General features: G+C 51.5%; 2 protein-coding genes, 1 long non-coding RNA gene and 1 pseudogene across 7 annotated transcripts; 2 read left to right on the top strand and 2 right to left on the bottom strand.

The window, feature by feature from the left end:
* Window positions 1–228: 228 nt before the first annotated feature.
* LOC128099547 (glycerol-3-phosphate dehydrogenase 1-like protein) lies at window positions 229–3,229 on the bottom strand (annotated as a pseudogene).
* A 20,814-nt stretch (window positions 3,230–24,043) lies between these two features.
* Window positions 24,044–56,754, top strand: Smarcd3 (SWI/SNF related, matrix associated, actin dependent regulator of chromatin, subfamily d, member 3). 5 transcript variants are annotated; one of them, XM_052719375.1, is made up of 14 exons: window positions 24,044–24,171; window positions 25,879–26,019; window positions 50,529–50,740; window positions 52,563–52,605; window positions 53,251–53,373; window positions 53,490–53,648; window positions 53,851–53,946; window positions 54,087–54,188; window positions 54,312–54,473; window positions 55,348–55,445; window positions 55,584–55,719; window positions 55,989–56,111; window positions 56,233–56,334; window positions 56,559–56,754. In XM_052719375.1, the coding sequence occupies exons 2-14, from the start codon at window positions 25,981–25,983 to the stop codon at window positions 56,610–56,612; spliced, it is 1,449 nt and encodes a 482-aa protein (XP_052575335.1). In that variant the 5' UTR covers window positions 24,044–24,171; window positions 25,879–25,980; the 3' UTR covers window positions 56,613–56,754. The 5 variants fall into 5 exon arrangements, with proteins under 5 accessions (XP_052575335.1, XP_052575336.1, XP_052575333.1 ...); XM_052719376.1 differs by lacking the exons at window positions 24,044–24,171; window positions 25,879–26,019 and adding an exon at window positions 42,947–43,000; XM_052719373.1 differs by lacking the exons at window positions 24,044–24,171; window positions 25,879–26,019 and adding an exon at window positions 47,512–47,668 and having other exon boundaries at window positions 53,490–53,628; window positions 53,831–53,946.
* A 128-nt stretch (window positions 56,755–56,882) lies between these two features.
* Window positions 56,883–62,281, bottom strand: Chpf2 (chondroitin polymerizing factor 2). Its single transcript, XM_052719371.1, has 4 exons — window positions 60,735–62,281; window positions 59,706–60,270; window positions 58,905–59,087; window positions 56,883–58,306 (listed from the first exon to the last, which is right to left on the bottom strand). Exons 1-4 carry the CDS (start codon window positions 60,995–60,997, stop codon window positions 57,005–57,007), a joined length of 2,313 nt encoding a protein of 770 aa, XP_052575331.1. The 5' UTR covers window positions 60,998–62,281; the 3' UTR covers window positions 56,883–57,004.
* A 165-nt stretch (window positions 62,282–62,446) lies between these two features.
* On the top strand, window positions 62,447–66,832 carry LOC128098364 (uncharacterized). Its single transcript, XR_008214221.1, has 2 exons — window positions 62,447–62,582; window positions 66,419–66,832. It is a non-coding gene; the product is annotated as an uncharacterized LOC128098364 (long non-coding RNA).
* Window positions 66,833–67,767: the final 935 nt, after the last annotated feature.

Here is a 67,767-nt window from a genome sequence, read left to right as displayed (position 1 = left end):
CCACAAAGAGACACAAGGTAAACAGCTCTGAACCGTATTGGAATCCTGATTCAATCTACCAAGCTGTATTTTTTTTTTTTGCTTTGTTTTTTTTTTTCCACATTCATCATGTATGTGTAGTTGTTACCCAGTATATCAGCTGACGAGCTGTCTCTCAGGACCCAGAAATGAAGCCATAATAATTCATATGTGTCCAAGATGGGAGAAAGCCAGGCAAACATCTCACTGTTACTTCCTGGTTTCCACGTGATCCTGAGACGGCCAAGGCAGAGCCGTGCCAGTGCCCCGGTCTCTTCGGTCTCTTCGCTTGTACTCTGGGTGGTTCTGCAATCATGGAATCATCTCTGCAACTGGTCTGCCCTCAAAGCAGATCTGACACACGACTGTGAAGAGTGGAAAGCTGCCCAGCAGCCCCTTGTGCTTGAGGATGCGCTACACCTGGGCAGAGGTATGGGGCCCCTGTGGCTTTTGTCCGCCCAGCATCTCCTTCTCCAATTCCTCAGTCGTCTTTCCGGTCCTGACAAAGGCTTCAGCTACCTTGCGGTTCCGTCCCCCATAACAGGTACTGACAAGATCAGCCACCCCACAGCTCTCCAGAAAAGTGGCTGTAGACACCTGGCCCTTGCCAAACGTCCTGGCAAACTCGATCATTTCCATGAGGCCCAGGCGGATGACAGCGGCCTTGGTGCTGTTTCCAGAACTGTCGCAGAAGCCGACCCCCAGGGCGACAATGTTCTTCAGAGCCCCACACAGCTCCACTGTGTCTGCATCTTCCACCACAGTGACTTGGAATTTGGGGGTCTGCAGCAGCTCTTTGAAGAGAAGGCCATTCTTCAGCACCTTGCTGCCAATGGTGGTCTCACAGAACTGCTCTTCGGCCACCTCTCTGGCTATGTTGGCCCCCATCAGCACGCTGACATCTATGCCCACCTTCTCTCGGATGATGTCAGAGGCAAGCTTCAGGCCCTCGGGGCCCTGGTCTATGCCCTTGATCAAACTGAGGCCCAGGGCCTTCTTGGGGACTAAGTCGGCAATCTCATCACAGATGGTTCGAATGAACTGGTGTGGGGAAGCAAATACCAGCAGGTCTGCATCCTGCACAGCCTGGCCAAGACTCGAGGTGGCCACTACATTCTCTGGTAGCCTGTGTCCAGGCAGGTACTTTACGTTTTCGTGGTCACTATTAATGATGTCTGTCAGCTTCCTCCCATTGACCATTTCTTCGAATACCCACATCATGACCGTGGATGCGAACTTCTTCATGTTCTTCACATTGCTCCCGATGACTTTTGAAACAACTGATTCCCCAGTTCCCTGAGCCCACGATGCACACTTTCAAGGGCTTTGCCCCTCCTTCCAGGCTGGTATCCTCCTGTGGGGACTGTGCCTTCCCAGGGGGCTGCTGGCCTCCATCTGCTTGGTCTAGCCTGCCGGTGCCCTGCCCTGTCTGCAGCCCCCCTGCCTGCCTGTCAAAGACCTGAGTGAGTGCTCATGCCTGTAATTCCAGCACATGGAGGCTCAGGTGGAGAACTGACTCAAGTTCAAGGACAGGTTGAGCTACAGAGTGAGACTCCCTGGAAACAAACAGGATAAAAAGCATTTTAAGAAGGCGGCCGCAGCTCAGAGGGCAGAGCGCTTTGGTAGTGTGCGTGTGCCTGAGGCCCTGGGTTCCAGCGCTAGCACCGCCTCAGCCACATGTGCCAGCAAATGCCTGAGATCCCGGCACTAGGGTAGTAGAGACTGGAGGATCAGAAGTTCAAGGTCAGCCTCAGCTCCAAATAGAGTTAGAAGCCAACCAGGGACGATATGTGTCTCAAAACAAATGAATAACAAATAAAACAGATCAAAAGACATTTATAAGGCCACTTGCTGTTTAAACATTGCATGCTTGATGAAATTAAGAAAATGGCATGGGGGCTGGAGAGATGGCTCAGTGGTTAAGAACACTGACTGCTCTTCCAGAGGACCCAGGTTCAATGTCCAGCGCCCACATGGCAGCTCACGGCTGTCTGTAATTCCAGTTCCGGGGGACCTGACACCCATGGCAGAACACCAGTGCACATAAAAATAATAAAAATATTTAAAAAAAGAAAATGGCATGGTATTTAAAAAGCCAGATTATGATGGCAACGTAGATACATTTGTTTTGAGGCAGGGTCTCCTGTTTCCAGGCTGGCCTTAAACTCACCTGAATTTATAAAGTGGAGGATGACCTTGAACTTCTGGTGGTCCCACTTTCCCCTTTGGAGTGCTATATTTGTAAGCATACACCACCATGCCTGGTTTATGTGGTGCTGGGGGATCAAACCCAGAGCTTTGTGCATGCTGGGAAAACACTCTATCAACTGAGCCACATCCCCAGCCCTGACTATACATATATTATAAGAAGAAGGGCTAGGTGTGGTGATGCAATTCTTTAATCCCAGCTCCCAGGAGGTAGAGGCAGGCGGATCTCTGAGAGTTTGGGGCCAGCCTGATCTACATAGCAAGTTCTAGGCCAACCAGAACTATAGAGAGAGATCCTTGCCTCAAAAATATATATATAAGGGCTGGAGAGATGGCTCAGTGGTTAAGAGCACCGACTACTCTTCTAGAGGTCCTGAGTTCAATTCCCAGCAACCACATGGTGGCTCACAACCACTTGTAATGAGATCTGGTGTCCTCTTGTGGCCTGCAGGAACACATGCAGGCAGAATACGGTATACGGAATAAATAAATAAATCTTTTAATATATATATAGATAGATAGATAATAAGGATTTTTTAAACTTTATTTTATGTGCATTGGTGTGAAGGTGTCAGATTCCCAGGAACTGGAATTACAGGCAGCTGTGAGCTGCCATGTAGGCACTGGGAATTGAGCCCAGGTCCTCTGGAAGAACAGTCAGTGCTCTAAACCACTGAGCCATCTCCCCAGCCCCTAGGATTCTTTATCTTCTGGAGAAAAGTGTGGGCATGTGCATGGAGGCCAGAGTCTGACATTAGGTTTCTTCCTCAATTGATTTCTATCTTATTTTATAAGACAACATCTGCCATTAAATTTGGAGCTGAGGCTGACCTTGAACTTCTGGTCACTATTAATGATGTCTGTCAGCTTCCTCCCATTGACCATTTCTTCGAATACCCACATCATGACCGTGGATGCGAACTTCTTCATGTTCTTCACATTGCTCCCGATGACTTTTGAAACAACTGATTCCCCAGTTCCCTGAGCCCACGATGCACACTTTCAAGGGCTTTGCCCCTCCTTCCAGGCTGGTATCCTCCTGTGGGGACTGTGCACATAAAAATAATAAAAATATTTAAAAAAAGAAAATGGCATGGTATTTAAAAAGCCAGATTATGATGGCAACGTAGATAGATTAGGCTAGACCAACTGACCAGCAAGCCCCAGGGGCCTTTTGTCTCTGCCTCCCTGGTGCTGGGATTACAAGGGGCTTTTGATGTGGGATGCGAACTCAGGTCCTCATGCTTATCTGTAAAGCACTTTCCCAACTGACTCATCTCTTCATCCATAATCAATAATTTTTTGAGGGCTAAAAGTATTAGTTGGGCAATAGGCCACTTACTTAGCATGTGTGAGGCCCTAGGTTCTATCCCTAGCCCTGGAAAAAGAAGTTAAAATAAAAATAAAAATAATAATAATAATAATAATGACGACACAGGGCCCATCCCAGGGTAACTAATCACTCCCAAGAGATGTCTCCCGAGTGCTGGGATTAAAGGCCTGTCCCACCACTGCTCATCTCAACAGTCTTCAGCTGTGAGAGAGCTGGGCCAAGGTGATGTCTTTTCTCAAGACAACACCAGGGGAGCATGGTTACTTTCTCCCAGAGGGGTCACTAGGGGGCGCACGAGTCCGAGCAAGGCATTCTGAGAAGCGATGCAAGCGGGTCCAGAATCAGAAGCTCCCATGAGGGTCCTAGCTGTGGAAGGATCGCTCTAGGCTGCTCTAGGGAGTGGGGGCTTAGGGTGGGGGGTGGCTAAGTCCCTCAGTCTCCATTCTTCCAGCATCGTACCTGTCCCTGCCTCCCTTCGGTCACCTTTCTGATTGAAGAGGAAGGCTACCCCCAGGTAAGAGCAGGACTCTCCTCAGCGCATGCTCCCTATCTGCCGGAGCCAGAGATGCTCTGGTGGGACGAGGTCTCTGGAGTTTAGAGACCGGAGACTCCACAGCTTTCCAGGAGCCACGTAGAGTTTCATGAGAGTGATATCCTTGGGATTCTGGGGCTGGGGGAAGGTTCCAGCTTGTCCCCCACCCAAGATGGTACTCCCTGGCCTCAGTTTCCCTGGCCTCTTGGGAAAAGGAAAAAGAAACCAAATGTGACGAATTACCTGCCATGAAGAACTTAAAAGAGAAAAAGAGTCATTTGACTCAGAGAGCTGCGTTTAGTGGCTTGAAGGCGCCATTTCAGTATTGTTTTGTTTTGAGACAGGGATTCTCTGTGTAGACCAGGCTGTCCTGGAACTCAGAGATCCGCCTGCCTCTGCCTCCAGAGTACTGGGATTAGAGGTGTGTGCCACCACCGCCCGGCTCATTTCAGCAGTCTTAAGGTGTGAGAGATCAGGGCCAGGAGGATGTGAACCCCCCTCGGCTTTGTGGTGGTTGGTTTTGCCCTTCGACCTGACTGGAAAGAGAATCACCCAGGAGATTAGTGAGACAGTCAGTCTTCGGGTCGGGGCGTTTCCAGGGAGGATTCGCCGAGGGAGAACCCCTGCCGCGAATGCAGGTGTCACTTATGTCATCCCATAAGTTGGGGACATAAGTGGAGTGAAGTGGGAGGGAGGAGAACGGAGGCGGGTCTTCCGTCTTTCCTCTTCCTGTGCAACCTTCACGCGAGCTGCTTTGCCCACCACATTCCCACCCTGCGGTGATCTGCCTCCCATTAAGCCCAAAGTGAAGAGACTAAGGGACCACGGAGGACACCTGAATCCACGAGCCGAATTAACCCACTGTTTTCTCAGGTATACTGTCACAGTGACAACACAGACCGCTCCGCTGGGGACAGTGTGGCAGGGCACTTGCCGTCATGCCCAGGAACCTGAATCTCACAAGTTGTCCTCCACGAAGGCATTTGGCTGTGCAAGCAAGCACACACACACACACACACACACACACACACATACACACAACACAACACACACAACACACACACACACCCCACACACACCACATCACACACACACACACCACACACACACACACCACACACACACACACACCACACACACCACACACACACACACCACACACACACCACACCACACACACACACACCACAACATAACACACACACACCACAACATAACACACACACACCACAACACACACACACACCACAACACACACACACACACCACAACACACACACACACCACACCACACACACACACCACACCACACACACACACCACACACACACACACACACACCACACACACACCACACACACACCACACACACACACACACCACACACACACCACACACACACACACCACACCACACACACACACCACAACATAACACACACACACACACCACACCACACACACACACCACAACATAACACACACACACCACACCACACACACACACCACAACATAACACACACACACCACAACACACACACCACAACACACACCACACCACACACACACACACCACAACACACACACACACACACACACACACACACACACACACACACACACACACTGATTTTTTAGAAAGAAAAAGAAAATTTAACTAGCACTGGCTTCCACTAAGGATGCCGAGAGGCTGTGATGCAGGGGTAGGTACATACCGGAAAGCAGGCAGCCTGCCCAAAGCCTGAAGCCCACCCTTAACACCACCAGGATAGCCTGGTCACATTCCATCTGTCTGCCACTGTAGTACTAGGACATAGCATCACCCACAGCCTCTTTTTCAAACACAGTGCCTAGAAGCCACCAGACACATTCTAAAAGGCAGAGGGAGAGAAGAAAATATCCGAATAAACACCTGTCCAGATAACTACAAAAGGACGCTCAGTGTTTCCAGTCACTAAAAAAAAATGAAAATGAAATTCAAGCACGTTGTCACTGCGCATTTGGAGAAAGAGCTAAGATAAGGTTGATTACAAGTGTTGGCAGAGATGCAGTGTGAAGGGGACCCTCCCACGTGGCCAGTAAAAGGATGACATGGGACAGCAGCTTGGTCGTTTATGAGGAGAGGAAAGTACTCGTTAAGCCATGGGCACCACCTTGACAGAACATCTGTCCTGAATGACTTAAAGGAGGAGAAGGGCCTTTTGGTCACAGTTTCAGAGACTTAGTCATGGTCAGAGGCTCTGTTGTCCTCACTCCTGCAGTGAGGTGAGGCATCACGGGGAGGGGCGTGGTGGAGGAAAACTGCTCACCTCATGACAGCCAGGAAACAGAGATGGAGAGGAAGGGACCAGGGACAAGGTACACCCTTCCAAGTCATATTCCCCAGTGGCCTACTTCCTCCAACTCTGCCCTATCTTCCAACAGCCCCCTTCACTCTGAAGTCATAAATGGCTTACCCTCCCATGATGAGGCCAGAGTCCTTACGATCCAGTCACATCCCCAAAGCCCATCACCTGGCCATGGAGCCTTTACCATATGAGACTTCTGAGAACATTTTGGGCTCAAACAATCGCGGGTACCCACGATGTGACCCACCCATTTCTCATCTAAGCATTGGTATAAGAGACATGAAGATATAGCCCTACAAAGAGACTTGTATGAGGGTACCACAGCGACTCTTTTAAAATAGTTCTAAACTGCAAGTAACTCTAATTTCCATCAAAAGGCAAATACACGACGCTGATCAGCAAGAAGAAGAAGCTGTTGACACATACAGCTACACGCTAACTTCCCAAACAGTGTCGGCAGAGAGAAGCAAGATGAAAAGTGGTACTAGGGGATTTGACTTCTAGAAAATTCAGAGTGCTGTAATGATAATCCAGTGGTTGCCTGGAAATAGATGGATCACCAAAAGATACAAGGAGGCTTCTGAGGGTGATGGAGACATCTACTCTCTTGATTATGATGATGGTAAAAGTCATCAAAGTACATATAAGTATTTGCAGTTTGGTGTATGTCAATTATCTCTCAATAAAGCTGTTAGGAAAAAAATACTAGACATACCAAAAAGTGAATTAAATCAATTAATAAACTGAAAAATATAATAACTGAAATTGACTCTAGAAAGAGAGATGCATAGTGGACTAGAGGCGCAAATAAGAGACTTTGTTCATCAACGGTAGGTCAGTATGAAACTCATAGTCACTCCAAAGATGCAGAGAAGATGGGTGTTGAAGTCGGGTGGTGGTGGCGCACGCCTTTATTCCCAGCACTCAGGAAGCAGAGCCAGGTGGATCTCTGTGAGTTCAAGGCCAGCCTGGGCTACATAGTGAGATCCAGGACAGGTACCAAAGCTACACAGAGAAACCCTGTTTCGAAAAACCAAAACAAAAAAAAAAAAAAGAAAGAAAGAAAGAAAGAAAGAAAGAAAGAAAGAAAGAAAGAAAGAAAGAAAGAAAGAGAAAGAAAGAAAGAGAAAAAGATGGGTGTTGAGATGGCTGAGCAGGTGGAAAGCCCCGCCCCCAATGCAAGGCTGATGTCCTGAGCTCCATCCCTAGCATCACATGGCAGAGGATCAGCTCCTGAAAGCTGTCACCTGACCTCCACATGACTGTGTAAGCACATGCATGTATTCACACATATGCAATAAATAAATAAATAATACGCAGAAAAGGGCTGGAGAGATGGATGGAGCCCGAGGAAGTCTGGTCTCATGGCATTGGTGTCCCTGACAGAGCAGAAGGACGATGAAGGGGTGATACATGAAGAGAGAGTGGCCAAGGATCTTCAAAACATGGAGCTGGGAAGCTCAGCTGCCTAAGGGCCTGCCATGCAAGCGTGAGGACCTGAGGGTGGATTGCCAGTGCCCACATAAAAGCCGGCTAGAGAGGCATGCAGCGGGACCCCCCCCGTAAGTGCCTGGGAACAGACACGGAGGTCCCTGGAGCCCAGTGGCCAGCAAGTCTATCCAGTCACTGAGCCTGAGCAAGAGACTCTGTTTTCAAAAACCAAGGTAGTGATGACTGAGAAAGATAGCCAAAGTTGATCTGTAACATCTACACACATGCACCTGAGTGTGCACACACACACACCTTTACACACTCACAGAAAGAGAGGGAGAGAACTTTTTTTTTTTTTTTTTTTGAGACAGCGTTTCTCCGTGTAGTTTTGGAGCCTGTCCTGGATCTCGCTCTGTAGACCAGGCTAGTCTCGAACTCACACAGATCCGCCTGCCTCTGCCTCCCAGGTGCTGGGATTAAAGGCGTGCGCCACAGCCGCCCACCTTGGGAGAGAACTTTTAAATCAAAGAAAGATACGAAACCACAGAGAGATACAAGTCCTACATGACCTCTAAGTAGAATAAATACAGTGGAAGCCACACCCTGTTGCTCTGTAGCATACAGCCAAGAGGCAAAGTCAAAGAGATCTTAACAGCACCCCGAGGAGAGGAAACTCGGGCATGCAAAAATAAAAGGCAAGTCAAAAATGAAAATACATAAATAAAAAAGACCAGATATGGTGGCATATACCCCTAATTCCAGCACACTCTGATCTCTGTGAGTTCAAGGCCAGTCTGGCCTACATAGCAAGCTCTCGGTCAACCAGGGATACATGGTGAGACCCTGTAGCAATAATTAAATTAACTAATTTAAAAAAATTTTAAGAGAAAATCTCATTATATTGTTCCCAATGGCCTCAGACTCTTGGGCTCAGACAATCCTCCTGCCTCAGCCTCCAGAGTTACTAAGACTATAGACTGGTGCCACCATACCCATGAAGATTTTAAATAAAAAGCGAACAGGCCGGGAGGTGGTAGTACACGCCTTTAATCCCAGCATTCAGGAGGCAGAGGCAAGAGGATCTCTGTGAGTTTGAGGCCAGCCTGGTCTACAGAATGAGTTTCAGGAAAGGCTCCAAAGCTATACAGAGAAACCTCCTGGGACAGCGGTCCCGACTCTGACGATGCCTGCCTCTTCCTCCACTCACAGCCAGGCCTCTTGGGGAGTTCCCACTCAGCGGAGGAGGAAACCCAACAGTTTCACAGCGGACAGTCACTGGATGGAGCTGCATGCCCACAGGGAAGGGCTCCCCGGAAACTGCCGTGACGAATCTGCCACAACTGTGATAGCTTGCCTTAGAGACAAGAGGGCTTGCGGTGTGGCTCCACGCTGATGAGTAGTGAGTGGGCAGCAGTTTGCCTTGACGGTCAGGAACTTTGAGGCCAGGTGGCTGCAGACAGCAAGGGGTGGGGATGGCATGTGAACAGAGATGTCCTATGGAAGCACCTGGATGCTATGCCAGTTTCCGTGGGGGCACCCATTGCAGGAAAGATCTCTGAAGCCGGTAGTCAGTTCAGGCTCATGAGAACACAGTTTTGTCCTGTGGCTGTTCTCTGTCACCGGGAGCTTTCCAGGTGTGACCCTTTCACTAAGGTTTATGGAGGCATCACTGTTAAGTTCTCAGATTGCTACAGGTGAGCAGAGGTCAGCATTGAGCCCTGATGTTGCATCTTCTACATGGGGAGAGGCTAGATCGCCACCCAGGACAGGCTGATTGCGACGGCATCGTTCCCTCATGAAGGCAGCTGGCATCCTCACTCTCCCTACTTATACAGCTTCTGCCAACACCACCATCTGAAGATTTTCAGATGCCCTATATGTTGTCATGGTAACCCACACATCGTTTCCAACTCATGATGGGAAAACGCATGTGGCAATGAGACCCATGGAATCCACTGGTCTTACACTGCCCATCTACGAGGAGATGAATAGAAACCTTAGGGCAATGGTCAAGGAGCTTGGCTGCTTCTCCCACAGCAGAGCTCCCAGTCTGTTCATGGACAGGGTATCCCAGGAGACATTCACTCCATTGCTCTGAGATTAAGCCCGGGTAGAGATGTTAGTGATTGGAAGAGGGGAGGCCGGAAGCATCCAGAGGGAGCCAAGGGTTGAGGCTGGATGTAGCATTTCTACATTATAACCGTTTTGCGAATGCTTGCCCCCTCCCCAGAACTAGGGCTCTGCTTCTTGGACGAGAGGGGCACTTTCCCGAAAATACAGCCTCTTGCATCAGTGCGCATGCCTGCGGTCTGTCCTATTGTGCTGTAGAATGGTCTCCACGGCACAGCAGGCCAGTGTTATCCTCTCTCCTGTCCAGGGATGTCCAGGCTTCCTACCTCGCTGGCTGACACAGCTTCTGTGTCCAACTGGGCAGTTCTGTGTCAACTTCTGTGTCAACTGGGCAGATCTCCACTTCTGAACAGATTCAAGGATCCCCCAACTAAACTCACTTGACACTGTGTCCTGGTTAGATTTTTGTCAACTTGACTCAAGCTGAGTCATCTGAGAAACGGGAACTTCAATTATGTGGGCCTTTAAACAAGCCTCTGGGGCATTTTCTTGATAGATGATTGATGTGGCAGGGCCCAGCCCACAGTGGGCAGTGCCAGCCCCAGTCAGGGATCCTGGGCGGCAAACTGAGCAAGACCGGAGGAGCAGGCCAGCGGGCAGCACCCTTCCATGGCCTCAGCATCAGATCTTGCCCCCAGGTTCCTGCCTGAAGTTCCTGCCCTGATTTCTTCCCATGATGGACTGTAAACTGTAAATTGAAATAAACTCTTTCCTCCTCCAGGTTGCTTTCTGTTTTTATCATAGCAACAGGAAGCAGATACACACTCTCTGCCAGGATACAGTGTCAGAGGTTACAGCTGGAGGGGTCAGTCCCACGAGACTGTCCTACTTTGGCTGCTAACCGGAAGTTCCAGGCCGTCACTTTCTTCTGAGTCCTAACTGACCAGCTACAAGTCATCCTTCCTCTGCCCTGCCCCATTGGCTAATTTGCTAGGACAGCTTACAGAACTCGGGGGAAATTCTCTGCTTACACCTGCCTATTTGTACAAGAGACCTGGCTGAAACTGGCATCCTAGTACTTGGCAGTAAGGTGATGAGTTCAAGGCTAACCTGAACTATTTGGCAAGACCCTGACTCGAATCAACAAACAAACAAAGATGGATGTGAATGGATAGCCAGGAAAAGAGCTGATCACTACAAGGGCTGGGAGAGGTCTGGAGGGGCTTGCACACTCCTGTGCATGCCACACCTCCAACACCTAGACGCTTCAGGATCTCTGAGTTCCAGAGTTTGGCCTCCAGTCCCCTGCCTCTTGAAGGCAGGAGCATCAGGTAGGCAGGCTGGAAGCTCTGACCTTGGACTCCTCCAGTTCTTTGGGCTTTCTGGCGAGTGGCCTATGCTGAGGTGTCTTAGTCATCTCCGTGAAAATGCAGGCGCTGTGGAAGAGGCCCATAGGAATGACTGAAGACACGGTTCCCACTCAGGAACTCAGGACAGCGCTCCAGTGTATTTCTCGGGGTATAGAGCTCTTCCCAGGCTGTGTTTCTATAGAGTTTTGTAGGCACATTCCCTGAGGGGTTTTGGTAAATACCTAGGGGTAGGAGTGCCTAGGTCACGAGTGAGAGGCAGGTGCCTGCTCTGAGGTTGCCTGACTATTTTCTAAAGATGCTGATTGGTTCTGCTTCCCATCAGCCATGTGCAGGGCTGTACTAGCTCATCCTCCATTGGCACTCCTGTTCTGACTTTCTGATGTTAGTCCATATAAGAGGTACAGCTGTGGTGTTTTTCCAGATTTCATTTTGTGATGGTGCAGGTAAAATACATTCATTTACTATCTCTCTCTCTCTCTCTCTCTCTCTCTCTCTCTCTCTCTCTCTCTCTCTCTCTCTCTCTCTGTCTCCCTCTCTCTCTGTCTCTCTGTCTCTCTCTCTGTCTCTCTGTGTCTCTTTCTCTCTCTCTGTCTCTCTCTCTGTCTCTCTTCTTTCTTTTCTCTGACAGAATTTCATGTAGCCCAGGCTGGTCTAGGACTCCCTAAAGCAGTCAAGGATGGCCTTGACCTTCTGACTCTTCTGCCTCTTCGGTGGTGTGATTATGAGTGTACACTCCCATGCCTGGTTTATTCGATGCTTGGAGCCAAACCCAAATACACGTGTTAAGCATTTTAACGATTCTCTAGAGTGAACACACTCTTGGCCTCATCTGATTGGCAGGTCGTCTACTGGCCAGTTCAGGCTTTTCCTGCAGCCAGAACAGTCACAGCCTAGACATTCCTTGGACTGGCAGGTTGATGGGTCCCAATTTCATTTTTTGTTGTTGTTTTTTTGTTTGTTTTTTGTTTTTCAAGACAGGGTCTCTCTGTGTAGCTTTGCACCTTCCCTGGAACTCACTTGGTAGCCCAGGCTGGCCTCGAACTCACAGAGATCTGCCTGGCTCTGCCTCCCGAGTGCTGGGATTAAAGGCGTGCGCCACCACCGCCCGGCTTCTCTTTTTTCTTTTCTTTCTTTTTTTTGGGGGGGAGGGTCCCAATTTCAGAGGAATGGCTTCTGAAGCTGAATAGGGGTTGGAAGACTCATGTTCTCCTTTTCCAATAACAGTGGCCAGGGAGAAAATGTGGTAGATCCTAAAAGGATAAGACGGTCAACAGCTTGTGAACATGAAGACCTGGGCTGCCATGGAGGTACAGGCAAACTGTGGACACTGACGCAAGAGTGGAGAAGCCAGCTAGGTGGCCAGCAGCACTAACTTTTCCTAATAAATTCTCCACAGTGACATTGCTCACTAATGTCAATCCTCACAGAAGGAAGGGCTGGGGAAATGATTCACAGTGATCCAAAGGCTGAGGGGACATGGTGTTTGTTCCTCTAAGCAAGGGCCACTCTCACATTATTGTCGTCTCCCTTCCCCCTCCTCCTCCCCTGCCTGCTGCCTCCCCATGGTCCACACCCACACCTCAGCCTTCTCTTGCTGTGTGCTGCCGGAAGTAGACCTCCGCAGGTCCCACCTTGCCTTGCTTGGCCACTCCTGTTTTCTGGCTTCTAGTTGGATTTGGCCAATGACAGCATCATCAGGAGACAGGAGATTGGGAAGAAAGGTGTATCTGGGGACATATGGTGACTTTGGCTGTGACCACATGTCCTGTGGTCCCTGCTGGGTATATCTTACCCCAGGTCCTGACCCTAATTTGGCCAGCCAAAGTTACATGATGAGACCCTGTCTAAAAAGGAGGAGAAAAATCCTCCTCTCCCTTCCTCACTTTATAATTTATTTACCTCTTCTTACCTTTTAAATGGACTGATTGATATGGATGTGCATGTGGGTACAGGTATGGGGGCAGAGATGGTGTCAGGTTCCTCCTCTGCCACTTCCCACCTATATTCCTTTGAGGCAAGGTCTCTCCCTAAACCTGAGGCTCCTCCCATTTCTCCTCTAGACAGGAAGCCCGTCTATCCTGTCTACTCAGCTATCCTGTCTCTGTCACTGTGGAGCTGAGGTTACAGGCATATATGGGATGCCCAATTTGCTACATTCGTGTTGGGTTCTGGACTCTAGTACTTAGGATTGTACAGAAAGTGCTCTTAACTGTTGAGCCAGCTTCCAACTCTTGGTAAATTTATTTTTGATACAGAGTTTCAGATAGTTTAGGGTGGCCTTGACTTTGAATTCACAGTAGTCCAGGATAACCTTGAACTTCTGATTCTCCTGTCCTTATCTCCCGAGTGCTGGGATTGCAGGTGTGTAAGATCATGCTGATTTATACAGTGCTGGGGATACAAGGCTTCATGTATATAGGCATGCACTCTCCCAACTAAGCTACACCCCCAAGTCCCCTGGCTCATTTTCTATTGGATCCTGTGTGTCTTTACTCATTGCCCCCCAATGGTAACACCTTGCAAACCTACTGTAGCACATTTCAGCCAGGATGCTGACAATATTCTCCAGTTAGTTCCCTGTGGCTGCTGTAACGGCCATGAACTAGGGAGCTGGAGGCCAGAGTCCTAAGTTGAAGTATAGACGAAGCTGTGCCCCCTGCAGAGGCTCACGGCAGGACCTGTCTGTCCCCTGCCTCTTTCACCTTCAGGCCTGATCCATCTCTGTGCTCTGCTTTCGCTCTCTCTCTCGCTCTCTCTCTCTCTCTCTCTCTCTCTCTCTCTCTCTCTCTCTCTCTCTCTCTCTGTATGAGAGAGAGAGAGACAGAGAGACAGAGACAGAGAGAGACAGATACCTCCCTGTGCCTCACTCTCTGTGTGTGCATGCATGCACATGCACGTTCATGTTGGTGTGCATGTGAGTACCTGTGTGTGGAAGCTGTTGGGTCCATTTCTCAGGCACCCTCCACCCATTGTTTGAAACAAGGTCTAGGCTCACTGGCCAGCAAGCCTCCAGGGATCCCCTTCTCTTTGCCTTCCATCTTGCCATGACTGGGATCATGGGTGTGTGCCATACATTTGATCTTTTATGTGGATTCTGGGGGTCCGACTCAGGTCCCCATACTTGTGAGGCAAGCACTTTACCAAACCTGAGTCAGCTCCCCAGCCCTCTGCTCACTCCATAATGACACATGGTGGCATTTAGGGCTCACCCAGGTCAGCCAGGATCCTCTTTTCTCCAGAGTTTAGCATAGTAACAAGTCAGAGACCTTTCTAGAATAGATGACACAGGTTCTGGGCATTGGGATGTGGGCAAGGCTTCAGGGGCCATCGTTGGCCTAGCTCAACAGTGCAGAGGACAGGCATTTCTCCCCAGTATTCCTCCTGCCTTTCTTCCACCCATCCCCCTCCTAACTCCTGGCAGCCACTAACCTGCTTTCCATCTCTATAATTTTACCATCTCAAGAATGCTATATAAACGGAATCATGCAGTGTGTAACTTTTTTTTACTCACTTGGGTTTTTTTTTTTTTTTTTTCACTTTCCAATAACTCAAAAGATCGAAACAAACTTAGTTATCCTGAAATTCCCCTGTGGAGCTATGTGTATCAATAGAATGTCCCTTTTTATTGCTGAGTAATGTTCCCCAGTCTGGAAGTCCAACCATTTAGCTATTCTTCCGCTGAAGGGCGCTTGGCTCCTTACCAGTTTGGAGCTATCCTGGAGAAAGCTGCTGGGAACATGTTCATCGGCATGTTTTGGGGTGAACGTGAGATTTCATTTCTCTGTGGGGAATGCCCAGGATTGCACTCACTGGGTTAACAAACATTTAGTCATGAGAAACAGCCAAACTCTTTCCTGAAGTGCTCTGCCCGTTTGCACGCCCGCCTGGAGGGCTTGGTGGCGTGGCTTTTCCACAGCCAACCAGCACCAGGTGGTGTCTAGGTGCGAGTCTGGCTGCTCTGCCGGGTGTGAAAGGCTGTGGTCACCATTTGTCCATGCTGGGAAGGGACTTTGTCTCTCTTGCTCGTTTTCTAAGTTGGACTATTTGTGTGTTTTCCCCCCTCTGGATTCCGAGCTCAGAGCTCTTCATGCATCCTAAATACAACCTCCTGCCTGATACACAACCTCTATTTTTCCTCCTATTTGGTAGCGAACTTTCTGTTTGAATGAAAATCAATCTGCGACGCAAGGAGTCGAGTCCGGGAATTCTTCCCTGAGCCCTGATCTCAAAGGTGCTGTTGATAGAATGAATGTGTCTGAGACTCTTATGCTTTTCTCTTTTGCACTAGCTTGTGACCTGCCGAGCTCGGGGTTTGCAGAGGCTTTGGGTGCCTGCTCATCCGTCTCCCCACCGATCACTTTTGGACCCTTGTTAAGCTCAGGTGGGCATAGTCGCTGGTCAGTCTCTGGGCTCTCTGCTCTGTTCCAGCCATCTGTGTCCACCGCCCTGCCCATCACCCAGGGTTCTGACGATGCTTGAGCAATAAGCATTAGCATGGGGTAGCATGAGCCCTCCAACTTTATTCTTTTAGATTTTTATTTAGTGTGTGTATGTGTGTGTATACATGATACATGCATGTGGACATGCCAGGTGCACATGTGGAGGTCAGAGGCCAACTTTATGGAGTTGGTTCTCTCCTTCCACCTTGACCTAGATCATGGGAACAAATTCAGGTCACCAAACTTGCAGGGTGAGCGCCTTTACCCAATGAGCCCTCTCACTGGTTACTCCTTTATCCTTTTATCTCAGAAACATACCCGATGTGATAGTCCCCTTGCCTTTCTTGTTTTTTCTTAAGATTTACTATTTTTGGCCGGGCGGTGGTGGCGCACGCCTTTAATCCCAGCACTCGGGAGGCAGAGCCAGGCGGATCTCTGTGAGTTCGAGGCCAGCCTGGGCTACCAAGTGAGTCCCAGGAAAGGCGCAAAGCTACACAGAGAAACCCTGTCTCGAAAAACCAAAAAAAAAAAAAAAAAAAAAAAAAAAAAAAAAAAAAAAAAAAAGATTTACTATTTTTATTTTATGTACATGGGTGTTTTGCCTACATGTATGTCTGTCCACCATGCGTGTTCCTGGTGCCCACGGAAGCCAGAAGAGAACATCAGATACCCTGGAACTAGAGTTATAGATGGTTATGAGCCACTATGTAGGGCTGGGAATTGAACCTGGATCCCCTGGAGGAGCAACCAGTGCTCTTAACTGTGGAGCCATGTTCCCCTTCGTTGTCTTTCCATGTACATTTGAGAGTAATTTTCTCTGCCTCTACGAAAGTACTCACTGCGATTTTGACAGGAGTTGAGTTAAGCTAGGTGTGCTGGTACATGCCTGTTGTCCCAGGACCTGGGAGGTAGAAGAACCAAGGAGTTCAAAATTATCCTTTGCTACATAGTGAGCTGGGAGCTAGCCTGGGTTACACGAGACTCAGTCTCATCAGTATCATCAGATTCAAAAGTTAATATTTTCCCTATACTAAGTCTCCCAAACCAACTTGCTCCACCACTCCACAGAGGTTTTCTTTGCTTCCTTTCAACCCTGCTGCAGACAAGGGACAAGCCCTGTGTGCGTTCTGTCAGACTTGCCTCAAACTTGCACCTGAGCAATTAGAGGTGGAACTACCATTTCAATTCCAGGACCCACTCGGTCCTTCTGGGGTGCAGAACTGCAAGTGGGTTTCGCCTGCTTTTTTGTCCGGGCCTTACTGAGTTTCTGATTGGGCCTTCTGTAGAGCTGCTGGGCTGCCCTCGGTGCTCCTGTCATCTGCAGACAGGGACATTCTGTTTCTTCTTCCTGGTCCCGTCTTTCTCTCCTTTCCCATCTTGTATTGTGCTCACTGGCAATGGTAGAGGTAATGAAACACTCATCCATGCTCCCCCAGTTTGGGGGGAAAGCACTCAGTGTGGTGTCAGCTCCTGGGGCTTGTAGATGCCCTTCATCAAGTTGATGAAGTTGTCGTCTTGCATTTTTCTGAGCGTTCTTGCTGAAAATGTGTTGACTCTGTCTCCTGCATTGGTTGATGTAATCTCACCTTTTTCTTCTTTAGCTCATTAATGTGATAGATCAAACTGACTGAGTTCTTAGGATATCTTTTATTTATTCTTTGACAATTTCATACATGTATGCAATGCACCAGTCTATCTCCAGCACCCCCTTCCACGCCACTGGCACTTCCCAACATGTCCTCACATCCTCTTCTCGCTCTCTCTCAGTTCAGCTAGTGCTGCCTGCTGGAATATTGACTGATCTCCTGGCTTGTGTGGGCAACAACAGCTTCAGCGAGTTCATGATGCAGTGGCATGGCATGTCCAGAAGACAGAACTTCACAGCTCTCCTCCTCCTCCTCCTCCTCTGGCTTCTGCATTCTTTCCACACCCTCTTCTGTAAGGTCACATGAGCCAGGGGTAGTGGTGGTCCACACCTCAAACTTACCGCTGAGTCCTCCACAGCCATTGTCAGCTCTTTGACCAGTTATTACACAGATTTGCTGCCCATTGCAGAGAGAAGCTTCTCTGACTGAGATTGAGGGCAGCATTAATACAGGGGTATAAACATAAATACTGATACGGTAGCTTGATTCTGTGTGAAAGGTTTACAACACGCCCCCACGGTCGGGCGTGTTCGCATATGCCCAACAGACACTTCCACCTAGCCAGTTCCAGGTCAGGATAGCCATTTCCGGGTCAGGGCATCTTGCGTGACCAAGATCCGTGACGTTCCATTGGCTACGTAGGCGCGCAATGTGGCCATGTGATCTACGCGCTTGCGTGTAGTAGTGACGCTGATCTGTCCACGCCCAGCCTTTAAAATCCGGCGCCATGTTCCCGGTTCCTTCTTCTTCTTCCTCCTTCTTCTCCACACACGTGCTTCCCGCAGGCCTGTTCACTCTCTGTCCCTTTACCTTTAATAAAACTCTTGTTAGCGGATTCTGTCGTGTTTCGTGGCATTTCCTTGCAGGGTAAGAACACAACGCAGCCGAAAAACTAACACTGTGTCCATTTAACAGAACAACGGTAGGTTCTCCTCTTAGGACCCATGAGCTCTCTAGCCATGAGCTTTTTAAAAAATAATAATTTTTTCTTATTCTTATCTTATATTGGTATTTTGCCTGCATGTGCGTCTGTGTGAGGGTGTCAGATCTTGGAGTTACAGACAGTTGTTAGCTGCCACATGGGTGCTGGGAATTGAACCTAGGTCATCTGGAAGAGCAGTCAGTGCTCTTAATCACTGAGCCATCTCTCCAGCCCCTAGCCATGAGCTTTTGACCAGGTTTACTGTACCAGGTGTGAATTCTCTCCTGCGTAGCAAGCTGCACCTCCAATTAGGAAGTCACTGGTTGCCTCCATGTTCTTTATGCCTCTCCTGGATTTGCATCTTGCCTGGCAGTCAGTGTTGGAGCATTCAGGAATCCTGGCTATGTAAGACTAGATGACTTTTCTCCCCCAGTGGCTTACATATCACCTCCCAGCAATAGGAAAGCCAGCTAGCAGGCAAGATTTTCAGGTCAGATCTAGTTTGATTTCTCTATGTCCTTCATTTAAATGTGTAGTATCCTCAGAAACAGGGTCTTCCCATCTCTTTCTAGTGAGCAACCAAGAGTAACAGCAATAGCTTGTTATGGGGAACGGTGCTCTGGGACCTCTCTGACCAGTAACTCATTGGGAGGTGTCCCATGCCTGACACTGACATTTTCATTTAATAACCTATGTCTTTGGGGGGAAGCATTGTCCATCCATGCAGGGTACATGTGTTCAAGCCACTTTTCATTTTATATATGTATATTTTTTCCTTTGTTTGTTTGTTTTTTGAGTAGTCCTGGCCATCCTGGAACTCGCTCTGCAGATCAGGTTCACCTTGAACTCAGAGATCTGCCAGTCTCTGCCTCCCGAGCGCTGGGATTAAAGGCGTGTGCCACCACACCCGACTTTTTAATTACATTTTTTTTTTTTTTTTGGTTTTTCGAGACAGGGTTTCTCTGTGTAGCTTTGCGCCTTTCCTGGATCTCACTCTGTAGATCAGGCTGGCCTTGAACTCACAAAAATCCACCTGCCTCTGCCTCCCGAGTGCTGGGATTAAAGGCGTGTACCACCACCGCCCGGCTTTTTAATTACATTTTTAAATTAGCTTACAAAGTAGTGGCTTTCCCAAAGGGCCTCACTACACCTGTAGCTTTGGTTAACTTATCCCCTGGACTGAGCTTTGAATGCTGAACCAATCTTGCATGGCCACGGTGGGCAAGTCACGTGTGTTTCTTGCCTCTTATCCCTCTCTCATCTGCTAAATTCCAAGTGGGAGGAAACGCTTCGGTCCGTTTTGTTTATGGTGTACCTCAGTGCCTGACTCTAAAGCAATACCTGATGCTTGATAAGAACACCACGCTCCTTTATTGAATGGACAGAAGAGAGGTAGAGGCACTTCCCAAGACGGTGGCGAAGAGTCATTCTGACGAGAACAGGTTAGAAGGCCACAGGAGAGCCTGGTGAGCCTGAATGCCTTCAGAGGGGATCCTGATAGTCAGCCAGGACTTTGGAACTGACTTGATGGGAATTACACAGAAAACTAAGTAAACAAACTTTTTTTCCTTGTTGTTCTTTTTTATTTTATTTTTCTATTATCAACTTGATGCAGTACAAATTCTTATCCTAATAGTGAAATGTTTCACTGAAGCTTGCCCAGTGATTGGGTAAAACCAAAATTTATTATTAGCCACAGTCATCCTAGGATCCTCTCTGCTAGGTAGCCTCCCTGGATCTGTGGGTTGTAGTCTGATTGTCCTTTGCTTTACATCTAGTATCCACTTATGAGTGAGTACATACCATGTTTGTCCTTCTGAGTCTGGGTTACCTCACTCAGGATGATATTTTCTAGTTCCGTCCATTTGCCTGCAAATTTCATACTGTCATTGTTTTTCTCTGCTGAGTAGTACTCCATTGTGTATATGTACCACATTTTCTTAATCCATTCTTCAGTTGACGGGCATCTAGGTTGTTTCCAGGTTCTGGCTATTACAAATAATGTTGCTATGAACATAGTTGAGCATGTATCTTTGTGGTATGATTGAGCATTCCTTGGGTATATGCCAAAGAGTGGTATAGCTGGGTCTTGAGGTAGATCGATTCCCAATTTTCTGATTTCCACAGTGGTTGTACAAGTTTGCACTCCCACCAACAGTGGAGGAGTGTTCCCTTTGCTCTGCATCCTCTCCAACATAGACTGTCATTAGTGTTTTTGATCATAGCCATTCTGACAGGTGTAAGGTGGTATCTCAGAGTCGGTAAACAAACTTTTTAGAATTAATGATTTCAGAGGTAGGTGAGATGGAATCTTGGAATCGTATTCCAATTGAAAATAAATAAACAGCCGGGCAGTGATGGTGCACACCTTTAATCCCAGCACTCGGGAGGCAGAGGCAGGGAGATCTCTGTGAGTTTGAGGCCAGCCTGGGCTACAGAGCGAGATCCAGGACAGGCTCCAAAGCTACACAGAGAAACCCTGTTTTGAAAAACAAAATAAATAAATAAATAAATAAATAAATAAATAAATAAATAAATAAATAAATAAAACAAATACACAGTTGAAACTTACATTATGCTGTGAAAGAGCCCAGGAATGCACTGTGCTATAAAATTCCAACCAGGGGCTTCTGGGAAAGTAAAGGATCAGCAGTTGCCAGGGACTTGGGGTGGGAGAGAGGGATGAATATATGGAATGGGGAGCGGGCTTTGAGCCAATGAAGCCACTCTATCGGACACCACAGTGGTGAGTGCATATCATTGCACAGTACAACACTGAGGGTGAGACCTTGAGATGGGGGTGTGGCTCAGCCGGGAGAGTGCTCACCACGTGAGACCCTGGGTTTGATCCTTAGCGCTACATAAACCAGTTTTGGTGACCTATGCCACGATCACTCGGGAGATGGAGGCAGAGGATTGGGAGTTCAAGGTTATCTTCTTTTACATAGCAAGTCTGAGTACAGCCTGGGCTACATAGGGCCCTGTTTCAGAAAGAAAGAAAGAAAGAAAGAAAGAAAGAAAGAAAGAAAGAAAGAAAGAAAGAAAGAAAGAAAGAAAGAAAGAAAGAAAGAAAGAAAGAAAGAAAAGAGAGAGAGAAAGAAAGAAAGGAAGGAAGAAGGAAAGAAAGAGAGAGAGAGAGAAAGGAAGGAAGGAAGGAAGGAAGGAAGGAAGGAAGGAAGGAAGGAAGGAAGGAAGAAAGAAAGAGGGGCAAGATGGCCCAGAGGGTAAAGACCCTGCTGCCCAGCCTAATGACCTGAGTTTGAGCCCTGTGACTGACACTATAGGAGAGCAGTTGATTCACGAAAGTTGTTACCTGACCTCTACAGCTCCACACCTCCACACCTCTACACCCCTACACCTCTCCACCTCTCCACCTCACCTCTCCACCTCTCCACCTCTCCACCTCTACACCATGGCATGGCGTAAATAAATAAATAACATATAATTAAAAGGTTATTTAAAAAAGAAAAAAGGAAGTGAGAAACTCATCTTTCTGGAACAGTGCTTTAGATACAGACAGCCTGTATGTGATACACACACACACACATTTACATAGCACACAAGTCACATGCTTGCACACACAACACATGCTTGCTCATGTTCACACTCACAGATGCTGGTATTCTTTACACACTTACCTGTATGCGTTGCTTTTTTCCCCTTGACTTGTAGTTGAGATCCTTCTAGATCAATATGTATCTTTTAATCTAAATGTCATTAGAGACTACTAAGTAATTTATCTTCTAGGCGCCTGCTAATGCCTGCCGCTCAGTTGACCTCATCTATTATGTGTTGACAAAATTCAGATTGTTTCCAAATTCTGACTATAAAAGTAGTGTTTCAGGGTACAATTACACCCCAACTGTAGCCTAGTCCAACACTGGCCTGGCCCTGCTTAGGTGCCTCAACCCAGCACAGGCATCTCAGGGCCCTGTCTCCCCGAATCTTCCTCTTGGTGTCAGGTGTTAAGTGTGGCCAAGAAGCCCAGACTGATGTGCCTCCCTGGTCCCATCACAGAGTCTCTATCCAGAGTGGCAGAGACTCAGGAAGAGTCATTTTCAGTCAAGGTTTTGAGCACTGTGGTAATCTCACTGACTTCTCCAACATTGTTCTCTGCTGACTCACTCAGAAATGTCATTGTCCATCATCTTATGCTCCATCTTGGGTGGCTTCCCTACCAGCTCTGAGTAGGGGGACAGAAGAGGGGTGCCACAGACTATAGTCAATGTCAGAGGGATAGGGTGCCTGTACTGTGACCTCAGGCAAAGGCAGGAGGAACAGGAGTTCGAGAGCACCCTCTGCTACGTAGCAAGTAAGAGGCCAGTCTGGGATAGATGCCATCTTGTCTAGCTCAGCAGGTAAGTTATGTACTGCTCTTGCAGAAGACCAGAGTGATGTTCCCAGGACTCTTGCTAGGCAGCTCAGAAGTGCATGGAATTCCAGCTCCAGGGGGTCCAACACTGTCTGCAGGCACCTTCACACATCTGCACATACCCACACACATACACATAATTTCAAATAAAGGTAAATCTTTTAAAAAGATGTTGTATTTTTGATTATGTCTATTTTTTTTTTTGTTTTGTTTTGTTTTTCGAGACAGGGTTTCTCTGTGTAGCTTTGCGCCTGTCCTGGAACTCACTTGGTAGCCCAGGCTGGCCTCGAACTCACAGAGATCCGCCTGACTCTGCCTCCCGAGTGCTGGGATTAAAGGCGTGTGCCACCACCGCCCGGCCGATTATGTCTATTTTTTATGATTAAAGTTTTAAGACAAAAAAGAGAAAGAAAGAAAGGAAGGAAGGAAGGAAGGAAGGAAGAAAGAAAGAAAGAAAGAAAGAAAGAAAGAAAGAAAGAAAAGTAAGATATGACAGCTCTGCTCATGCCTGTGAGATCCGTGGACTCCGGGGACAGCACAGCCAGGCAGGGATCAGGGCTTGGATTCTGAACTGTCCATCACGTGAGTGGAGTGGCCAGGTCTCTAGGGCAGAAGGAAAAGTAAGGCAGCAGGGCACGGCCTTGACCTCAGCCTCTTCCACAGCTCCCTACTGTCTGCCATGTCCTTGGGGGAGGGGGGAACTGTCCTCCGGTCCTGGCCACCTAGCAGGCTTACTCTCCCTGTCTGTGTCCTCTTCACCGGCTTCTTCCCACACACGCTGGCCCTTGCCCAGCTCTTTGAACCCATTTGCTCTGCAGGTCAGAGTGAAGCCCTGCAGTGTCGGATACTCTACTGGTTGGGGTCTGGTGACTGGAAGTGGGACTCTGGGAAGACCTCACAGGTGACCAGAACCAGGCTTGGCTGGCCCTGTGCTCTGAGTGGCCTTCTTGAGGTCTGTGTCAACTAGCCACGCTACACGAGAGCTCTCAATTGGATCTCAAATGCTGCAAGTGTATACCAAAGCCTTCCTCCCATAGCATGCAGGGGAACACTGCGTTAACATCTGCAGCACTTATGATGCTCCCACTGTATGTGAGCACACAGCTGTGTGTATATATGCCCATAGGGTGGACTGTTAGTGTGGAGCTGTGAGAAGCCACGCAGTGTTTTGAGCGTATTGTGAAAGCTGGGTGCACAGGTGCATTTACAAGATATCTGTGCACAGGCTTGAAGTTCACCACGGGTGGGTCTAGGTCTGGCAAGGGCTCAGTCGCTGGGCTCAGAGCTGAAGATCACACACACGGTTGGATGGGGCAAAGCTTCTTACTCCGATCCCTAACTCATTATTAAGTGCCTAGCTCTTTGCAGACGCTCCCTGCGCCTCCCCCGCTCCAGGCTGCAGCAGCGCAGGCGCCAAGTCGAGCAGGAGCTCGGAGCCGAGGGCGGGCAGCCGCGCTCCCGGCCGGGGTCCCGAGGGAGCAGGTGAGCGACCCGCACCGCGCGGCCCCCACGGCCCTAGGCAAACACGCCGCCCAGCCGCGCTGCGCCAGCGCCCCCGCCTTCCCTGCTGGCAGGACTGCCTCGCCTCTGCTGGCATCCCCCTCCTCCCTCTGCCTGGCATCCCTTCTCTTCCCTGCCTGGCATCCCTCCTTCTGCTCCCTGGCATCCCTCCTCCCCTTGCCTGGCATCCCTCTTCCTCCTGCCTGGCATTCCTTTTCCTCTCTCTGCCTGGCATTCCTCTTCCCGCTGCCTGGCATCCTTCCTCCCTCTACCTGGCATCCCTCCTCCCTCTACCTGGCATCCCTGATCCTCTCTCTGCCTGGCATCCTTCTCTTCGCCTGGCATCCTTCTTCCCCTTAACTGGCATCCCTTTCCTCTACCCACCTGGCATTTCCCTGCTTTCTCTTGCTTGGCGTCTTCCCTTTACCTGGCCAGTGCCCTCCTTCCTATCTGGCACCCTCCTTCTTCCTTGCTGTCCTCTTCCCTCTTTCCTGGTGTTGCCCACCACCCTGACTCCCTTCATTCCCCCTGCCTGGCACGCTCCCTGACCGCGAACCTCTTTCTCCTACCTCTTCTAGCCAACTCCCATCCTGCCCCTTCTCTGACACCTCATCCCTACCTGGTACCCTCTCTTCCCACCCCTACTTGGTACCTTCCTACCCTCCTTCCACCTGCATCCCCTCCCCCTGCCCTTGTCTGGCACCCTGCTGCCTGGCACCTTCCCTTCCCTGTCTGGCACCACCCTCCTCCCCACTGCCTGGCACCTCCCTCTTGCCTAGCACTTTTCCCCACCTGCTCCTCCTGGCATCCTCTCCCTCCCTCCCTCCCTGGAACCTTCCTTCCTGCCCACTACCTGGCACCTTCCCAGACTCCACTTGCTACTCTCCTTGCTGGACAGGCCTCTCCCATTCAAGTTATTTCTCTGTCCTCACCTGCCTGTGGACTCCCGCCCCTCAGCTTCAGACTGTAGCCTTTTTCCTCCTCACACATGTCTACCTCAGACCCTCTTGGCCCTCCTACCACATGCCCCACATCCCACCTCAGCATCCTCAGCTGGGTCCCGCTCCATCTTCCACCTTGGCCAACATATCTCCTCCCGTATGCTCTGCGTGTTCCTGGATCACTCTCAAACCTGCCCCCTCCCCCTCCACCCCTCACCCCTGCCATGGCACTGTACTCTCTTGCCCCACACCTGAGGCCTTTCTGCTCTTCCCAGGAGGGAAAGGCCACCTGACGGGGTGAACCCAGAAGGCAGTGCACACAGGAGAGCCTGGAACAAGCTGTTGATTGAGTGCAGGGGACCACCTATCTGCCCACCCTGGTGCTAAGTGTAATCCTGGCCAGAAGGTCTCTTCTAGCTTCAAAGCTCCCTTCACACCCCTAAGACCTGCCTTCCCTTGTTGGGGACAGGTCTCTGTCTGGGGTCTCAGCTCCTGGCTGAAATTCTCTGTCCTGGGCCCACATCCATGTGCATTAGGCACACACTGTTCCCACTTTTGCTCTTCCTTGAATTTCCCTGGCCTCAGGTTGGCTTGGGCTGGCCCCAGGGCCTGGCCCCTTCTACACAATTTCCCATATTCTTCCTCAGACCTTTGAAAGGAGGCCTGGAACTTAGCCTTCCAGGCCCTTCAGAGCCCGCCCTAGGGGATCAGGGCCCAGGCCACGCCTCCCACAGCCCTCTCCTTTCAGATCCTCCTCAGCATGGCCCCTGGTGCTACAGGCGTGGCAGGCTCTGGGCCGGGGCACCAAGGGGGCACTGGATGACTTCTCAATTGCAGGACCCTGCCATCTATGACTCCAGGTCTTCAGCACCTACCCACCGTGGTACAGGTAGGTGCTTCCTTCTCTGGCAGCCTAGGAGCAGGAGCTTTGGCCAAAGTCTGCCAGCTCTAGGCTCTGGCCATGCCTTGCTCCCCACCCCCAACTGTCTGCCCACCTCCCCACTGGTCCCAAGTGTCCACACAGTGCCTCTATGTATCCCTCCCAGCATGGAGTGTTCTTCTGAACCTGATGACATCTGTCATTTAGTACCTTCCGCCACATCTGTGTTACCTCTTGTAAGTGTCCCTTCATCTCCCGAGGAGTCCCTAGGCCCTGCCTCTCAAAGCCACTCTGATCCAGGAACAAGTTAATCTGAAACCAAGTTCATATGAAAAGGGTCTATGGATCTGGTTTCTTCTGAATCCTCACTATCTACAGCCCCTTGGATGCATATAACATCTCTCCATTCACACAAATGCCTCCCAATGATCCCACAAATGCCTCCCAATGATCCCAGTGCCTCCCTCTCACCCAATGATCCCTATTATCTGGAAGGAATCTGCAGGTCCTTGACACATCTTTGGGTCAGCAACCTACAGACAGGCTGAGCAGACTTCTCAAAGCCCCACAGAGGCCCCAGATGGGGTTGTTCACGATGGAACATGGTGGTAGTGGCTCTTCTTTGCCACCACGTAGGCTTCAAGCTTGGATAGACTGTCATGCTGGTACACAGGAGCTGGACCCTCCTCTTCCAGTGGAGAGGAGGGTGGCTGTGGGCAGTCTCACACCTATCCCGGCTTGTCTAGAGGGGCATACTGGGGTGTCGGAAAGAAAGGCCACTTTTCAAGAACCTTGCTGGATATGGGAAGGGGCTAAAAGAAGTGCCACAGGTAGTGTGGACCTCTGAGGAGGGGGACATCAGGAGAGCCCTGGATGGATGCAGCTTGAAAGGGTTCTTGGAAGACAGGGCTTCGGAAGGCCTGGTGCCGTGGAGCATGTGTAGGCAGTGAGGCCTCTCTCAGCCTCTACTTCCTCAGAGTGGATCAAGAAGAAGAAGCCCAAGGCCAGCTGCTGTACCTAACACTCTTCCCCCACCTCCAACACACACACACACACACACACACACACACACACACACACACACACACACACACAACACTGGGCCCAGCTCAGGGAAAAATGGTCTAGGGCTTTGCCTGCTGGTAAGTCCAGCCTAGCTCAGAGTGGTAGAGCCACACGGTGACTGTGTGCAAGTCACCTGGTATCCATAGCCCCGAGACAAGCATGGGATGGGCATGCCCATTCCCACCCTGGGAGCCTCAGACTTTTGTTGCCCACAGAAATGTCAGGACTCCCACCTCTATCCTCTCAACCTCATCAGCACCTCAGGCGACAGGGGGACCTCCTCCTAAGTCTGTGGGGTCCGATGCAGTGAAGATTCCCAAAGCAAATGGTGTGCAGGTGGATCCAGCTGGCTTGTCCTGGAGCAAACTCAGGCTCCACATCAGAAAGTTCTAGTTAGTCATAGGAGACTGCACTGAGTAGGGGGTGGTGAGGAGACTGCTGAGGTCTTTAGCAGGTGCACAGAAGCTGTCCATCCTGTGATAAGCTTCATTAAGCACAGCTCATTTGGGGTTCCAGGGGCTCTCAGCAGCCACAGGTGGCTGCTACCTGAAGGACAACATGATCTCACTCACTGTAGGGCTGGGCCGTGGGGGGAAGAAAGGAAGCCTGAGAAGACTGGGGTTTGGGGCAGTGATAACTGGTCCTAGCATGGCCCTTGGTCACTAGGTGATTCCTGGGGAGCCAGAAGCCCCAGCACACTCATGCCCTACCCCCATCTGCCAGAGATGAGTTAGCAAAGCATGGGGCTTGTTTGATATTTGGTTTGAGAGTCACATAAACATGAAATCAACCCTCACATGTCTTGGTGGCAGGTAGCTTTTGCTGGCCAGGGCACATGTACAAGCATTTGGATGCTCACAAGCCCCCCTGTGTCTCGATGGTGGGCTGTACAGTGGCTGGGTCTGCAGCTGCTGCAGGCCGCTGACCCCCAAGGACTCGCTGTGCCATTGCAGGTGTTAGTGAGAATTAAGTGGCACAGGTAATAAGTTGAAGGTGTCACTGGGAGGTGGATGAGTAAAGGGCTCTGGGCGTTGGATTCTGAAGCCTCAGGAATAAACATTGGCCAGTCTGGGGCTCCTGTTTGCCTGCTGCTGGTGGATGCTAACCCTAGGGACATCTAGGGACTGCGGCTCTTGTTCCCAGTATCCTTTGACAGTGAGGGATGTGAGAAACCTGGGGAACTCACAAGGAACCCTTTGGGAGAGCAACTGCTCACTTGAGCTGTGCTGCCATTTGGGATAATACACTCTCTGTTCCCTTCTTTCCCAGCTGTGAAACCAGTTTCCTTGTGACCTAAACTTACTTCTAGGGAATTTGAGAATGTGCCTCCCAAGCATGGTTCCGCACATGCCTTTACTGGAATTTACAAACTTGGATTGACTCCCATTTGAACCATTTCTCCAGACTAAAGAACATTCTGGGGCCCAGAGGGAGGAACAGCGTGCTCCCAGGGAGGGTAGAGAAGCAGAGAGAAGGTGCCACAGGCAGATGTCCTTCCAGTCTACTGTGTTCCAGAGAGGCCTTGGGGCCCTTGCAAAATCAGTGATGCAGGGAAAATTGGGACGGAGGGTAGATGGGAAGAGAAATGCGCTGTGGCCTGGGGTGAGGCTAGTGTAAGCATAACCCCCCGTGGTTCTGTGAACCTGCTCACCCTTCCTTAAGCTAAAACCCAACTACTTGATCAAATTGCTGTTATTCTGGCCTGTCCCTTGTTGGGTTATATAAAGAACATAGTGTGAAGAGCTGAGCAAGGTCTCCAACAGTGTCCTAGCAGTTTTCCGGGGCTGGCGTACGGACTGAGTGTCATGCTGTCTGGCCATATAGATCAGAGTGCCTAACCTGAAGATAAAATGTAGAGTGACTAAGGGCTGGCGAGATGGCTCAGAGGGGAAGAGCACTTGTTGCTTTCTCAGAGGACCCAGGCTCGGTTCTAGGACTCCAGTTCCAGGAGACCCCCTGCCTTCTTCCGACCTCCACCTGCACCAGGCATACATGTGGTGCACGCGTACACATGCATGCAGGCAAAAAACGTGTACACATTAGAATCAAATCTATTTTTTTTAAATTTAGAGCAACTAGCAGAAGGGATTGCTACTTTCAAGAAATAATTGTTATGTTAGTATTTGTGACTATTTGTTAATATTATGACACAATGTATCTGATACACATGGTGCAGAGGAAGGTTAGTCTAAAGCTGAGGGTAAGTCCAGAGACAGTCTCCTGATTAGGGTGAGACAGCCTCCTAGAAAATAAAGAATATCACATGTCTAGCAGGTAAGTTGAGGCACAAGGAGGACCAGGCAGCCACACTCCTCTACAGAAGACCCTCTAAGACCCAGAGTCCAGGGACTCATTAACTGAGAGAAACTAGACCAATGGAGGAGGTTAGACCATTAGGCCACCCCTCCCTGACTGAGGCTCAGGTACCTGGAGCACGGGAACAGGAGCAAATGGACCATCCCATATGGGTTCCCCAAAAGAGCAGGGCTGGCCATGGGGAAAGCCGTCCTAACCCCCCGTGACGGCCTTGCCATTGAGCCTTATGCCCTCCCCTCCTTCTCTATCTGAGAAAGAGGGGTACAGAGAAGGGCGGAAGGGCTAACCCAGACTCATCGCCTGAGGGACAGAACGGAAATGCCCTTGTGAGATATGAAGAGGGGAGGGTCCTCTTGGCCGTGGTCGTGGGGCCAGCCACACTGCTGGACATGGGAATGACCTTTGTCATACCATCCCCTTCCTTATCTGTCCTTTAGGACAGTCACCATGCTCTTTTATTGGCTTTAAAAAATCTTTTTAGATGTATTTATTTTTATGTGTATGAGAGTTTTGCTTGCATGTATGTGGGTATGTATGTGTATATGTATGTAAGTATAAGCACTCTGTGCATGCCTGGGACACACAGAGGCCAGAAGAGTATGTTGGAGCCCCTGGAACTGGAGTTATAGTGAACCACCAGGTGGACACTGGAGACTGAACCCGGGTCCTCTGCAAGAGCAACAGTGATAACTGCTGAGCCGTCTCTCTAGCCACCCCCACTTTTTGTTTTTGTTTTTCGAGACAGGGTTTCTCTGTAGTTTGGATGCCTGTCCTGGATCTCGCTCTGTAGACCAGGTTGGCCTCGAACTCACAGAGATCCGCCCGGCTCTGCCTGTCGAGTGCTGGGATCAAAGGCGTGCACCAACGCTGCCCAGCCTCTCTAGCCCTTTTTATTGACTTTTGTTTTCCACGTATATCCCCATTTCATCTGCTTCTTTTTGCCCCTTGAGACAGGGTCCACACAGCCCAGGATGACCTCAGATTTGCCATTCCTTGCTACCCCTTCCGCCTCCATGGCCGTCCTTGATCTCTTGCCCTGGTCAATTGCATTCGGTTGCATATCACTCTGAGAGACTTAGAAGGGAAGTCCTACTCAAGTCTCATAGCACCTGCTAAAACGTCAATATTTAGCTGTAGAGTTCCTAAGAGATGTGCTCTACGGTGCATATTTGCGGGTTTTTGTTTGTGTGTGTGTGTGTTGTTGCTTCAGTTCTCCCTGTAACCCCTACTTGACCACCACCCTTGTCTCACTCAGACTCTGCTGAAGAAAGCGCAGAGCTCCACTTAGCATGGTGCTCTTCTGCAGAGTAGGAAAAGCATTCCTGGAATGAGGAGCAGATGAACGAGACAGTGGGGGGTGAGGCGGAGGAGGCCTTGACTCAGAGCAGCCCAGGTCCCTCTGGGTACAGGTGGCCTCATAGTGGCCCTGCCTTGCCTGGTGACCCCCCACTGCCCATTCATGTGCTCTTGGCTCTAAGAACCGGTCTGCCTCCTGCAGCTCCCACCATCAGATGGCTCTCCACAGTCAGACTCATGTTCAAGTGTTACTATGAGAGTGGAGGGTTTCCTTCCCTCTGACTTTGGACTGGACCTCCGGGATTGCAGAGTAGACCTTTTCTGCTCCCAGCCCCTGAGCACAGCTCTCCTACACACCCTGTCTCCTCTGAGGAACAATTGGTTCTGCCCTTCTGGAGAGGCCCCTGAAGGCTGGACAGACTTGTGGCAGAAGATGATTATCGCCTCCTGAGCTGGGCATGGTGATGCATACCTTCAGCCCATACATGGGGAGCTGAGGCAGGAGGATTGTCTTGAGTGCAAGGCTAGCATATACTATATAGTAAGTTAAACACACACACACACACACACACACAAGGGGTGGGGTGGGGGGGGCATTAGTTCTCCAAATGCAAGTGTCTGCAAAATTGATCACAAAGCCTTTCTTTCTGTAAGGACTCAATGCATGAGTGCAGAACACTCTGCATGAAATAGAGCTGGGAGCACCCCGATAAACACGTGGGTTAGAATAAATATTCAGCCATGCTTTCTGAAGTATCATCTGTAAGCCCTGGAGCACCAGCTCCCTTGGTTCCAGGTGCCAACATCTGTTCATGGTATCTTCATTGCACCACTGGTCAGCTTGGCGTCTCCCCTGTCCTATACCTGAGCACTCATAGGGTTTGATCTTAGTTTAGTCTATCTCCATAGCCAACACTTCCCAGTCTATTCGCTCTGCACATTGGAGAGGACTCCTTTCTTGCCTTTCACAGAGGTTTCCTTTGTCCTGTTTATGGTCCTAGGAATTGGAGCTGGGGTCTTGAACATACTCCAGACAAGCACTCCACCACTGAGTCACATCGCTAGTCCCCAAATAGTTTTTCTTTTAACTTACCCCAGTCTTTCAGGGAACATCACTGTGATTTTTGGTCCTCTCTTGACTCAGTTTCCCATCTTTACCACTGTCCTATTAGGACTCTCAATTCAGAAGAAAATGCTGAGATATCATTTTTGAACCAGGGTTTCCTGTAGCCCAATTGGTCTCAGCTTGATGTGTAGCTGAGAATGGCATTGAACTTCTGATCTGCTGGCCTCTACCTCCCGACTGCTGGCATTACCGTCACGCTTTACGCAGCTCGGGTTTGAACCCAGAGCCTTGTGCATATTGTGCACTCTACCAACTAAGTTACGGCCCCAGGCACCTGAGACACTTGAAAGTGACCCCTCCAGGGGCCAGGAGCCCAGCTTTGGAGATGCCCCAGCACCTGCCTGTTTCCTTGGCAGCACACAGACCCTGGGAGCCGGGCACTAGGCACATGCAGGAAGTAGAGCCCAGCGGGTGGGTGGGCAATGGCAGCCACTGTTGCTTGACTTCCTTGGTGGTTTTAAAAATGTGTCCTGGTTTAATTGAGCCTCAAAACACTATGGTGTGAATGTGGTTAGAATGGCCATCACGTTTAAGACAATTACACCGAGGCTCAGAAATCTAAATCATTTTTCCCAGTGGGCAGGGCAAGAGTCCCAGCTATGGTGTCTCCACCACATCCGGCCCTCAGAGCCATGCTATGCCCAAACGCTGCTGGTCCTCAAAAGGGCAAACAGTCACCCTTTGTACAGTCCCTCTCCACCCCGGCCCTTCCTCTTTTATGGCATTGAGGCTCAAGGCCAAAAGTTATTATCATTTCACTTTACAAAGCCCATGCCACTCTCTTATAATCATAGCTGGGCTCCTAGGGGCATTTGGGTTGCAACCCCCTAAAATAAGGAATGGGGAGGCAATACGGAAAATTGAGAATGTGTCCCTTGAGAAGGACCAGCCCCTCTGAAAGGGACAGCTCTTGCTCGGCTCCCTCTGGTTGCTTCCCTGTGGACTGGTTGACTTCAGGAACCAAGTCACTAAATTTGTAAGAGACTCTAGAGACCTAACTTTTCCCATGAACTCTCCCAGACTTTGAGGGTGGCACCAAATAGAAGTATAGGACATAGTGTGAGATCTGGAGACATGGCTCAGCAGTTGAGAGTTTTTGCTGCTCGGTCTTGAGGACCCGACTCAGATCCCAGTACTCACATAAACCCATGACTGCCTGTAATCCCAGCTCTGAGAGAGGGAGACAAGGGGATCACTGGAGCTGACTAGCTTCCAGCCTAGCCAAGAAAAATCAAGTCCCAGGTTCAGGGAGAGATCCTGCCTCAAAGGAATAGATGGAGAGTAATGGAGGACACCTGATGCCCCCTTCTGATCTCTGTGTACACACCTGCACAATATGCCCATGCATTCACACAGACACACACAGATGCACATGCATGCATGCATGCATGCATATATACAAAAATAATTTTTTTGAAAGACGTTGTGTGGCCAGAGCAACACTCACCCCCTCGCCCTGCCACCTGCCTTCTTTTCTCTCCCTCAGCCCAGAACCCAAAGCAGCTGTCTCAGAGGCTACCCTCCACCCAGAAGTGCATGTCCATTTGGAGGTGGTTGATGAAGCATCTCTCAGTTAGTTAGGGTATGATACATAAGGAGGGCTGGGTGGATGCAGTGGTGGACTGGAGACTATGTAACCATTGGCCCTAAGCAGAGAAGGGGGGTCATTGAGCCTGCTCTGTGTCCTGTGCTGGTTACAGTGGCACAAATAGTCCCACCAGAGCTGAGACAGGACTCAAGCATGACACTGGCTGGATGTTACTATTATCAATATGTTTGCTAAGAATTAAGATGATCTGGCCATGGTGGCACACACCTGTAATTCTATTTGGGGAGGCTAAGGCAGGAAGATCAAGAGTTCAAGGCTAACTCCCAGAACTAAGGAGGCGCAGGCATGCAGATCTCTGTTAGTTCCGGGTCAACCTGGTATACATAGTGAGTCCCAGGCTAGGACTACACAGGGAGACCCTGTCTAAAAAAAACAAAACAAAAAGAAAAAGAGTTCAAGGTTAGCCTGGACTACAAAATAAGACCCTGTTTAAATCACATGTTTATATTTAAAAAAATAATTGAAAACGAAGCCCAGTAGGCATAGAGAAGTCTGCAAAGTGGCTTTCTCCAACTTCTGTCCCTTTTCAATACTAAGTGTAAAGATTTAGATGAGCAAAGATTTAGATGAAGACAATGGCCACATTCCCCAGACTTCTGAACGCCACACAGCTGGAGATGGTGACTGTTAGTTATCAATCCTGGAACCCAGAGGCTCCCAGCCAGTCGAGAAATGAGCTGATTCTCCCAAGATACATATTGGCAGAAATAACCAAAAGTTTCTATCTCTTAGTGCGAGGGACTGCATCACAAGCAGGGAGTGGGCGTGTGTTTAGGCACAGTGGAAGGAGAAGGGGTGTGAGGTGTCAAGGCATGTGGGGTTATGGGATTCGTGAGTACCAAGCATGAAAAGCTGCCATGGTGATATCCCTGTGACCTGCAGACAATGTCCTCATGCCATCTCAGGCTCTTGTGCTGTTCACACTGACCCAGGCAAGGTGGTGGTGTACCCATTCCCAAGCTGAAGAAATCAAAGCTTAGAGTCCTGTGATTCCACACTTCTGTGGAATACTCAGATTCAGTGTGTATGTTGAAGTGCTGCCACAGGATGCACTTTTGGAAGGCACATGTCTAAGGTGTCACTTTCAATGCCTTCCAGAGAATAGACACCATGCTCAGGTCCAGGTCAGGGTCACAAATGGACTGGCAGTGTGTCTCAGGAGCCAGCCACAGAAGTGCCAAAGGACAGTATGAGTGAACTGGTGTGCCACAGCTGCTGGCCCTGCACCAGACTGCCAGCTTGAGCAGCAGATGAGGCTCCAGGCCGCTTCCCCCTGTGTCTCTTCACCCCGCTCTGTGCACATTGCCCTGAGCCTGTTTCCCTTTCCTAGAGCACACTGGTCATGGTGGATCAGGGCCTCACCTGTGACCCGTGGTTACTCCATAGAGTCTCTTTCTTTCTTCCTTTCTTCCTTCCTTTCTTTCTTTTTTTTTTTTTACAAAACTATATATATATATATATATATATATATATATATGTTTTGTATATATATGGTATTAGTTGATTTTATTTCTTTTTCAATAACTTCTATTTTGCTACCAATCTATTTTTCTTTTCTTTTTTTTTTTTTTTAATGCCAAATGCTGTTTATTGAAGGAGGGAAGGGGTCTTAAATACAGGCTTACAGCACAATGGGAGAACCCGGAGGGCAGAAGTTCGCTACAGATGTTTTACAATCTTGCATCTAAGCTGTTAATGCCCATTATTCAGGATACACAGACAAGGAACTTCCCTTAAGCATTCAGGAGGGTGGAACCTGGCAGGGAATTAGCATAGGGAGGATATCAAGATCAAGGTCAGCAAGCAAGGCAACAGTTACCCAAAACGGGAGCCAGGGCCCTACAGGTCCCCCTTTTACTAAAAAAATGAGCTTCTGACTTAGGTTGCGTGGGATGTCAGCAGGTCACCTTACCCGTCATGGAGACGCCTGCCCAGACCACTCTTTCTTTCTTTCTTTTTAAAATTATTTTATTCATATTGATGTTCTACCTTTCTACCTGCATGTATGTCTGTGTGAGGGTGTTAGGTCTCCTGGAACTGGAGTTACAGACAGTTGTAAGCTGCCATGTGGGTGCTGGGAATTGAACCCAGATCTTCTGGAAGAGCAACCAGTGCTCTTAATGTCTGAGCCATCTCTCCAGTCCTGTAGAATCTAAGTTCACATTCTGATGTACTGGACATGTCCAGAATGAGGGGTTCACCATTCAACCCACACATGGGAGGGGACTGCATTGGCTGCCTTCAGTGTTTGGGGCTGTGCCTGCAGAAAGAAGATCTTGAGGTGGCTGCTTCCTTGGGGAGGTGATTGGGGCTCAAATCTCTGGGAACCAAGGCCCCAGGGAACAAGTGAACACACTGCTATTACTGAGGAGCTGGAGGATGAGGCCCTGGCCGCCTGCCTGGCTCCAGGCCTCCTCATAGGGGAACGTACAGAACCTCAGGTGACACCAGTTACCCCGGCATTCATTGCTGTCCTGCCTGATGAGTCCCCAGCTCAGACACTGCAGCCAACCATGCTGCTGCCTCCAGCAGAGCTGGGAACACACCTCCATTTACTCAGGCCACCTCCTTGTCATGGGGACTGGGAGGGTTGGCTCACTGAGGGCCACTTAGGGGATGACAGTTTCATTGTACCCTGAGAACTCCCACTGTTGCCAGCCCAGGCTGTGGGCTGTCCTAGAAACTCCATTGCACACCCCCCTCCCCCTCACATGCCTTGGGCTTTGGGACAGGCTGTATAGGTATGCTCCTCCACCCTCCCTGGTGGCCACCACGGCTGCCCTTCCAAGGCACTGCCTCAAGGCCGGAGCTGATACCAGCTTCTCTGTGCAGGAACCAAATTTGTCTTCAGGAGTGTGGCTTCTTCCAACCCCAAAGAGCTGATCATGCATGTGCAAAGGCCCTGAGGTAATGGGGCTCAATGAGTTTGAGAACTGGACAGGGAATTTGGATTTTGTTAGTGTGATGGAAACCATTGTCAGGTCTTTAAAAGGATGTACTGTGTCCCTAGTCACACCTTTTACAATATTGATCTGGCCATAGTGTAGGAAACAAGCTGAAGAGAGATGGGGTGAAGAGCTGGGTCCAGGGGAGAGATGGGGGGGTGCCCAAGCCAAATAGGCAGATGATGCAGATGGGCTTGGAGAATCATGAAGAGACAGAACCCTGACCCTAACCCTGCAGTGGGTGTGAGGGTGGCAGAAAAGAGGACATTAATGACGACAGAAAAACACAGGAAATGCTGGGCCCTGGTGCTGGCCTGGTGATGTAGCTAGAAGGGAGGGGAGACTGGATCTTCTTGGAGGTAGTACTTGGGAAACAGCTTCGTGGCATGTGGAATGTTTGTGAGCTGCTGCAGAGGTCACCGGCAGCTAAGGTGGGGAGAGGGCTGTGTGAATGCAGGGACACGTGCCCTCTTGTCTCAGGCTCTTACTCAGGTTTGAAACTGCAGTTATGAAGCTGGGTCTCATGTAGCCCAGTCATAGAACTTGCTCTATAGCTGAGGTCAGCTTTGTACCCCTGATTTTTCCTACCTCTACCCCCTGAGTTTGTTTTCTTTCTTTCTTTTCTGGTTTTTTTTTTTTTTTTTTTTGGGGGTGTGTGTGTGTGTGTGTGTGTGTGTGTGTGTGTGTGTGTGTGTGTTTTGTTTTTCGAGACAGGGTTTCTCTGTGTAGCTTTGGAGCCTTTCCTGGAACTCACTCTGTAGCCAGGCTGGCCTCGAACTCACAGAGATCTGCCTGGCTCTGCTTCCCAAGGGCTGGGATTAAAGGCGTGCACCACCACCGCCCGGCCTGAGTTTGTTTTCTAATTGAATATTTGAGGACATCTTCACTCCCTCCTCCCACTCCTATCTGCCTGTAGCCTAAGGCTGCAATACAGACTGGAGGCAGAGGAGGCCTCTAGTTCAGTTGGTACAATACTTACCTAGCAGCAACAAAGCCCCAGACTCAAGCCCCAGCACTATAAAAACAGGCTCGATGGTGCACACCTGTACTCCCAGCACTCAGGAGGTAGAGGCAGGAAAGTCAGAAGTTCAAGGTCAGTCTCAGCTACATAGGGGTTTCTCAGCCTGCTTGGGTCACCTGAAACAGAAACGAACTGGAGGCAGGCCCCATTCCTGACTCAGCAGGTGCCCGTATGTCAGCTGTAATCCTTACTAGTTTAGTCCTGACCAAGCTCTCTGGACACCTGCCATCTGTTCCCATCCCATCGTTCCTAAGACCCTCAGCAAGATAAAGCCTGAGCCCCAAGGTGCCTCTCCCAAAGAAGGCTACCTCTCTTTGTGCCCCAGAACCATGGCACCCACGCTTACCTTATCCAAAGGAGGCTTTTTCCACATCTAGTTCATGGCTCTGCACAGATCACCCAAGATGGCTTCTGTGCCTCACCTATCTGGGTGCTGCATCCCTGTTCCCTCTGCAGAGTCTGAACAGGCTCCTGGCACTAAGCTCTCCACCCGTCTTGTCTATTCAAGGACTTTGGGGGTCCCCAGGGGCATGGCTGGGGGGTGTGCTTCTACAGCATGGACACTTGCTCACAGCGTGCTGAGTAGGGGAGTGAGCACCGAGTCCATAGGCCCGGCTTTCTTCTAGACACCTCTGCTGTCTGCCCCCACTCGGATCTTGGACAGCTGGTCTTGTGGGTTTGTCTGAGGTTCATGCCCAGGGCATACACTTCTGTATGAGCTCCTGAGAGTCCCTGTCCTCCCTGCAGCCCCTAGGCACAGCCTCTTCTCAAGTTGTAGGCTGCAGGCTTCCCATGTTGTGACCCATCTGCACACTGGTGTAGCCCTAGGCTGTTCTCTGCTGGGATGTGTCCAAGGATTTGGGAAGAGTCCAAACTCCCCAGGGATCACAGAGCCCAGCGTAATTAGTCATTCTGAGTAATTGCCTGGCTATTTTCTAGGGGCCCTGGCCAATGTCTCACATGCTCCCTCTAGGGCATTTGCGTAGCCCCCCCCCCACTCTCCTCCCCAACAGCTGGAGGGCTCTGGGGGTCTTTTGCTGCCACTGTGCCCTAGCAGGGGTCAGCCAGCAACAGGATAGGCTGGGCCTGCTGTGTGAGGTAGAGGCAGCCCAGGAGGGCAGTGACACTGGGGGACCAGGAGAGTAGCTATGCGTGGGGTAAAGCATTGGACCGCTCTGTAACCTCAGCCCCTGTGAGTCAAGACAGGGCTCCCTGTGTTGCAGATAAGGAAAATGAGGCTCAGGGGTGTCAAAGAACTCAGTGCTGAGCCAGATGTGACCCCAAGACATGACTGTAGAGCTGAGGTTCTCACCCTGGGGCAGCCCCTCCTTCCAGAGACAGGGGACAGTGTCTGGCTGTGTTTGTTGATCTTCCCAGAGAAAGAGGAGAAAGAGTCTAGTAGAAGATGCTGTAGGCCAGGGATGCTTCAAACATCCTGCAGTGCATAGGCGAGCCACCACAATAAGTCACTCCGGAGCAGGAGGTAGAGCTCAGTACTAAAGAGGCCATGCTTGTTATCCTGCCCCAAATGTCAATGGTACCAAAGTCGAAAAAACATGTTTTACAGCCTCAGCTCAGAACATCACGCCATGTTACCTGCAGGACTCCATCCAGGGCAGTGGATGGGCCATAAAGGAGGACAGGACGGGACAGGGCAGTGGGGCCAGGCTGTCAAAGCCCTGACCCCAAACAGTTGATTACCAGATCAGAGTAGCCAAGGCAAGGGCCAGTTCTAGGAGCAAGGCTGCCAGCAGTCTCATAGAGAAGGATGCTCTGCCCTTCTCTAAGGAGAACAGCTGCCAGTTACAAAGGTTTGCACAAGTCAGGGGTGGGATACCAAGCCGGTCTAGGCCCTGAAGACAGGCCTAGCCTGTTTCCTCCCTCTGCCCACAGGAAGACTGCTTAGCTGCCACCAAAGCCTTTGACCCCAGGAACACTTATTTCTGCTCACTCATAGACTGTACTGTTTGGAGATACAAGGAGATGCAGAACCCAGCTTTGACTATGAGACCCTCGGTCATGGACATGCCACACAGTCCCTATTGATTTTCAACCCTGTATACTTTTGCCAAGATCCACAAGAAATCTGGGAAAGCATGGCAATAGCTTATTTGGTAAAGTGCTTACAGTGCCTGCCTGAGGGTCCCAGATTGATCCCTAGCTCATGTAAAAAGCCTGGACATCATAGCACACACAATCCTGGGGAGAGAGATAGACCCCTCTCTGGGGCTTGCTAGCCTGCCAGCTTAGACTAATCAGTAAGCTCCAGATGATTAAAAAAAAAAATCAAGATACACAGGTCCTGAGGAATGACACCTGAGGTTGGCTTCTGGCCAACACACGCATGCACACCTGCATAGACATATATGCCCATGCACATGAATATGCAGTACACACACACACACACACACACACACACACACACACACACACAGAGGGAGAGAGGGAGGGAGGGAGGGAGGGAGGGAGGGAGAGAGAGAGATCCATAGTCTGTTCCACATAGCCAGCCTCTTGCTATGCACATCACTTCTTGAGGACCAGGATAGAACCTCTGAGTTTCCCAAGCTCATGATTACCAATTGGTGCTGGGAAGGCAGGATGAGGTGGTGTGCCCTGAGGGCAATGAACTTCTGAAGTGTAGCAGCCCTAAGGTGAGGGACAGGGAGATGTGTGACCATGATGATTCATGCACATGCTTCCTCTTGTTACACAGATGCACACATATGTCCAGCCATAATCCAGGAAGAGCCACATAACAAGGGACTTGTTCCAGATTTAACCGAGATTTTTACACAGGAGCTAAGGAAACCGCCATAAGTGCATTGACATTTATCTTAGACAGTTACTCGGAGGTAACTCTTAGAAGATTCATATTCCCAATGTTTGAAACAATGTGCTTGAGTTTGGGGGTGGTGTTTAAGAGATAATTGGAGGTAAATCAGCAGTAACGCACAGGCCTCCAGGAGTCTTGATTTCTTTCATACACAATTGTGCACTTGTGTGTGTGTGTGTGTGTGTGTGTGTGTGTGTGTGTGTGTGTGTGTGTGTGTGTTTAGGGTTTGCATGTCTATGTGTTTTGTGTGCATGTATGTTTGTGGTGTGCTCTGGTTGTACAAGTAACTGAACTCACCTGTTCATGCGTGTGTGGAGGCAGAGGTTGAAGTCGGGTGTCTTTCTCTGTTGTTCTCCACTTATGCTTGAGACTGAGTCTCTCCGTGAACAAGAAGCTCACTGATTGCCTAGACTAGTTGGCCACCTAGCTCAAGGAATCTGTCCATCTCTGCTTCCCGAATGCTGGGGTTACAGATATACCTTACTGGGCCCAGGTTTTTAATGCATGTTCTGGGGATCTGAACCCAGATCTTCATATTTGCTTGGGAAGCATTTTACTTATTAAGCCATCTCCCAGCCCTCTGGCATTCTTCATTAAGGCAGTGTGTGGAAAGGTGGGAATACCAATGTGTAACTCTGTGACTCCTGGACAGGTGTGCCTTCCACAGGAGATTCTGGGGAGGCATCTTGGGAAGAAGGGGAGACCCAAGGACCTCCATATCAGATCTGATGTGCAGGCCCAGTCTGTAACCACACAGTGACTTTAGTAAGTCACATGGCTCTGAGAACACCGTTGTCCTTATCTTTAGATTAGAAATCCTCGCAGCCAGGCGCCTGAGGTGTCTGTGAGGACCCTGCAGGTCAATGTGTATGAAAGTGTTTGGTCAACAGAGAAGTAGTTCCAAGCAAATGGAAGGTGTGTTGCTATCACTGAGATAAGACTGGGATCTCTCAGATAGGAGCCTGACCCAGCGGAAATGCTGAGTCAACAATCGGATACAGCAGTCTGAAGTCTGGGGGAGAGGCCTGGGTTATGGGAAAACTTCCGAGGTCAACACCTGGTACCCAGTAAGAACAGACCTTCAGGAGGTAGTGGTACCAGCAGGTGAGACCTGGTGGAGGACTTTAGGAGCTGAGCCCTTCCTCTCTCGGCTCCCCAATATTGAGATGGAACAGGAGGAGCAGGACAGAGGAGGAGCCTGAGGAGGAGCATCCTGGAGGCAGGAGGACCGCAGAGAAGGAGGCAGTTTGTACCTTGGTCAAACACTGTAGTGTGCTAAGCAAGACACGGCCTGGGGATCGATGGTGGCATTGGACAGTGAGGAGGCCACTGGTGTTCCTGACGGGGACACTCTCAGTGGGATGTGCATCCACTAGGATTTGAGTTCAAGGAGAAGTAAAGAGGGCAAATGCAGATATACTCTTGAGAAGTTTTGTTACAACTTCCAGAAGTAGGGTGAGGAGAGTCCTTTGCAGATGGGGAAACACTACTGTTGCGTGCTGGCAGGAAGGGTTCGGCAGAGACAGGAACGTGGCTGGCAGGGTGAGGGGGGAAGATAGTCGAGGGGTAGAGTCAAGGAGGGTTAAAATGGTACGTGTTACAGAATAAAGTTAACCTGCAGTGTGGCATGGCAGTAGAGAATTGGTTTAACATACACGAGGCCCTGTTCAGTCCCCATCACTCTGCATCTCCCCTGCATCCCCAGAGTTCAGCAGGGGAGAGTGGGACACCCGATGGCATCCTGGCCAGAGATGAGGACAGGCCTTTCTCCAGGGAGGACAAGGGCATTCCTAGGGACACAGTTAGGATTGAGGACATGAGCAAACCTCCAGGAAACCAAGGGGCTTCTTCCTGAATCTGGGCCCTCAGCTTCTTAGCAACACACACCGAGGGCTCCACTAGCTCCTGCAGACAGATCAAACAGCCCAGAAGTCTGGGACATGAAGTGGTGGACCCCCCTTAGAGCATCAGGCATCCGGATACTTTGTGAGGCTGACAGAGGGAGGCTTCAGAGGGTGAGAGAGGCTATAGTGGGCACGATGGGCTGCCCCACTAAAGGGGCCCAGAGTGCCTCCATTGGCTCCAAGCTACAGAAGAGGAGAAAGTTTGCAGCTTTGTGTGTCCAAATCCAGGCCATGCCCCCCATCTCCCCTGCAATTTGGTCCCAAGTCTTCTCATATCTAAGCCCTAGACTAGCCAAACCTGTTAGGTGTTGATCAAGGCAGAGGTGGGGTGACTGTGTTTGACATATCCTTTCTTCCCAGGGTACTGCCTAATTCAATCACTAATGCAGTCCTGCCTACAGGCAGGGCCACACTGGGGTGCAGTGGGCTAGCACCCCACAGAAACAAGCCCCCCACACCTGCCACATCCTCAGAGAAATGGGCACCTAGCCTGGGTGGTTCCTTTTTATTTTTTTATTTTTTACAGTGCCTTAAGCTATTCAGAGTGACCTGCTCCAAGAGACCACCTAATTAATGGAGGCCTTGAGGGGGATGAAAGAAACCTGGCTGTGAATCCAAAGCGCGCCTTCCCTCTGGGCCAGCGGGATGCTCGGAGCCCCAGAGGCCGGCTCTGCGCTCCTCCTGCGACCAGCAGCCTCAGCTCCCCGTGTTTGCAGATCATTGTGTGTGCGGTGTGGGGGGGTGGGTGGGAGGGGTGTCAAGGAGCATCCCATTAGACTGAACAAATCCACGCAGGCAGAGAGGAAGGAGGACTGTGCGTTCAGCTAACCTTTATCATGTACCTGCCCACGGCGCAGGACCCTGGGGACCCCACGGTAAGGTCTTTCCCTCGTGGCAAGGGGGCCCGTGGTGTGGTACGTGGTGTTGAGGGCACAAATGAGGTGTGGCAAGGGGCAGAGAGTGACTCTGAGGAAAGGAAGGAGGGAGGCTGGTGTCCCTGAGGACGTCACAGAGGGGGGGCCGACAGCAGTTCAGGCCCCGCTGAGAGCAGCACCCACTGGCTGTGGAGCTGCGTCTCCGTGTCTCTCTGCCCCCTTCCTCCCCACCCTTCCCTCTCCTCTGCCTCAGTTCTTTTCTGTCTGTGGAATCTTTGGGTCTCTGAGCAGGAAAGGCCCTGGACTCCCTGGGTCAAGTCTCTCCTGTTACTTCTGAGGAAGCAGGAGCAGGCAGATAACAGCAACTCATCCAAGGTCACAAAACTATTTTGGTGTCCTATTTTTTCTTTGTTTTTTTTTTTTTTGTTCGTTCATATTTGCCGTGTGTGTGTGTGTGTGTGTGTGTGTGTGTGTGTGTGTGTGTGTGTGTGTGTACATGCATGCAAAACACAGGAAGGCAAAGTTCCACAGAGAGACAGCCCCCTTCATAGCAGCAGGCTGTGTGCTGGCCCAGATGCGTCCTGACGCTAGCAGGGAGGCACATAGCTCCTGAGGCAGGGGGACCACTGTGAGGGGTCTCCCAGGACTGTATCTGAGTCTCTCAGGTGGGGTAGGAATGGAGGCTTTGGGGTCTCCGAGGCCTCTCCTTCCATTTCTAGAGACTGGGCCTGGCTCTAAGTTCTAGCCAGAGTTCCCAGGGGACTTGGAGCTTAGTCATCAGACTCTGGGTCCCCTGACATGTCCCAGGATTTAGTGACCAAAGGAGAAGGGTGTGGGCTTAGGTTAGGGATGGGCCAGGTCACAAAAATCAGGAGGAGTCCTGGCCCAGAGAACTCCAAACGGTCTCTCTTTACACTGCGCCCCCCCCCCGCGCGCCCCGATAAAATCAGGGTGATTGTATTCCTCTGAGGGAAGTTTGACTGCTGGGGTATAGGGAAAGCTCACAAGAGAAAGGGGTCTCTCTGGCAAGCTGTCCTTTCTCCCTCTTCTCTCCTTTGTTCCTCCCCCCTCCCTCCCTTCCTCTCCCAGCCTGCTTCCCTTCTCTTCCTCCAGCCTTCCATTCCCCCTTCCCCACCCTCTCCTCAACTCCCCCCCCCCCCCTCTTCCTTGTCCCCAATCGGGACCTCCACAGAGGGAGGGAGCACAAGACTCTGAGCTCGGGCTGGGGCTAGGTGGCCATCTTCCCGCAGAGAAGGAGTTAAGTCTCTTTCCCGCATCCCTCCTCCCTTCTCCGCCTCCCCTGGCCGCCGTGGAGTCCTGCAGCTGGGCCCCGGGCTGACCTTCACCGGGAGGGAGGCCGCAGCGCGCATGCTCGGGCTGGGGACCGGTGCGGGCGGAGGGAGGGCGGTGCAGGCCGGCGGTCCGGGCCCCCAGTGCACCGGCTGCGGCCGCTCGCTCCGCACGGTGGGGGGCGAGGCGGCCGGTCCGTCCCGCGGGCCGCGGCGTAGCGCTCCCTGCGCGGGGAGCGGCGCTTTGCCATTTGGTGCTGGTCGTGCTTCTGCGAGGGAAGGAGAGATGGGGGGACGACAGGGGGGACTCCGGCTCCGGGCCGCCGGGCAGGCCGCCCTCCCCTGGCCCCAGACACGCTCTAGGCCTGCCCGGGTGTGGCCTGCGCCCTGTCGGGCTTGGAAGAAGTCCGGGCTCTCCGCAGGCACTGTGGGCGGCATGTCGCTGCCCAGCGCCCTGGTGGCACTGAGCTGGTGGGAATCCTGGCCTTTGTGAGAAGGGCCCCCTGGCCACGAGCCCCCCACCGGACCTGCTAGAAGAGCATGCTAATGTGTCTGCTGGCTTTTGAATCCAGCATCTCGGTGGGGGAGGTCAAGATGTGCCTGTATGTGCAAATCCGTGTGGCTCCTTGTCCCTGTGGCGGTTTGATAGATGTGTGCCCTTAGGTGTGTGTTTGGGGTTGTGTACCCATAGCTGCCATTTGTGCAGCATAAAGATACCCCAAAAGGGGTGGCTCCAGAAGGGCCGTATTTATGGACCTGACTGGTGCTCTCCATCTCCCTAGTCCTGGTATCACTCAGCCCTTGGTGAAATCACCTCCCACAATCTCCTTCACCACCAAGACCACCGCTGTAATCTCTCAGCTACCTCACAGATCTGGTACCCCCACTTTGGTCTTCCCAGACCCCCAAAGCTGAGATGCCAGCCCACCTACTATCTTCTTCTCCCAAGAGGTAGCTCTAAAAGTCGAGGACACCCAGCTTTTCCTAAAGCCTAGAGGTGTCTACCCGACTCCTAGAACCTCCAAGGACTGGGGTTTCCCAGTCCCTGCTAGAAGTAGAGCTAGGGTAGCTGTGATGACTCAGATCTTCAGGTAAATGGCAGAGCACCAGCTGCATCCATTGGCCTGTTGCATTTTGCAGGTGTCCTCAGCTTTTGGTGTTGTAGAGTCCCTGTCCCCAGGCCTGCAGGAAACATGGGTCCAAGGCCCGGTACTGCCCTCAGGAGTCACAGCCTCCTTGGGATACCAAACCCCACACACCTGAAGCAAAGAGCATACGAGGCATTAGTCCAGCCCAGTTTATGGACAAAACAGATGCAACTGGACATTTGGAGAAGATCAAGATGTGTTTCCAGGAGTGAGGCCAGGGAAGACTCCTTGCAGGAACCAGGGTCTTACCTGGGCCTTAAAGGATGAGTGTGCTGGGACAGGTAGAGGGCAGGCATTACACAATGGCAGAAGAGCCTCCGACGAGAGGATGAGTGGTGGGTTGGAGGTGAGCAGCTGGACCCAAGCAGATCATGGCTCCAACTCTCAGCAGCCGCTTTTATAGCCCATGACTGCTGGAGTCAGCCCACCCTGAAACCAGTGTCTCCCACGGCATCTGGACAAGATGTCCTCTCTAGTCTTTCACGGTGGCAGTGGGCACCTGCAAGGACAATGACAGCTAGACATACTACCAGGAACTGCAGGAAACTATAAGGTGCTGGCAGAAAAGACTCCTGGGAGAACATTCCCTCTGTTCCTTGTCCTGACCAATGAAGGCATTCTGAAGGGCCAAAGCTTAGGACCCCTTGGTGCAATGGTGGGTCTTGAGGGCTCAAACTTTAATGTGTTCCCACGAATTCCCTCAGGCATTGTCCCTCCCTCTTCTGAATTCTGACAGCTGCAGCCCTAGCAAGCCCATAAATGTGACCCTTGGTTGTCCCAAAGCCTGCGGGCTCCTCCTCCAGAAGGTGGGAAGAGGCGTGGCTTCTGGCGTGGGCGGGGCCTGGGCTCAGCCTAGGGATCTCACCAACGGCCCCTCCTGTCTGTTCTTCCCGCACACCGGGCTCGGCCCGTTCTCTCTACACCATCTCTTTTGGGGCTCCCTCGTCTTCCCACTCCACACTCCTGCTTTCTCTTCGGTCCTGGGGCGGACCTCACCATCCCCAGCCTCCCTGGGTCTCCATGCCAAAGCCATCAAGCCCTGTTTGCCTCACTCTTTCCTCCTTAACCCACCCAAGTACCCATCCTGGCTCGGCACCATTCCCCACATTCACTCTTCCTGTTCTCCTGAGCCCAATCCATGCCCCCTTTTCGGAAATACTTCCCCTATTGCCCTCACTTTCTCACACAGAGGCAAACAAAGACCCACAAGCCCAGAAATAGACTCCCACAGAGCTGAAAGACACAGGCCGTGTCCTGGCCCGCACGCACGCGCGCAGGCACGGCGGCTCTCGTGGAGGGAAGCACACAGACCCGGCGTTTGTCAGTGCACGCACATAAACATCCACACCCACAGCCACTGCGCCGTGCCACAAAAGGGTGCAGACACACGTTGTGCGAGACAAGGGCACACACATCTGCGGACGCCCAGGAGCCAGGCTGGCCCGGCACACCCACCGCGGCGGCCGGCCCTGGGACAGGAGCAAGGCCTCCTCCGGGCTCGGGCTCCCCCCTAGATTCCTTCCAGCAAATGTTTCCCTACTTGGCTTGTCTGGTCCCTGGGGAAAGGGCCTCAGAAATGCGGCAGGAGCCACTTGGGGGAAGAAAGTTGGAACTGCCTGTTCTCTGCCTGGCCCTGTCGGCGAATTCCCTAACCGAGAAACTATTTGTGGCGAAGGCAGGGTGGCCGGCGAGCCCCCTGTCACCTCCCCTGGTGTTCCCTCCCCGTGCCGCCACCGGTGGGCCTCCGGCGGCGGCCTGGGCGCCGCGCCGCTGCCCATCTCCCAGCCTCCGGGCGGCTCGGCTCGTCTTGCCGCTCATCTGCGCCGTTTGGACCACGAGGGGTGCACGGGAGGGCTGCTCTGTCCCCGCCGCGTCGCAGGCAGACCCCGGGCCGCCGGACTATTTCTGTCTTATCAGTGCAGGAATGCGGCAGCCGCGCGGCGGCGGCGGCGGCGGCGGCGGGCGGGCGGCGGCGGCGTGGGCCGTGGGCCGTCAGGGCAGCCCTGAAGGGGCCCCCTCCCCACTCCGCTCGAGTAGAAGTGTGAGAGAGCCCAGCAGGACTCAGAGGGGAGAGTTGGAGGAAAAAAAAGGCAGAAAAGGGAAAGAAAGAGGAAGAGAGAGAGAGAGTGAGAGGAGCCGCTGAGCCCACCCCGATGGCCGCGGACGAAGTTGCCGGAGGGGCGCGCAAAGCCACGAAAAGCAAACTTTTTGAGTTTCTGGTCCATGGGGTGGTGAGTGGGGGAAAGTTAGCGGGGGAGGGTGAGCGAGCTGGCTCCGGCTGAATGGAGGGATGATCGGGAGGGGCCGCCGGCGCGCTCCCGCTCTCCCACCCCTTTGGTTGGGGGGCGCACGGTCATGGCCCAACCCTGGGACCTTGCCGGCGCCCTGGCATCCGAACACGTCGCCAAGCGGTCGGCTGGGGATGGGCGCGCGGCGGCCGGGAAGGGAGGCGTCGGCTTGGGCTCTTGTCAGGGGAAAGGGGTGGGATGTGGACACCGTGCCCCCCAAGAGGTGGGTCCCCTCTGGGGCTGACATGTCCTCCGTTCTTTTACTGGTGGGCCCAGGTGTTACCCCTGCCCTGGGGTGGGGGTGGGGGGTGGCGACTGGAGCACACAACTGGGGTTGGGCTGCCTGTTGTCCCTGTTCATCCACTGGGACAGTGTCACTCTGACTGGGTCTGAGGAACTAGGAGCAGGTGACCCTGGAGGCACCTGAGAGCAAAAAGCTCTCTGACTGAGCGACCTCTGCATCCTAGCAGGAGGGTCCTGAGGACTTGGCCCTGCTGTTAGAGCTGAGGGAGGCCTACTTGAGAGATGGACCCCAAGTTAAAGAGGTCAGAGGATCCCTTGGCATACTCAGCCCCCAGAACTTGATGACCTTAACACCTCAAAGGTGTGAAGGGCTGAAGTTGGGGGTTACGAGGCCTAGAGACCAAAGGGATAACACTATACTGTCCTGCCACAGACATGTGAAGACACGTGAGGATCTGAGAGGATCCAGGGACCTAAGGAGGTGGATAGTTGAGTTGAATCAGGGGAGAGCCTGACTGTAAGGGGCTCCAAGCTTGGGGATATGTGATGGAGGGAAGAATCCGTCAGATTTACTATGGCCAAATTTGGTTGTGACTCCAGGAAGCACCTTCCAGTGAGAGAGGCAAGGGCCCCCAAAATCTTGACCTCTTGTGATGGTGGTTCTGGTGGCAAAGCCCCTAGAGGCCCCTTCCTCTCAGGGCCTCTCAGTAAACCAGACAGTCTCAGTGGCCTTGACAGGGAAGGGGCCTTGATAGAGAGCAGCTGATAGGGAAGAGGGTTTCCCTGTGGCAGCCTGTCCTCTGGCCGCAGGGACCTCTGGGGTGCAATTCCCAAGGCAGTCCTGTGGGTTAGTGGAGTTACCAATCCTAACCTAGCTGCTTGGGGGAGTTGCTTTAAAGAGTCCTAGCCAGCGAAGAAGAGGCTTTACATATGGATTTGAACATGGCCAACTTGGAGGTTCAGTTCTCGAGTGATCAAGGGTGCCTTAAGAGCAGCGGGGAATGGCTAGGCCTGGGCTTCCACCCTGGTGGTATTGGTGGTGTGAGTGACAGAGGCAGGTGGAATCGGGGAAGCAAATTCTGGGACTGGCTGGTTTCACTGCAGAAGGAGATGGGCAGGGACAGCTGCTGGCCGAGGGTGGAGACCTTAGGAATGAGCAGTGCAGGGGGTGGGGGGGGAGCTGGGGGGAGGAAGAGGCCTGGCAGTTAGGGTTGGGGCTTCTTGGTCCTGGAGTGAGATGAGGGGTGCTTTGTATTTGTTTATTATATATAGAGGCAGGGTCTCCTGTAGCCTAGGCTGGCCTCGAATTCTATAGGGGAGGATGGTCTTGATCTTTCTGCCTCCACCTTGAGACTGGGATTATGAGTGTGTACCACCATGTGCAGTTTATTTGATGCTGGGGATCAAACTCCAGGCTTCACGTGTATTGGGCAAGCAGTGTACCAAGCTACATCCCTAGTCTGAGATGGGGGGGTTTAAATAATAGGGTCTGCACCCCCTCCCCCCCATCACCTCCCTGTTCTTCTGAACCAATCCCACCTCCTGATTAGTCCCTAAACCTCAACTCCCTTCCCAGGCCTGGACAAGTGGACTCCGAACACTCCACTTGCGTCTGTACCTCATCTGTTTTGATTGACTGCCCAGTTGGCTGGGGAAATACAAGCTGCCTCATTTCCTTCCAGTTTCTACCTTCCTGGGATGGGATGGGGAATGGGTTATCTCTCTGGTGTAGGCGGATAGGAGGGAGAAATGGATGCTAGCACAGATGTGGTTTCCTTCAACCATCCCTGCCCCCTGGCAGCTCACTTCTAGTCCAGTTCCCCACTTGTCACTCAGAAAAACTCAGACCCTCAGGTGCCCTTGCCAAGCCTCTTCTATCACCTTGGGGAGAAATGAAATTAAGGAGGCAGGCTAAGTCAAGAGACCTGGAGTTCGCTGAAGGAGTTGTTTGAGATCAAGGGTCCAAAACCGGGGACGCTGAAAGGGAGACCAGGGGGCCATAAGTACAAAGCCCCAGAAGTGGGGTGTGGAAATCAGGGAATGGTAAATGAGCGCAGGAGATCAGCCCCTCGCCTCATTGGAGCAGCGGGGAGCAGGGCCCGTCAGGTGCTGCCTTTGCCGGGATGAGCGGGGTGACCTTGGCGAGGTCGCTTTTCTCTTTGAGCCCCAGTTGCCCCATCTGTCAATTGGGGATGAAAAGACCTGCTCTGACTGGCTTGCAGAGGACCGTGCGGATGTGAACATCCTTTGAAAGGTTGAAAGGCGCCATTAATATTCATTTTTGCAGTACCTTGCACAGCTCCGAGGCTCGGCTATGCCCTGGGCAATTGCCTGGCTTCAGTTAGCTTCCTGCTAGGAGACGGCGAGCCCCCTCCTCCAGAGCGCCGCAGATTCCCGCGCCCCCGCCCCTCCCACCAATCACTCCCACTCCTCGTTCAGCGCAGGGTTACCAGCCCCTGGTCTTGGAGAGGGGCGGGACGCAGCACGCTGGCCTGGGGGTCGGGACCGAATCTGACCTGCTGGTGCCGGTTTCTGCTTTACCTCCCGCCCCACCCCCCAGCGCCCCGGGATGCCGTCTGGAGCCCGAATGCCCCACCAGGGGGCGCCCATGGGCCCCCCGGGCTCCCCGTACATGGGCAGCCCCGCCGTGCGACCCGGCCTGGCCCCCGCGGGCATGGAGCCCGCCCGCAAGCGAGCAGCGCCCCCGCCCGGGCAGAGCCAGCCACAGGGCCAGGGCCAGCCTGTGCCCACCGCCCCCGCGCGGAGCCGCAGGTGAGTGGGGTGTGGGGGGGGCGGCGTGGAAGGGCGGGCAGGGGCGGGCAGGGGCGGGCAGGCAGAAGCCTCAGGGACCAGGTGGGTGAGTGATGGGTATGGGAAGCTGAGGAAGGATGCTAGCAGCGACCAAGTCATTCTGGCTTGGATACTCTCCGGGGAGGGCTTAGGGGGCACTGGTCTGGTTCTTTTGTGTGCCCACAGTGGAGACAGGCTGCGATAGTCAGCTGCTAGTGTCCCTTCTCTGTACGCACCCCTCGCTCTTCTGCTTGTCACCTGCTAAATCCTTTTTCCCGTCCTTTACCCCAAGTTCTGGGTGATGCTTCAGTCTTTGGGGAGAGGCAGGCCTGGCAATAGACTGAAGGCTAAGCTTTAGCTGTGTTTTCTAAAGTGTGGTCCTCCGGTACCTCCCTGCCAGTCCTGAATCCCAGGCTGCGTCAGAGTCCCTCTAGACCTCCACAGTCCCCATCTTGGCAGTGGGTGTGAATAGGTGTTATAATCCCCCTGAGGGACCAGCTCTGCCCCCAGGCCACCACACCAGCTTATTTCCTTGTCTGAGAAGTTGGTGGCACTCCCATGGCCCCTGCCGACTGTTGGCAAGATCCCTATGGGCATCAGTATTTAGCCAAACACACATGCTTCCTTTTGCACAACAGATGGATTTTTATACAAGGTGTAATATTAATTTTACCTCATTATTAAGTAGTTTTTACACATCAGGGAAAATCATTTATAGGCATTCCATGATAAATTCTTTTATAAAGTGAATGATTATCTTGTATAGCAAATAACTCTTTGATTTGTTGTGTGTAAGTTAAGAGTTTTGTGTGGACAATTTATTTGAAATACTTTTATGAGAGACTTGCCCAGCCTAAGAATGGGCTGGGTTTTTTTTTATTTTTTATTTTTTATTATTTTTTTCTTTTTTTTTTTCCTCAATGAGTTGCTTGCCTGGCCATAGAATGGATTTCTGGATAGAGAGGGGGCAGTGAGTGGGACTGCCACATGGGGGCAGTGTAGAGCTATCCTCTAGGCTGCGTGCACTCTTGGCCACCCAAGGGTTTTCTGGGTTTTCCTTTTAAAACTGAGAAGCACCCGGATTCTAGGGGCTATCTCCCATAGGTCCAGCCACTTTGGTTCCAGTGTTGAGTCACACTCACACAGAACACTCCTGCCCATTTCCAGGGTCCTTGTGAATGTGGTGTGTCCCCTGGTTGGCAAATGGTCCAAGACCACAAGCACCTCCTGCCCTTAAACAGTCCCTTCCAAACCCAGAGCGGCGGGAGTGCCAAGTCCCACCAGCTTCACACCATGACGGCTCCAGGAACCACGTGGAAGAGCCATCTCTCCCCTTCTTGGAGCTCAGGAACTCTTGGGCATGTGTCTCCTGCTTGGCAGGAGAAGAGGGTCTTCAGAAGCTGTCTTCTCTCCCCTGTCTTCCCCACCTCCCCGGTTTTTGCAGTCATCTTTTGGCGGCCTCTCCTCTTTTGCTAGTTTTCTCCTAAGTCTGAATTCCTCTGGCTCTGAGGATATATGTGGAGAGGTATAAGGTGTGTGTGTGTGTGTGTGTGTGTGTGTGTGTGTGTGTGTGTGTGTGTGTGTTGGGGAGGAGGAGTCCCAGGCCAGAGAAAGGACCAGTCATTCTGCTTTCCAAGAGAAGTACCAGCCCCACACCGCAGTTATAGCCCTCAGACGGGCAGACAAGCAGGCTGTGGGAACCCCAGCCAGGCGGGCGGAGATGTCGGGATAATTTAGCAGGTGGCCTCGTTACTCCCAGATCTGTCGCCATGGTAACCTGGTTTTTTCTTTTAAAAATGTACAGTGCCAAGAGGAGGAAGATGGCTGACAAAATCCTCCCTCAAAGGGTGAGTGCCTTTCACAGAAGCCCCCAGCCAGCCCCCACCCTCTGCTGCTCCGCCCTCCCCTCCTCCCTCAGGAGCAATGCTTTGGGCTCAGCGTCCTAGTCACTTTCTCTTTTTGTTTTAGAAGCTCATTAAGAAGTGAGGAGGCTCCCTATGGGAGCGGGCAGGGTGGGACTGAGGGAAGGAGCTGCAGAGCCCTGGAGGGAGAAGGAGCAGAACACGGGGCCTGAGGTTGAGGGGGCTGAATGTCAGTGGTCCCAAGGCATAAAGGCACATGGGACAAAGAAGGGAACAGAAGATGGCAGGAAGTCCTGGACATGGGAGAGGGCAGCAGGTGTACCTCCCAACTATCTTAGGGAGGTGACAGGGTGAGGCGCTTGCACCTGCTGGGCTGCCCGTCCTGTCTCCTTCCCTGGTGATGAGATGCATGGATTTTCCTGGAGGGAGAAGCAATCTTTATCCGCACACAATGAGGCTATATAATAGAGTCCCGGGGACAAGTCCTATCCACACTCAGAATCCCACACCCTGAAATCAATCGGACAGCTCCCCTACATGCCCTTTGTGTCCTGTGATCACAGAACGGGCACGCATTCTGCCCTGCAAGACTGACTGAGCCCTGCTTCCACTCTGCCCCCCCCCCTCCAGATTCGGGAGCTGGTCCCTGAGTCCCAGGCTTACATGGACCTCCTAGCATTTGAGAGGAAACTGGATCAAACCATCATGCGGAAGCGGGTGGACATCCAGGAGGCCCTGAAAAGGCCCATGAAGGTGCCTTAGTGTGGGGGTAGGAGAGGGCTCTAAGTGCCCTGTCCAGGAGGAGGAAGCAGGGTACCCCTGGGTAGGTGCACACAGCCCTGGTCCTGTGCTACACTTTATTTCTACAGCAAAAGCGAAAGCTGCGTCTTTATATCTCCAATACTTTTAACCCTGCGAAGCCCGATGCTGAAGACTCTGACGGCAGCATTGCCTCCTGGGAGCTGCGGGTGGAGGGGAAGCTCTTGGATGATGTACGTCCTGGCCCAGGTCTCTCCAGGTGTCCTGGGGTGGGTATGGGCTGAGTCAAGGACAGAACCAAATGTCTGCACTGGGAGTTGGGTAGTCAACCCTGGCTGGGGCGGGTGGGCCTGGGAACAGTCTGGGTACAGAGGACTGCCTCTGAGCATACCACTTGCCTGCTGCCAACTTGGCCCATTCTGTGTCCATGGTCCCTGTTCTGCCCCCACAGTCCCTGTCCCTTTCCCACAGCCCAGTAAGCAGAAGCGGAAGTTCTCTTCCTTCTTCAAGAGTTTGGTCATTGAGTTGGACAAAGACCTTTATGGCCCCGACAACCACCTCGTTGAGGTAAGACAGATTGCTTCTGCCCTTCCGGCTCACCCAAGGCCCTGAAGAGGCTGCAGATCTGGACTGAGGACCATCCTAAAACCCTAGGCCCCATTAATCCAGATGGGTCTGTGGGTGACCTAGCTCTTCCCCCTGGACAGTGGCACCGGACACCCACAACCCAGGAGACAGATGGGTTCCAAGTGAAGAGACCAGGGGACCTGAGTGTGCGCTGTACCCTGCTCCTTATGCTGGACTATCAGGTTGGTTTTATCCTTCACTCAAAGACCCCGTTTCCCTTCCTATCCATCTTTCCCAGGAGCACACTGCCAAGGACCATAAGCCCCATGCCCTTTGATCTAATTGTCCTGGTAACCTTTTCCCAGCCTCCCCAGTTCAAACTGGACCCCCGATTAGCCCGGCTGCTGGGGTTACATACACAGAGCCGCTCAGCCATTGTCCAGGCACTATGGCAGTATGTGAAGACCAACCGGCTGCAGGATTCCCATGACAAGGAATACATCAATGGAGACAAGTATTTCCAGCAGGTAATGGATGTCCTAAGCCCCAGGATCTGGGGAGCAGGCATAGTGACCTAGCAGCTGCACCCCTCAAAGGTAGCCAGCTCTCTTGCTGAATTCCTGAATACCAGGAACGGTCAAGGTCATGGCCTTGGAGCTCGTCCAGGCTCTTCTATAGTCTATTTAGCTGTTCCCCAAGGGAAGCATGTCTGGGACCCTCTTGGTGGGAGACAGCATCCTGTAATGTAATCTTCTTGGTACTTGGAGTTGGGATCCCTGGGGTCCCAGTCCTGGGTCTAGACTTGGGGTACCTTACTTTGTTATTCTTTCTGCCTCTGGTTCTGTCTTTGATGTGAGGGGTGGAGAAAGCTGTGCCATCACACGTATCTGGCAGCTAAGGAAAACCAGATTGTTACAAAAATGATCTGGCAAAATTCTACCAAAGTAGAGTGTTACTATTAATGTATTTTAAAATAAACACAGCAGATAAACCTGAGTAGAAATAGTAGTTGGAATTTATTGAGCACTTACCATATGCCATTCCAAACACTTATTTTTGTATTCTAATTCATCTAATCTTCGTGACAACCCATGAGATGGGGATTGTTAATATCTCCATTCTAGAGATGAAGGCACGGAGACCCAAGGTATTAAGTAACTTGTTCACGGAATGTGGTAGAAGGGACTAACAGCCAAACAGGCATACTTAGGGCCCCACACCAGCCTCCCCCTTAGCCATGTCTGTTTCTCCACTTTCAGCCCGGCTCATTGCTATGAGCACCCAGTAATCTGACTTGCTGTCAGCTTCGTGTGGTCCTTCCAGAATGAAGGGATCTGAATTAGTTACTGTCTCTTTACACACACGCCAAAAATGACCCCCCTCTCAACAATCCTGCTTCAGATTTTTGACTGTCCCCGTCTGAAGTTCTCTGAGATTCCCCAGCGCCTCACAGCCCTGCTGCTGCCCCCTGATCCAATTGTTATCAACCACGTCATCAGGTGAGGTGGCCTAGCTTCCTCCACAGACCGGGAAAGCCCTCCCTGCCTTCTCCACCCTCCTCCTGTACCCACCCCTGCCCTATCCCTGGCCTTCTGTGGGGTGTACCATGGACATCAAAGGCTGGGCTTCTCTGGCAGCGTGGACCCATCAGACCAGAAGAAGACAGCATGCTATGACATTGATGTGGAGGTAGAGGAGCCACTGAAGGGGCAGATGAGCAGCTTTCTCCTGTCCACGGCCAACCAGCAGGAGATCAGTGCTCTGGACAGTAAGGTGCGGCCTGAGCCCAGAACTAGAGTGGGACATTAACCAAGAGAAAGGACAAAACACTCAGACCACAGCATTGACGGAGGCCATGAGGAACACACAGCCCTTCCCTGCTGTGAGAAGCTGACCTCACTCCAAGTTCAGCTCTGCCCACCCCCTCCCCTCACTGCTCTGCGAAGGTGCCCTTCACAAGAGCAAGACCCCCCACCCCTTCTTTCTCTTGCATTCCTCTCCCACATCACAGTCGGGTGGAAATCATGTCTTTCTACCTGTAGATCCATGAGACGATCGAGTCCATAAACCAGCTCAAGATCCAGAGGGACTTCATGCTAAGTTTCTCCAGAGACCCCAAAGGCTACGTCCAAGACCTGCTCCGCTCTCAGAGCCGAGACCTCAAGGTGAAGAGAGGGCTCAGAGAGCATTGACACCGAGACAAGCACCCGGGGAGGGAAAGATGGGCATGCAGTCCAGGCAGGTGAGGTACTGGGGAACTCAGGACAGACCCGCGCTCCCTCGCAGGTCATGACGGATGTGGCTGGTAACCCTGAAGAGGAACGCCGGGCCGAGTTCTACCACCAGCCCTGGTCCCAGGAAGCCGTCAGCCGCTACTTCTACTGTAAGGTAATGGAGGCTCCCCTCTCCTCCAATCCTAGTGAACCCTTGCTTCTCACCTGCTAATAGTCTTTGCTGCTGCCTATGCTTGACCCCTGTCCACCACCCTACATCCCCATGCAGTAGTCTCCTGGCTCCCAGACTCTTCCAGGGAAGGGGTGCCAAGAAGGGGTACCCCCTGGTCACTCACCAGGATCACTGTAACCCTGCCCCTGCTCGCACTTCCTCTAAAGATCCAGCAGCGCAGGCAGGAGCTGGAGCAATCGCTGGTCGTGCGCAACACCTAGGAGCCCGTGAACAAGCATCACTGTGGACCAGCCAGCCACACTGTCCAGCACAGGCCCTGGACTCTGGCCTCCCTCCCCTGCTGCTGTGGGGTTGGGGTGGGGGGGGGAGTGGGGAGGATTGGATTAAAGCTCACTCATCAGACAGCAGTCTTGTGGTCATTGGGGACTGGGAAGGGAGGGAAAAAGGGGAAGGCAGTGGAATCCTGCAGACAAACTCTCCACAATCCTCCCATAGATTCTCCTTACCCCTCTCCCTAGACCTAAAAACAGTTTGGCAGAAGATACTTTTAATAACATTTTCTTATTTTTAAAAAAATACAGTGACAAGCCTTCCATCTGTCCATCACCCTGCCTTGCCCTTCCTGGGGCTATGGCAGACACCGGTAGGGAAGCTAAGTGCTGTTGGCCTGCTCCTGTTCAAACAGAGCCATGGCCAGCTGGCTCCGGCCTCCCAGCCCCTCCAGGTTGCTGAGGCGACAGCGGTGGTACAGTTCCTCACTGAGCCGGGGGCTACAGTCCCGCAGGGAGAACTTCTGCACCAGCCCTGGCTCTACGGCTCGAAAGAGGTGGAGCCCTGAGAACCGGAGGAAAACATCCATCACCTCCAGCCCCTCCAGGGCTTCCTCCTCTTCCTGGCCTGCCAGTTCGCCAGCCAGCCGGGCACGGGCGGCCAGGTAGTCAGCATTGTAGAAGCAGCCCTCTGCCGATGCCTGTCGGTCAAATCTGCCCCCGACTGGAGCCCCCCGAGAAGGGTCCACACCAGGGGATGGGGGATCGGGGCCAGCCCCAGGGCCCCCTTGGGGGGATCTCTGTGGTGACAGGACAGGGTTGAATTCTTGAAAGTGGACTGGAAAGAAGGCCTGCCAGCCAGAGATGGCATTCATACGGCAGCGGTTGAGGACTTCCGACCCAGGTCTTGTCCACACGGTGGTAAGGAAGAACAGTGTGTCCACGGGGTGTTTTTTGGAGATGACATCCATAAGCCGCACCTGGGAAGGGGCCTCTGCTCGCACAGCAAGCCAGGCCAGCCTCGCCCCAGGGTACCGTCGTTCTAACTCAGCTGCTGCAGCCTTCACCCCAAGAAAAGGGTCGGGGCCCCCGCGGCCTTCCCGGGGTCCATACACCAACAACAGGGTGAGCAATGCATGTTCTCGAGGCTCCAGAACACTGGCAGCAAAGGCCTCAAGGAAAGCCAGGGCAGCCGGAGCCTCAGCCGTCAGGAGTGGCAGCACGAGCTGCACCCGGGTGGCCTCCGTGACATAGGGCATAGGCAGGATTTCCACCCTGCTCAGCGGCCGCAGCAGGCTGACTCTGCGGGCCAGGGCGCGTCGGTGCCCTCGCTGAGTCACAGCTTCAAGAAGCAAATCCAGAGTGTACTCCATGCCCCTCGCGGGGTCAAAGCGCCGGTAGCCATTGAGCAGTCGCTGCTTCTGGAAGCGCAGGCGGGGCTGATAGCGCCGATTGAGCTGCTCCAGAGCAGTGTCCACAGCGTCGCCTACGTCTGCTCTGCTAGCCCCCTGCAGCGGGCATTTGGGAGCGCCATCTGGACAGGCGAAGGTGTGCTGCTCTGTGAAGTAGTCCCAGCCCAGCACCTCGAAGCGAGAGTGTGGAGTGAAAGGGGCTGGAAGCCCGACAGGCCAGCTCAGCCCTGCCTTGCCCTCGGGAGTCAGCACTGTCAGGTTCCGGATCTGAGCCTGGGGTGGAGGAAATGCACCCAACATTAGTGCTGCTTTTAAGATCCCACCCGGCTCCAGGTGCCCAGGCAGCAGAGTCCCGGCTAACCACCTCTTCCCTTGCCCAGAACAGTCTTCATCTAAAGTGCAGAAGGGAGATGGGTAATACCCCCTAACACAGCTGCTGCCAGGAGATCTCAACACACTTCCACTCTCATGCCCACAGGACTCACATACATCCTCGTCATGATCAGACCTTTGTTTCTATCTCTACCCCACCTCTGGAGACCCTCACACCACAGAATCCCCTTCTTCTACCTTTCGGACCTTTTAGGACAATTCTAGAAGCTTGGGACTTTGTGGGCTGCTGTCTCAGAGGAAAGCACTACTGTAGAGGCGTTTAAGTGAGCTCTTGGGAGTTTACCTACACATTTGGTGGGAGTCAGCCCAGAGCTTACTTTACAATGTCCTGGACCCTAGGGTCCCTTGTCCCTGTGGTTGTTTTAAATTTAGGAAGTTAGCCTCTTTCTACCCCGCTAGCCCAGCCCCAACTCTCCTGTAAGCCCGGCTCCTCAGGCTCCCTGTGCACTCCCAGCCACGGCCCTCAGGCACAGCTCACCTGCAGTTGTTCTATCTCACTGTAAGCCCGCTCCAACTCCAGAGCACTGAAGCGTCTGTGGAGCCGGTACATGAGGGTACCCTCGGAGACAGGGTGAACGGCGAAGGCACTCAGGAAAGCAGAGCTCCCTTCCTTCTCAGGGTCCCTATTCTTGGCCAGTTCGAAGGAGCGATACTGTTGCCCCTAGAGACCAATCAGACAGTCAATGCTGCACGTGTAAGCTGTTACACCTACAGCCCCCACGGCCCTCCTTAGCATTCACACCTATCACTGCTGCTACTTTCGAGTGACAGAAATGCACGGCTCCCCAGCCTCCATTCCTACTTCCAATGCCCACATTTTGGAAATGAGAAAGCAAACAGACAACCAAGGACGTCCTCTGCCCCCAAGAACCCCACAGCTCAATGAAAATACAGTCATAGAAGAACCTCCCAGATGGCCTGCTGCTGGGATTGCTCCACCTTCTCTAGGGTAGTAGAGGGACCTCTGGGCTTTCCACTTTGGGGATGGCCAACTCTAGAACATTTTCACATTGTCCTGAACTGTGATGCACACTGGATGTGGAAAACGGTGGGGGTGGGGCTGGGGCTGGTGAGTTTAGGCACCTTTCTGGCTTTAGGGGTCCCTAAGGATACGCACTTTTGATGGCCCCAGTGCTGTAAGGTGAGCAAGGGAGAGCTGAAGGGGCAGGCTGGCATCTGGGAAGGACAAGAGGATGGTCTCGAGAAATCAGTTTGGACAGCAATCATTCAGTCACTGCCAACCTTTGGGGGACTGGGACTGCCTTGAAGGGGCTGTCACCTGGTGCTGTGAGACACAGCCGATGCCCAGAGTGTCGATGAGGCAGCGGCCAAGCCATTCATCAGGCCGGGCACTGAGAATGTCTCCTCTGCAGCCATCCAGATGTGGCCGCAAGCGCAACAGGAGACTCCGTGACAGCAGGTAGCCAAAGCCCCCATGGCAGTACCGGGCCTGCTCGCCTGCACCAATGAATTCCTCGGCACGGCCCAAGTACAGGTCTTGGTTGATGCTAAGGTGGCCAGCAAGAGCTGCCAATCGGGGGGCCTGCACATATGTGTCATCCTGCATGATGAAGAACCAGTCATAGTCAGCCCCAAAGTGTGTGTGAAGGTGGCGCAGGGTCTCGGACATGAGCCAGGCAGGCCGCTCATCTCCATGAGACACCACCTGCATCCCTGCAGGAGCCCGGGCCCCTCGCTGCCCTGTGTAGTAGAGCAATCGAGGGAAGTGATGTGCCACTGTACGGTTAACAGCGACGGCCAGGGTGGACAGTGTGGCACGGGAAGTCAGGACAGCTACCAGCAAGCGCTCACGAGAGCCCAGCTCTGTCTGAATATACCGAGTCCTGTGGAGAGATCAGAGGATAAGGGGTCACCTCCTGAGCCATTAAGGGAGCATCACCAGCTTGCCCAGAACATATATCCCTAAGAATGAAAGCGCTGGGGCTGAGAAAGGCAAGAGAACTCTCTCATCACTACTGACCAGCTACTGTGTGAGTGTCCACTAAGCAGGTGATGATGGACTAGTGGGTGGGGGCAGGGTCTGCTCAGGTCTATTCAGGGGGTTAGTGCAAGTACGGCTCTGTTCAAGAACAGTGAACATTAACACCAATGGGCGAGACACTCAGATCTGGGGAGGGATGAACTAGGAGCAAACTGAGACAGGAAACAAGTGCTTCTGGGAAAACACCACTGAGCAGCAATGCAAACACAGCAGCCAATAGCTCCGGAATGAGCATCAGTGCTGGGGTGGGGGGTGGGGGGATGGGGGTAGGGGGGTGGGTGGGTGCTATGCACACATCACCCTCACCTGAGCACCTTCTTGTAGGGCTTGTTAGGATCCCTGTAGTAGGGCACAATCCTGGGTTTGAAGTCTTCATCGCTTTGGTCCAGCCCAGTTTTTGAGTCTGGATTCTGTGGCCCTCCTGGCTTCCCCACAGCCTCTACACAGGGATCTTCTCCCTCACCCTGGATCCAGGAAACCCGCAGAAGGCTCAGGCTGCATCCCAGAGACAGCCCCAAGATGAGGGGGAGTGCTGGTCGCAGCAGAGCCAGCAGGGAGCTCAGTCGCATGGTGGCAGGCCTTGACGTGGGGTGCCCCAGGGCACGGTCTCAAGGATCAATAGGTTGAGGGGCACCAGGCCAGCAAGAGCCCCACAGTTTTGACCAGGGAACCTGAGGTCAATGAGGTCAGCAACAGAGTAAGGAGCAAAGTGTGCTGGCTTCCAGGCCCAGCATCCCCCACAAAGTCTTCCCAACTCCCTAAGCCTGGTCTTCAGTGGCCATGGTGCTGATACACCCCTCAACAAAATACTAATGTCTATGTGGACAGTGCCACTCACTGCTGGGATCGCAGTCTGCAGTCCGGTAGAAAGAGGAAAGGAAGTGCAATACTGCCAAACGGAACCCCCAAAGGGGTTACATCCATCTGAAGCATGGGCCTAATTCAAAAAGCACCTGATGAAGCAGGAGTCAGAGACAAGCGCATGCACCATCCAAACAACAGCCCAACCAAAGGGCCCCACCTCAGCCACCCTGCCCTGTCCTGTAGGTATCATGGCCCACCATGTCTGCTCAGGCCCAAGAAGGGACTCTTGACTCTACTGCTGCAGGCTAACACTAGAGGAAGGGGTCAGAGCCTCCTTCCACCCTGTGCCTGAGTGTCATAGAAACCCACAGGTTCTAGGAACCCCCTCCTTGTCACATAAGATCATTAGCCATGCATGGTGCACACCCATCTGCCCACCTAAATGAGGTGGACAGCCACAGTGACTCAGCACAGCTGGCCTCTCAGAGGAGCGCAATGGCTGACGGAGCCATTTTGCAGGCCGTCCCACTCAGCCCACTGCTGTCCACCTTCCTAAGAGCAACAAGACACAAATTATAGGCACTATTGATGTAACTAGGTTACAAAATAAAGCAACCCGGGAGAACAGCAGCAGTCTGAGAAACACTGGGGTCTGGGAAGGCCAGCAGGGGCTCACCACCTTCCAATAGGACCCGCGCCTGCGCCAGCCAGTGCCCTACTAGGTCCCTTGGCAACCACAGCCCTGTGCCAGCCCTCAGAAGAAGACCCAAAGCGAATCCTAGCCGGTCGTCTGGAGTCAGAAATGAATCGCCTACGTCCCGCGACTGCAGAGGAGGAGGCCCGGCGTCCAGCTGGTTTGCTCTGGGAGCCCCGGCGGAGGAAGGAGGTCGCGGCGGAGAGCAGGACCAAGTGGGTGCTCAGGCCGATCAGGCCGTCAGGGACACCCGATCCCCACGGCAAGCCGGGGCGGAGATGGGGCCGCCTCGCGGGTGACGAGACCAAGAGCCCACCCCGTTGCGGGCCGAGGAGCTCAGCTCTGCAGTCGCTGCCACCTCACAGCCTAGCCTTCCCTGGGCTTCCTCTTCCGCTGCCTGTCAGTCACCCGTCTCTATGGTGACCACATCCGGGCCCCTCGCTCCCGCCTTGCGCTCTCTATGGTTGCTGCTGCACCGCTCGTTTGGGAGGCTGTGGCTCCTAACACCAAGGCGGGTGAGTCCCGACTGGACCAGAGATCATCCCTCACTTCAGCTCAAGCCTGATAGCTTTAAAGAAAGATGCCTCAGACTCACGCTGTAGCTCTAAGGTGGTGAGAATTGCTGGAGACAGGCCGTAGACACTAACACAAATACGGTAAGTCTCAAGGCAGAAAAGAACGGAATTAAGAACCGGTCAGATGACTCACCATGTGCTGGTGCTTGCCACCAAGACTGACGACCTGAGTTCCATGCCTGGTCAAAGGAGAGAACTGACTCTATCAAGCTGTCCTCTGACATCCACACGATTGTGACTTGTTGCGCGCGTGTGTGTTTACACCCACACAAACACAAATTTATTTATTTATTTTACAAATTTATTTTTTAAGTATAGAATTAAGAGGGAAAACAGAGCAGGAAGAATTAAATTAGATTGGGATGTGGACGTACTGAGATCCCAAGTTTCAGCAAGATTCATCCAGACATCAAGCAGAATTTTCCAGGCAAAGAAGAGAGCACAGGAAGGCCCTGAGAAAGGAAGGAGATTGACTAAGGCCGGGGCAGCTAGAGCCAAGTGCAGAACAGCCCAAGGTGAGTTAGCAGAAAAAGATGGCAGTGGGCTCCCAAGAACAGCACCACACCTAGAGAGCAGTTTGGAAACGTACAGGGACAATTTTGTTGCCAAATGATACCGGGGTATGTGTGTATGTGTGATGTTTTGTACATTGTAAGAAGGTGTCTAATATTTGAAGCCGTCCTGATCCCACATAGCTTTAAATGTCCTGAACATTCTTGTGAGGAAAAAGTAGTTACAATATTCTTATCCTTGCATCCCTGCTTTAAAAAAGACCCAATTCTAGTTGAGTGGTGGTGGCACAAGCCTTTAATCTCAGCACTCAGAGGCAGGCAGATCTGTTAGTTTGAGGCCAGCCTGATCTACAAATCAAGTTCCAGGACAGCCAGGGCTGTTACACAGAGAAACCTTGTCTCCAACCCCCACCCCCCACCCCCAAATAAAGAGAACCAATTCTGCAGAATTTGTAACATGTGCTCAATTCTTTAAGATTTATTTTTTGTGCATGGTTGTTGGGGTTTTGTCTTTGTTTTGTTTTGCCTGCATGTACGTCTGTGTACCACATGTCCAGTAATAGAGGACGCCAGGAGAGGACATCACATCATTTAGAACTGGAGTTACAGATGTTGTATACAGCCAGGTGGGTGCTGGGAGAAGAACCTGGGTCCTCTGGAAGAACAGCAAGTGCTCTTAACCACAGAACCATTTCTCCAGCCCTGTGCTAAATTCTTAAGAAACATCTCACATGGATGGAAGACTGTCAGGCTTGGGATGTACTAAGTTACCATTTTGGAGAACTTTATCATTTATAGAGATGCATGTCAGTGTTCAGAATACATTTGTGCTGTCACATTCATGATATTCTCTTCTTTTTTGAGCATACTGTGTAACTGTGTGTCACGACACGAGTATGTGGGTTCATGCGGATCCATGGAAAGAAGACTCAGAGGCATCTTAAGAATGAATCTAGCCTTTCATGGCTGCAGGAGGGTCCAGCCTCGAAGGACTGAAGCACTATCCCTTTGCATAGGGCATTTTTATTTCTAATTACAGTTTAGTCAGTTAATTTCCGTACCTTCCAAGCAACCTGATAGGAGCTCCCAGAGATAAAATGCCAGGTGCAAATTCCTTGATTTCTCAGGTACCACAGTTTTCTGGGTTTCCTGAACCAAGTTTTTCATAGGCCTTTGATCCTTGGGAGACTCTCTGATCCTTGACTCTCAGACAAGATTCACATAGGGCGATAAGAGAAAAGAAAGGTGTGGTTAAACAAAGGAAGGATTAGGGCTAGGTGCTGCTCTCTGGAGCCAAGCCTGGAGCTCAGCAGGAATGCAGCCACAATACTGAAATATTATTTAATTACACAATGTTTCCTTTTACTTCTTTTTCTGTTATGGTCAAGAAATTATAATTTTGTATTGTTTTATTTTTGACACAAAGTCTGACCATATGTCATGACCTTGAACTCATAGAGATCCACTTGCCCCTGTCTCTTCAATGCTAGGATCACAATCGTGTACCATCATACCTGGCCATTGCCACAATCACTAAAAGTAAAAGGAACAAGTAGAATTAACTTTAATATTTTATTGTATTAGATATGTCTTAGGGCTTTTATTGCTGTGAAGAGACACTATGACCATGGCAACTCTTTTTTTATTTTTTTATTTTTTATTTTTTTATTTTTTTGGTTTTTCGAGACAGGGTTTCTCTGTGTAGCTTTGCGCCTTTCCTGGAACTTGCTTTGTAGACCAGGCTGGCCTCGAACTCACAGAGATCCGCCTGCCTCTGCCTCCCGAGTGCTGGGATTAAAGGCGTGCGCCACCACCACCCGGCAAACATGGCAACTCTTATAAAGGAAACATTTAATTGGGGTGGCTCGATTACAGTTTCAGAGGTTCAGTCCACTATCATCATGATGGGGAGCATGGCAGCATGCAGTCAGATGTGGTGCCGGAGCTGAGAATCTTACATCTTGCAGGCAACAAGAAGTTGACTGAGACACAGGGCAATATCCTGAGCATAGGAAACCTCAAAGCCCGCCCCCACAGTGACACACTTCCTCCAACAAGTCCATACCCACTCAACAAAGCCACACCTCCTAGTAGTGCCACTCACTCCCTATGAGATTATGGGGCCAACCACATTCAAACTACTACAAGATATAACTACGATATCAGTTCAACATGTAATCAATGTGAAAAGACATTGAAGCGATATTCTACATTTTTCCATATGCAAACTTTGAAATCCTATCCATGTTTTGTTTCCTTGAGACCAGGCTGGTTTTGAAATCACAGCCCTCTTCCTGCCCAAGTCTTACAAGTGCTGGGACCACTATCTGTACCACCACACTGAGCTCAGTTTATAGGCTGTCTTAATTCTGACTAGCTCTACTTCAGGGACCTTGCATCTCCTGCATTAGTCACGTTTCCTGTTGCTATGATAAATACTCAGAGCAAAGGCATCTTATGGGTAGAAACGGTTTCTTTTGGTTCACTGTTCCAGTGTAGAGTCCACTATGGCGGCAGGAGCTCCAGGCTGCTGATCACACTGCACCTGCAGTCAGGAAGCAGCGGGGGTTGAATGCAGTCTTCAGCCAGCTTTCTCCTTTTCTGGCCTTCGGGACCCAAGCTCAAGGAACACTGCCACCTACTTTAGGGAGGGTCTTCCCACATCACTAAGCCTACCCCACACAATCCCTCACAGTATGTTTGTCTCGTAGGTTATTGTAGATTCTGTCAAATTGATAACCAACATGAACCACCATAGCTACTTATAGATACTAAGATACTTGATGCTATAGTTCCAGACCCTCCTTAGTTACTAACTTCTTAGGTAATACTGGACAAGACATATCCTTCCTTGGGTCTCAGTTTCTTCATATTTTTCTATTAGTTTTTTATGTTTTTAGACAAGGGCTCACTGTATGGCCCATGCTGGCCTTGAATTTTGTGCTAACTTGCTTTCTGTTGCTGTGATAAAACACTATGACCAAAAGCAACTTGGGAGAGGAAAGGGTTTATTTGGATTATAGGCCAAAGTCTATCATCAGTGGAAGCCAAGGCAGGAACCTGCAGGAAGGAGCTGATGCAGAGGTCATGGAGGAAGGCTGCTTACTGGCTTACTCCCATGGCTTGCTCAGCCTGCTTTATCATACAACTCAGGATCACCTGCCTAGGGAATAGCACCACCCACAGTGGGCTGGGATCTCCTACATCAATCACTAATCAAGAAAATGCCCCCACAGACTTACCTACAGGCCAATATGATGGAGACATTTTCTTGCCTGAGGCTCCCTCTTTCCAGATAACCCCAGCTTGTGTCAAGTTGACAAAAAAAACTAACCAGGACAAATGTGAACCAGTAACCAGTTCTTGCTGCACTGATTTAGCCTTCATTTCCCCTCTCATCCCCAGCACTTTTCCATGCCCATGATCTGAGCTCTGGGCGGGAATGACAAAATATCCAAGCGGTTAGCAAGACACTAAGACACTAACTGTGCTGAAGAAGACTCTGCCTATCAACTGTTTACTCATAGGACATCACAACTGTGATTGGCTACACTGATGGTACCTGATGGTAGAGAACCAGAAGATTCCAGCCTTAAATTCTTGTACTGGCTCTAAGTAGCTGTGGGCTTTGTTTTGTTTTTTTTTGTTTGGCTGTTTTTTTTATTTTGTGTTTTTTCTAAAAAGCACGGTATCTGAGCTTGTGTGTAGAATGGTAACAGTGGTAACAACATCCACCTCAGAATTTGCTGGGGAAATTAAATATGATGATAAAAAATAGCGTAATAAATTAAATAAATATTATTCTCTTGGAACCTCTTACTTGCTTGTGACCACTATGTCAAGTAAGGCTGAGAGAGAGGAGATAAGTTGTAGACAGGGCTGCCAGGAGGCTTAGGTTCCTGGGTGAGGGGTTGTGTATATGTGTGTGGTACACGTATGTGTGTGTCTATGCAGATGTGTGTACAGAGTGCCTATGCATGTGGAGGCCTGAGGTGGACAGAGGGTGTCTTCCTCAATCAGTCTGCACTTCACTTTTAGAGGCAGGGTCTCTTTATTAAGCTCAGGTAGACTGGCTGGCCAGGGAGTCCCAAAGGTCTGTCTGTCTTCACTTCCCCCCTACTGGAGTTACACGTGAGTACTACTGTCCCCAGCTTTTTACCGGAGTGTTAGGAATCCAAACACAGGGCCCTGTGTTTATGTGGCAGACACTTCGCTGAGTGAGAGGAGACATCTTCCCTGCTCCCTGGGTGAAATGATTTTGACCCACAGTCATAAATAGCTCCTTTGCTTCATACAGAGGGTTTTTTTAGTCACTTAGCTTTTGCTCATACTAGATGTTCTGTGTTTATTAATAACATTAAATAAATAGCAAAGCATATTATCCTTTTTTTTTTTTTTTTTTGGTTTTTGGTTTTTGGTTTTTGAAAACAGGGTTTCTTTGTGTAGTTTTAGTGCCTGTCCTGGATCTCTCTCTGTAGACCAGCCTTGGCCTCAAACTCACCTGGCTCTGCCTCCCGAGTGCTGGGATTAAAGGCGTGCGTCACTACCGCCTCACAGCACATTATCCTTAGACAAGTATTCTTTCTACAAGCCACAGGACAGCAGGACATAAGACTAATGGAACTTAATTGGCCAACAGAAACCTAGGAATTTGACTAATTTAATCTTTCTAACCAAGATGAGGTAAATACTGTACTACCATCATTGTCACTCCACAGAGGAAAGTATGCACTTTGCCCAAGGTCAAGCTCTGA

The sequence above is a fragment of the Peromyscus californicus genome, unplaced genomic scaffold (assembly GCF_007827085.1).
Source record: "Peromyscus californicus insignis strain IS unplaced genomic scaffold, ASM782708v3 Scaffold_6__1_contigs__length_162567912, whole genome shotgun sequence".
NCBI classification, from domain to species: Eukaryota; Metazoa; Chordata; class Mammalia; order Rodentia; family Cricetidae; genus Peromyscus; species Peromyscus californicus.
The sequence above is the reverse complement of the archived record's forward strand: the minus strand, read 5'-3'. Positions and strand labels throughout refer to the sequence as shown.

Bases quoted from the DNA above. Each gene is read 5' to 3' on its own strand.
- Smarcd3 (XM_052719373.1), top strand. From the start codon at position 47,591: ATGGCCGCGGACGAAGTTGCCGGAGGGGCGCGCAAAGCCACGAAAAGC. The intron at 53,629-53,830 runs GTCTCTCCAGGT...CTGCCCCCACAG, and splicing joins TGATGTACGTCCTGGCCCAG to TCCCTGTCCCTTTCCCACAG. The intron at 54,474-55,347 runs GTAATGGATGTC...ATCCTGCTTCAG, and splicing joins GAGACAAGTATTTCCAGCAG to ATTTTTGACTGTCCCCGTCT.
- Chpf2 (XM_052719371.1), bottom strand. From the start codon at position 60,997: ATGCGACTGAGCTCCCTGCTGGCTCTGCTGCGACCAGCACTCCCCCTC. The intron at 60,271-60,734 runs GTGAGGGTGATG...ATCTCTCCACAG, and splicing joins CCCTACAAGAAGGTGCTCAG to GACTCGGTATATTCAGACAG. The intron at 58,307-58,904 runs GTGAGCTGTGCC...CCTCCACCCCAG, and splicing joins GTGAGATAGAACAACTGCAG to GCTCAGATCCGGAACCTGAC.